The sequence below is a fragment of the Glycine max genome, chromosome 13 (genome assembly GCF_000004515.6).
Source record: "Glycine max cultivar Williams 82 chromosome 13, Glycine_max_v4.0, whole genome shotgun sequence".
In the NCBI taxonomy this organism is placed as follows: domain Eukaryota; kingdom Viridiplantae; phylum Streptophyta; class Magnoliopsida; order Fabales; family Fabaceae; genus Glycine; species Glycine max.
The window spans coordinates 17,225,706-17,297,794 of record NC_038249.2 but is presented as its reverse complement, the minus strand read 5'-3'; the positions used below and the strand labels follow the sequence as shown (position 1 = coordinate 17,297,794).

The following is a 72,089-nucleotide window of genomic DNA, read 5'->3' as shown; positions in this document are numbered from 1 at the left end:
AAATGAATTTCAATCGATCATTTGCGTTGAATCTCGTTTAATCACTGTTAAAACAAAGTCTAACTGATCGTTTACGTTGTAACCTCGGTTAAACCAAAAAAAGAAAAATAATAATAAAATAATCAAAATATAAAGAAAAATAATAATAAAATAATCAAAATATCAAAATATCACTGAAAACCGTTTTAAGGTCCAACGCCTTAACCGGTCCTCTTTGCTTTTATCGGTTAACATGGACCGTTCAAAAGCATAAAATCAACACATCACTTTACTGCCTTTTGAAAGAACTACGTAGGTCTGATTTCCTCTTCGATGGAGGGTACGTAGGAGAAAGAGCCCCGCTTTTGTCGACCTCAAAAATAAAAAGAAATAAAAGTTTTGATACATAATTTCACACAATTCTAATCAAAGGTTGTTGTCCTTTGGGACAAACGTGAGAGGTGCTAATACCTTCCTCAAACATAAAGATAACTCCCGAATCTGGAATATTCTTCTTGACCGGTTTCCTTTGGGTTTTCTAACGTTTTCCTTTCAATAAACGTTGGTGGCGACTCCGCTCATTTTTCCTCCTATGGAAGACTCACCCGTGAGCCTCGCCTCACTCACCCGCAAAAGGGTAGGTTGCGACACTTCTCCTCTAGCTACTCAGTATGGCATCTAACAGATGAGAAGGATGTTCAGATACAAGACACACCGGATTAGTCACAGGAATTTTGATTCCTGATGATACTTTTTGCTTTTTGATTTATTATTATTATAATTTTGGTTTTTGTACAGTATTTCCTTTATGTCTACATATACTGTTAGTTTTATTTATGGGTAATTAGTTTGCTCATCCTGAAGCATTTTGAACAGTTTGACTTGTTTTTTATGACATGGCAGTGAAACTCTTTTATCTTTTTGTGAAAATTGGATGTATGTTTTCATTTTGAACTGAGTGCATCGGAGTTTAGTGTTACAAGAGGAATCTGTGAACGATGCTTGATCAGGATTAGGCTAAACTATCATGAGGAATCGGGGTTTAGTATCTCAGGAGACACCATAAGAACACATGAGCATTGTTAGATAGAGAATATCTTTTTAGCATCAGGCACCTATTAGGAAGACCAACGTGTTCTCTACTTGTTTTTACACATCATTTCTCTCGCATGATTTTCTTTCTTTTTGCCCAGATAGTTTATACACTTGTTGATATTCACACTTACTGTTACACACTAGATGCCTATTTGCTGAAATAGCTTACCAAATAACACAAGTTCCCTGAGTGCTTGATACTCGGTTCTTACCATTTATACTACTTGTGCGATCCGGTGCACTTGCCGGAAGCCGAACAAGTTCTTGGCGCCGTTGCTAGGGAACTTCTTTTTATTTGGGAAGTTAGCTCGTTTTTAGGTGTCTATTCTTTATTTGTTATTCTTTGATTGTTTTTGTGAATATTCGTTCCTAAATTCTATGTCTTTTCCTGTTTAACTGGATAACCACTGTTCTGTTAGTATTGTATATGCATAGATCTCCCACAGGCAATTTAGTTCCTCTAGACTTAGAAATTGAAGCTACATTGCGAAGGAACAGGGCCGAGAGGAGAAGGAAACTTCTGCAAGACAGAACAGTTGCATCCATTCTTGAGGAGGAAACTCATTTCCCCGACTTATTATCACCGGATTCACCATCATCAAGGGAATCTGCCACTCAATTACCTGAAGCCATTACCATGGCAGAAGAGCATGATCAGAGGATTACCCTTGGGGATTATTCAAGTAGCTCAGTACCACAATTTTTTACCAGCATTGCACGTCCTGAAGTGCAAGCTAACAACATCAACTATCCACATTCCTTAATTCATTTAATACAGGGGAACTTATTTCAAGGATTACCTAATGAAGACCCCTATGCACACTTGGCAACGCTCATTGAAATATGTAACACTTTGTAAGCTGCCAACTAAGTTTTATCTTTCAGGGTTACATATTTCAATGAGCATTGCCAAGTGTGCATAGGGGTCTTCATTAGGTAATCCTTGAAATAAGTTCCCCTGTATTAAATGAATTAAGGAATGTGGATAGTTGATGTTGTTAGCTTGCACTTCAGGACGTGCAATGCTGGTAAAAAATTGTGGTACTGAGCTACTTGAATAATCCTCAAGGGTAATCCTTTGATCATGCTCTTCTGCCATGGTAATGGCTTCTGGTAATTAAGTGGCAGATTCCCTTGATGATGGTGAATCCGGTCATAATAAGTCGGGGAAATGAGTTTCCTCCTCAAGAATGGATGCAATTGTTCTGTCTTGCAGAAGTTTCCTTCTCCTCTCGGCCCTATTCCTTCGCAACATAGCTTCAATTTCTAAGTCCAGAGGAACTAAATTGCCTGTGGGAGATCTATGCATATACAATACTAACAGAACAACGGTCATCCAATTAAACAGGAAAAGAGAAATAGAAATTTATGAACGAATATTCACAAAACCAATCAAAGAATAAAAAATACAGAATAGACACCTAAAAACAAGCTAACTTCCCAAATAAAAATAAGTTCCTTGGCAACGACACCAAGAACTTGTTCGGCTTCCGGCAAGTGCACCGGATCGCACAAGTAGTATAAGATGGTAAGAACCGAGTATCGAACACCCGGGGCACTTGTGTTATTTGGTAAGCTATTTCAGCAAATAAGCGTCTAGTGTGTAAAAGTAAGTGTGAATATGAACAACGCTCATGTGTTCTTATGGTGTCTCCTGAGATACTAAACCCCGATTCCTCATGATAGTTTAGCCTAATCCTAATCAAGCATCGTCCGTAGATTCCTCTTGTAAGACTAAATTCAGCTGGGACCGCATTAAGACACACATACTCAACTAACTTATCGCACCCTGATTCCTCATGAAAGCACGACAACTCAGCCCTACACTATCAAGGACTTTAGAGTCAGACCAGTTTCCACTGTTGAATGACCCTAACAAAGCATGCATCTGCGTGATCAAGGTAAAGGCACACTGGAATGAAAAGTAGATAGCACAGAGAACACACAAAACATCATTAAATAGATAGAAATATATTTGCATCAGGTACCTACAGGGAAGATCCAACAGAGGATTTAGCTTTCCATACTAGGAAGCCTTCTTAACAACAAAGAGAAGAACAAGATGAAAGATTGCTAAAATACAAGTGGTGAGGATGTCTCCTTCACCTCTAGGATCTCACAATCACTCACAAACTCATCTCAAGCTCTCAAACCGGCTCCTGCTTCAAGCTCTGGTCTTTGTAGATCTTCACACAGCAAAATCTCTCAAAACTCTATGGAACTTGGACCTTTCTCTCTCTAGAAACCCTAGACATGCAAAGCTCTGAATCCAAGTCCAAACTCCCTTCACAAAATCTGATTTCAGGCTTAAATAGATGGCCTTGTTCGTGCTCGTGCGCTTAGCGCACATATGGACCGCTTATCCCATACTTTCCTCTACCTTAACCTTGGCCCCATTACAACCTTAAAAGACCTTTTGATCCTCATGTGCATGTGTTTGTGGTGTGGTTGTCAATTTTAGAGTCTTGCCAAGTCTATGTGGTGTTTGTTTTCATGGGTGCTCTTAGAGTAAACAGTAGCCTAGACACTTGAGAGATAGAGTGCATATCTTATGAGGCTTTATCACTTTTCATTCTTGAGCTGATTGACTATCTTGCCATGTTTGAGATGCTTGGATGATTTTCATGACTGTCTTGATTCTTTAACTATCTACGTGTTGGATGTTGCCCATTCCTTTCATTCCTTGATATTCATTGAGAAATATGTAATTGTTTTTGTGTTTGTTTGTTTCTCTTTAATGTCTCTGGATTTGTTCCTTGCTTTGCTTTTTGATTTTTCCTAGGAGTGCAAAAGGCTAAGTGTGGGGGGATTTGATGTGTCATTATTTGCTCGTATTTCTTAACCCTTTTTGTCACCATTTTAATTACTGATTAGCCTTAATTGTCAAATTAATTATGCAGTTTTATCATTTGGGCCTACTTGACTAATTTTGTGTTTTTAATTTAATTTTAGGAGAATTATAAGAAATTGGGCTTGAACCTGAAATTGGACTTGGACTTGAAGAGAGCATACAATTTTATTTTATCCAATCTTATCTTATCCAGATTTTATTTTATTTAGATTTTATTTCGTCCAGATTGTATTTCATCCAATCTTACCTTATCTTGTCCAGATTTTATTTTATTTCGTTTATGGGCTTGGACTTAAAATAGATTTCTAAGCTTTGGGGCTGAGGACCTATATAACAGCACCCGGGTTTTAGTTTTGGGAGTTTTTGGAGAGGAGAATAATTTTAGGGTTTCGTAATTCTAGTTTGTACTGTTCATGCGCGCTGTTCACGTAGAATAAAATTCATTTTCTGCAATTTCGTTTCTGCTTCAATTTACAATTTCGTTTTCTGCTGATTAATGGAAGGCTAAGTCTCCAGCGTTGTTTTCTCTTGAGGATCAAGCACAACTCTCTTTGAGGTTTTGTTATTACTATTGAATTCTGATCAGTTTTTCCTCTTCACCAATTGCTCTGTATTTGTTGCTATTAATCCATGCTTGATTAATTGTCTCTGCACTTAATTTATGTTCATGCTTAATGATCAGTTTCGTTCATGATTAATTGGTGTATGTGTTGCTTAATCACATAATGACAGCCTTATGTTAATTTTCACTTAGTAATTTAATTTAGGGTTGGATTAAGTGGTTGAACTGGTTAGGGATAAATCCTCGTAAACTAGGATAAGAGACTTGCTTGTGAATCAAGGGGAAACAACATGTTTTAATTCTCTTATCTCTTTAATTCAAATTTGCTTGCGGTTTAATTTACAAAAACAATCAAACCCCCTCCCAATTAGTTAATGTTTTATTACTATCTGTTATGAACGGTTGGTTAACCATTGCGCGTTGGGAGACGACCTAGGATCACTTCCTAGATACTGCATTTTTAATGTTTATTTGATTCGGGTACAGCCTCGATCACTTGTCCTCAAGAAAAAAGAGAACAGCTCACTTGTCCTCAAGTGACAATGACATGCAGTGACTATGTACAAAGGTGTATGCTACGAAGTTACTGATTGCATGATAAGAGAATGGAGTAAAATGCTCTCATCACTTGTCTTTCACAAGGTATGTAGTTATCTAAAGAAAAGAATGAAATGTAACCTGAACAAATAGATGGAGTTAGGCATAAGACAGATATCAAGGAAAGTAGCTTAAATCACAGTCTCACGACTACTGTTTCACTCAAGCAAAAGTGTTTAAGCTATTCATTAATAACAACTAGCAAAAGGTCCAATCTTTGAATTTCATCTTATGCCATAATGTCAGAAATGTATAAACAAAATCAGAAGGACTTTCTCAGGTTTGTAGTGAGGCTTGGCTACAAAAATTCATTGGTTTTTCTAGGATTCAAAGGCTTAGATTCTAAGAGAGCACAAATCCTTGACTTATCCCAATGGTCTTGTATTACACAAGTAGTTTTCTCACTATCTTTTCCTTTTAAGTTGCTTTTGACCTTATTGTAACAGCACAATTTATTCTTCTTTTTTTTTTTATAACATACAACTTATTTGTTGTGTGTGCTGATGCTTAACCTTTTTCTTTTTATTCTAATTGACTTCCCTCCCCCAAATTTAGAGTAAATTTGCCTTGAACCATATGCTCTCCTAAAATCTAAACAAGGTATCAGGAGATAAATATTTAAGTTCAGGGTTCAAATTTTTTACAATATCGTTCAACTCAAAAAGGGAGAAACAAATGCAATTATCATTCAAGGTAAGATGTTTGGTCAAAAGAGCATATGTATGTACAATCATGGCCTTCATCATGTCCTCATTTATACATTTCATTCTAAAATTCAGAGATTTATGCAAAGATTATCACTCACAGCTAGTCGTTCACTCACAGAGTAAGGTCACACTCTCACCGGTTTTGGTTCAAGCTTTTCTTTCACAATCAATCTGTCTACTGACTAACAATTCTAATTACAAGTTCACATTCTTGTTCTTTTTTTGTCTAACATACACACTTGATCAAACTCATGATAGGAAACACAAACTCCATCACAATCATGCACTCAATTCAAAATGAAAACATACATCCAATTTTCCCAAAAAGATAAAAGTGTTTCACTGCCATGTCATCAAAAACAAGTCAAACTGTTCAAAATGCTTCAGGATGAGCAAACTAATTACCCATAAATGAAACTAACAGTATATGTAGACATAAAGGAAATACTGTACGAAAACCAAAATTATAATAATAATAAATCAAAAAGCAAAAAGTATCATCAGGAATCAAAATTCCTGTGACTGATCCTGCGTGTCCTGTGTCTGACCATCCTCCTCATCTGTCAACTGAAGCACTACAATAGTGGGAGGAGAAGTGTCTACAGCTAGGACTGGTGTAGTTGGGTCCTCTGGCATCTGTAGAAGAGGAGTGGAGGGGTCTGCTACAGGATGAGGTAAGGGTAGGTTTACCACTAGTGCAGAAGGCTCTGAAGTAGCCTCAAGGGATCGCTCAGGAGTGGTAGCAGCTACCTGTCTCACCTGTGTCTCTTCTGCCTCTTCTCCTATATTAAATGGCTTTGGGATGGTGGCCTCAGATGACTCATCCTCCATATGTTGAGGTACCTGGGCTGTGGGACCTTCGTCTTCCTTATGAAGAGAAGGTTGGGTCCTGGGCCAGGCTACCATCTCACTAAACTGCTCTACTGTAGGAATAGAGTATGGAGGTGCCATCATCTGTAAACTCTATAGTAAAATGATATGTCCCTGATGAATGCTTTGGAGCATGGCTTCAAAGCGCTGAGAATTTGTCTGAGCTGGAACAGAAGGGGCTGCTGAAGTGGATGCTGGAGTAGGAGCTGCAGAAGTAGAAGGAAGCTCAGTTGGCCTTGCCCTCGCCCTCCTAGCCCCTCGGATAGAGACTGTTAGATCCTCAGGGTTCCAAAAGTTCTTTCTGATGTAGGCTAGGTTAATGACCGGGCTCAGGCACTCGAAGGTAAGGCTGTCAGATACAACCCCTCTGGCTCTGCATAATGCGGTGATTAGAGCAGGGAACCCAAGTCTAGAGGTGTTAGGCTAAGCTATAGAGGTCATCTGGTCAGAGATCAGTGCTCCTATGTTCATATCCAAGTGAGAGACTAGGCCAAAGATCAACCTAGCTCTTTCAACTGTCAAATCAGAGGTATGTGATGTGGGGGCCTAGTTGGAGTATGAGAGGACACTCCACACCTGAGCCAGTGTAGTCAGGTCCTTCCTGAGAATCTTCCCAGGTTGGCCCTTAGAGTTCAAAATGAACCCTCGGCTAGGTATGCATAAGGCAGCCTTTATCTCTCTGAAGTTTGTAGGCAACCTGCAGTATCTGGAGTAGGCGGGTAGAGTCTCTCCCTCAGCTAATACGACAGGTGTCTCCAGGAATGTGTTGAGACTGTCAGAATCAATTTTCACAAAATAAATTTGCATAGAACTCTTTCACCAAAGCCAGGTCTATGCTCCCATCGGCTAAATTGGTGAGGTGTTTATGGAAATTATGCCTCTCCAGCTCGGCCTCAAAGTCATCTAGCTCAGTCTGATATAGCTCTACTTTCCTCTCAGGTAAAATGTTTCTTCCTAGAACATTATCAGTGTATCTGGTCCAAGCATCTAATGAAGAGAATCTCCTTGTGTCATACTGAGATGTGGGCCTTGTACCAATGCTCTTTCTCTTTCTAGAAGCCATTTGTAGACAGAGGAACCCAACAATTAATCCGGACACAGTTATTCAAATTTTAAAAACTGAAAAATAAAACTAAAAAAGAAACTGGCTACTTAGCGAGACATAATCCGCTTAGTTGGCCTTTGTAGAAAAACACTATCGCTTAGCGACATGTGGAGCCTCTTAGCGGAGGTTGTAGAATTTTTAGATTCTGCAGAATTGGCTTAGCGGGAAAGCGCCTACTAAGCTTAACATGTGCCGCAAGGATTTGCGTTAAGCTCCTTAAAGGTTGCGCTTAGCAGCACAACCTCTTAAAAAATTTCACTAAGTGTTGGCAGCTTAGCGAGCAAAACTCGCTTAGCTCAGCAGATGCCGCAACCAATTGCGCTTGGCTCAGGAAAGCTCGACTTAGCGCGCAGCTATCAACAAAAAAAATTTGATTAAGTTACCTGGGCTTAGCAATTCAACCTCGCTTAGCCACAAGTAGTTCAGCAAGAGGATGAGTGTTCATCCTCAAAGGATGAACTTGCTTAGCACGGTAAGCGCACTTAGCGAGTTCTTTAGAGAAACACTTACATACACTAAGTATTAATGAACTCGCTTAGCGAGTTCATCGCATTTTCCAAAAAATGCAGTTCATTTTCTCGCACTTTTCAAGCCTCTAAAAGGCATATCAAACATGCAATGTGTGTGTCATACTCAATTCAATATACAAGCGTATATAGCCCTAATCTTAAACTAAATCTAACAAAATATAAAAACCCTAAAAATCTAAAGCTACAGTTGAAGTCTTCTACCCTAAAGTTAAGACAAGAAAAAGAGAAAAAGAATCAAGGAACTTACTTGTATGGTGTATGATTGATGCTTCAAAGTCGAAAATGCACAAAGAAAGCATAGATGGAAAATGTGCAATTTTTTGGAGAGAGAGAATGCAGAGACGAGGTTTCTGTAATCTGGCAAATGTGAGTGTAACTGCTATTACACTCACTTAAATAGTTTTTCGATACTTTTTCTTAGTGGACCGTTGCGCTAAGCCAGCAAGAGAGACATTTGGTTTCTCAACAAGGCTCGCTTAGCGAACCCGTGCGCTTAGCCGACATCTCGAATTCAAAATCAATTTTTTTTAACAGAGAACTGGCTTAGCGCGAGGGTGAGTCCGCTTAGCGAGGTCTATAGATTAGAAAAGCTGCAACTCTCGCTAAGCCTGGTTCTGGCCAGCTTAGCTAAAATGATGCATCTTAAGTACAGAGGAGCATGCGCTTAGCTGCGATGGACTCACTTAGCGCTCACATTGCCGCAATGAATCTCGCTTAGCTGTCATGACTGGCGCATAGCTTCATGGACCTTAATTATGGCCATAAGGAATTGCGCTTGGCGACAATAGGTCATGTTAGCCATGGATAAGCTGTCGCTTAGCGATCAGGCTAAAGCTTAGCCGAATTCATATCGAATTTAAGTTAGCTTAGCTCAACCTTGGCCAGCTTAGCGGACCAAATCAGCCTCAGATGCAAGGGTTGGGCGCTAAGCGCTTGAGACTTGTAGCTTAGCGCATGAACAGAGATGCGCTTAGCACGAGGCTTGCGCTTAGCGAAAGGACTGTTTTTTTTTTTTCAGAAAAAAGTATTTTTCCAAGTTATTTTTCAGTCCTTTTTCATTGAAATTGAAACCCTTATGTTAAGCATTCAAAGATTGGCTGATATACTCCTATGTACGAATTATATAGCAAGTTCCAAATGATTTAAATGCATAAAAAAAACAAAGATAATAGAATTTAAAACTAGGTTGCCTCCCAGGAAGCGTTTCTTTAACGTCATTATCTTGACGCTTTTACCTCACCGGGTGATCTTATGTTTTGGTTCCTACTTTCAGAACCTCTTGACCTCCTTCCATTACCTGTAAGCAAACATTGTGTTCTGGAGCAGGCTTGTCTTCAACAAACAAATCAAAATCAATTTTCTGATCTTCAAAACCTAGCTCCAACTTCCTCTTCCCCATATCAACTATGCAGCTTGCGGTCAACATGAATGACCTTCCCAATATTACAGGGATGTCAGTATCTTCAGAGATATCGATTACCACAAAGTCTGTCGGGAAGATAAAATGTTTTACTCTAACTAAAACATCTTCTATTACTCCATATGGCCTGGTAATGGAGCGGTCAACTAATTATAAACTCATTCGAGTGGACATTATTTCCAACTCTACCAATTTTCTGTGCATGGAGAGTGGCATCAAATTGATACTGGCTCCCAAGTCCATAAGAGCTTTTCCCACATTGACTTCTCCAATTGAACAAGGAATAGTTACACTCCCAGGATCTATATGCTTGGGTGGAAGAATCTTCTAGATCATAGCACTACAATTTCCTTCCACTATGATTTTTCCTTATGAATATATTTGTGCTTCCTTGTTAACATATCTTTCAAAAATTTAGAGTAGAGTGGAATTTGCTACAAAGCTTCTCCGAAGAGCATGGTTATTTCTAGTTTCCTAAAAATATCTAAAATCTCGCCAAAATGACGATCTTTTTGTTTCTTGGAAGGTACCACAAAGTACGGTACTTCCACACCTTCATCCATAGCTTTTTCACTCCTACTCTTCTTTGCAGTCATATTATTTTTTTTTTCTTTTTCATTTTTTTCATTTTCTATTTCTTTTTATTTTTCTTGGTCCCTCAATTCTATGTAGAAGCAAATGACTTTGGTGTTTTGATGATGATCATGATGATTTGATGCAAATGATGCAAATGGGCTTTTCAAGTTTAAATGCAAGACAATGATTCAAGATTACAAGCCTCAACATCAAGATGATCACTAGTATTTTAGGAAGGGAATTCCTAATTGATATAGCAAAAGGTTTGGCCAAGTAATTTAAGTTAAAAAGTGTTTTTCAAGAGATTTACTCTCTGGTAATCGATTACCAGTGGCCAAAAATGATTTACAACAGCTACTAAATATTTGAATTCAAATTTTAGACTGTGTAATCGATTACACAATGTTGGTAATCGATTACCAGCAGTTAATAAACGTTTTAATTCAAATTTTAAAAGTTGTAATCGATTACGCAAATCTTGTAATCGATTACCAGACAAGATTTTCAGAAAAATATTTCTAAGAGTCACAACTTCTCAAATGGTTTTTACATGACCACCAATGGTCTATATATATGTGACTTAGAACACGAATTTGCTCAGAGTTTTTCAGAACAACAAGTGTTTATTCTCTCAAAGAGCAAAATCTTTTTATCCTCTTAAGAATTCCTTGGCCAATCCACTTGCAATTCATTAAGGAATCATTTGAGTGCTCAGATTGTAAAATCTATCTCTTTCAAGAGAGATTCATTCTTCTCTTTTTTCTAATTCTCTAAGGGATTAAGAGACCGAGGGTCTCTTGTTGTAAAAGAATTCTGAACACAAAGGAAGGATTGTCCTTGTGTGTTTAGAACTTGTATAAGGATTTTACAAGATAGTGAAACTCTCAAGCGGGTTGCTTGGGGACTGGACGTAGGCACAAGGGTGTGGCCGAACCAGTATAAATCTGAGTTTTCACTTTCTCTTTCCTTAAACTCTTTTATTTATTATTGTTTTATATTTATATTCAGATTGTTCTATTTGAATCAATATTTAAGAAGTTCATTGTTAAGGGAATTTGTAACTTGAATAGAAAGTGAAATAGAATTTTAATTGGGGAAATAATTTGTAATATCTTAATTCAACCCCCCCTTCTTAAGATATCTGAGGCCACTTGACTAACATTCTTTATTCTTGACCATTATTTGTTCCTCCTTTTCTTGATTACTTTCACCTCTCACCACATTTTTCTTGCCATCAGTACTTTTCTTGTCAGCAGTTTTCTTCTCATGCACAACACTATTCTCAACCTTAAACTCCACAAACCTTTTACTCCTTGTCATCATAGTTTTGCATTCCTCCTTGGGATTATGTTATGTATTTGCCACAAAACTGTTGGATGACTTGTTAGCTATCTGATTGCCCAGTTGTCCCACCTAGACCTCAAGGTTCTTCAGTGATGACTCAATACTTTTATGATTTGACATTGTTACCTGCATAAACTGAGTCAAGGTCTCCTCCAGCTTAGTAGTTCTCTGAAATATGTTCAAACCCAGAGATTGGGTTTGGGTGCATATGAGAAAAGAAAGGTTTCCGGAACAAAGGAAATTAAAGCTTCAACCAAGGGGAGATGGACCATTTCAAGTGCTTGAAAGAATCAATGACAATGCTTACAAAGTTGAGTTGCCATGGAGAATCCGATTTGAGGACAAATCCTTCTCAAGAGGGAGAGAATGATGAGGAAGACTAAGTGGCACCACTTTGTCTGAATTTTAGAGTGTTTAGTTTGTCTAAATAATGGCCCAATCCTTGTAAAGTTGGCTGACCAAAAATATGTTTTGGGTTAATCAACTAAAAAGGCTTTAGTTAGGTTTAGTTCAAGTTGTAATAAGAGCCCAATTGGAAACCTAGGCATCTACCTTTTGGGAGACCAAATGGTGGCTGACTTGATGGTTGTTGGGGTGACTTTTGGTTGCCACAATTTCAGTTACACTCAGCCATTAAGTTCTTTAATTCCCTAGGTTAATGACATTAAGTTCTTTTAATTCTAGGTTAGTGGGTCATTACTAAAATCTGATGTAAAGCTTCTATATAAGCTGAACCATTTTATGAATAAAGACAAGTTGAGTTTTATTCAGAAAATTAGAGTTTATCTCTTTTATCTTAGTGAGAGTGATTCTCCTAAATTCTTGAGTGACTCAAGAACACCCTGGCTGTATCAAAGGACTTTTACTACCTTTGTGTGTTGACCTCCCCGGAAAGAGTGATTTTTTCCTTCCTTTCATCTTCAACTTTGTTCTTTCAAACCACAATTTCAGAAAATCCACTTCTGCCCAGAATTATCTCGTAGCCATAACTCTCATTTTACGCACTCAAATTAAGTGATTTTTTAGCCTAAATTGAATTTCAAAACAAGACCATTCACCTCGTTTTGGAATCATCTCATTTGGAGCTTTGTAGCTTGAGTTATTGTCATTTCTATATTTCTGTCCAGCCACCACTTAACCTTCGTTTTACCATCCCATTCATCCATTTTATGCCAAGAACCACCTTATTAAGACCCACGAAATTATCCACCTTATTTTTCATCCTTTCCTTAATCAATTTTCCGCATTTTTCATCAAGGTTTAATCCTAGACGATTCTAAGTCAACCCTTGTGCCATGAGGGTTCATATCATAACATTCAAAGACGATTATTAGCAAATAACCGTCTTTGAATGTCGAAGCCAACGCAATAATATACAAGACATTCAAAGACGATTCTTTACTAATAACCGTCTTTGAATGTCGAAGTCGATGCAACATTCAAAGACGGTTCTGGATTAATAACCGTCTTTGAATGATTATAATTTTCAAAGACGGTTATTAAAATAACCGTTGTAAAAAATATTTACTTTTGATGACACCATATACAACAACGGTTGACAATCGTCGTTAAAATCCCTTATTAACCATCATAAAAAGCCCATATTCTAGTAGTGTTTGGAGAAGAAAGTGAAGTCGTGAATGTCACTAGTGCAAATTATCAGTTTTTTGTTCTTAGAGTCGGCCAAGCTGACCCTAACGGTATGCTTTTAAAATAATTAAAAAGAAATTAGTAACATGGAAAAGCAAAGAATGGTATCATAATGAGATGACACATTCTATTTCGTCAACTAGATCACCAGTTAATAAAAGGAGACTAACGATGGATACTAAATGCAAAAATTTATAAAGATCAAATAACAAAATAAAAAAAAATTAATAAGTAATAATATGAAAAAGAAATATATTACATGTATGAGAATCATATTTAAACCCATTACAAAACGACTTACTTAACATTTAATAACATATTATCATATAACTTCATCTCATGTAAAGTAACAACATTTATTTTATTCTTTTTGAAAAAAATTAAATTGAAAACAAAAACTACTTCTGAAGATAATTATTCAAAATTCAATACAAAGAATACCAAAAATAAAAAAATGTACTTTTTATTTACATTATTGAAACTTATGTCTGACGCTATGATCACAACTTGAGTAATTTATACTATCAAAATTTGTTACCTCCATGTTAGGAAAGCTTTAAATAGAGATAATGGGATTCAAGAACCAAATTTAATTGTTTGTAAAATATATAAGAAATACAAAAATAAGTAACACATTATCATTAAAGTAACTTTTATTAATTTAATGAGTTTTATCATTTTTTAAAATGAAAAATATCAATTACATTTTTTGTATTTTAATTTATTGTAACTAAACATAAAATAATCATCATAAACTAACTTATATTTTCTAAAAAAATATCTATTTTTAATATCTTATATAAAATATCTTTTACTATCAATATCATTTTTAGTTTTATATTAAATTTAAAGGTAAAATAAAATTTTTAATGAATCTAAAAGCATATAAGGTACAAAATATAATAAAATATTTTTTATTAAATTAACTTTAAATTTCTTAAACTTAAAAATTTAAATATATCTCTTTTGGTTGTTAGTGGAATATGACTTTAAAATAAATCACACACCAATATAACTTATGTATTATCCATAACACTATTAATTTATTTTTATTTTTTTTCAATTAAAGCTTAAAGAATTTTTTTTACAAATTTGATATTTTTATTTTTAATTTAACATTTTTGAAGAATTAAACACTTTTATACTTAATTAATTCCTAATCTTTCTAATTCTAAACCTAGCATTCCTGCGCCGCTTCTATGTCCAGCCCGCACACACCATAGATTTCATCCTTTATTGATATCAACAAATATTTACTGACATCTACACATTCCCCTATCTTGTCATGCATGGATTTCCAACTCATGCTCATCTAGACATCAAAGATGAAGATAACAGAAACTTGTTACTCCCTGGTTGGCTTCAAAAAATATAAAAGCTGGCGCAGACACAAGCCAAATTGGGATTGCCATTGGGAGAAGGAGCCATGATAAATATTTTGCAGGTTTTTTATCCAAGACCAGGAGAAAAAGATTATATGTTTTTACAATCTTGTTGAGCTCAATGGCAGAGTGAGGGAACAAGACCACTACATGCCGATACTGAACGTGATAAGGATTGATACGCTGGGAATGCTGAAAGTTCTCTTCTGCTTGTGGAGTCAATGCTCTTCTGCTTGATGCCGGTGGAAAAGAATGCTAGGTTTAGAATCAAGAAGATTAGAAATGATATATTTTTACAATCTTGTTGAGCTCAATGGCGGAGTGAGGGAACATGCCGATAAACGTGATAAGAATTGATATGCTGGGAATGCGGAAAGTTCTCTTCTGCTTGTGGAGTCGGTGCTCTTTTCCCTGGTGACGGAGGAAAAAAATGTTAGGTTTAAAATTAAAGAAATTAGGAATTAATTAAGGATAAAAAAAATATTTTTTAAAGTATTAAATTAAAAATAAAAATCAATTTTAAAAAAGATCCTTATATTTTAATTAAAAAAATAAAAAATTAAAGTTAATAATCTGGTATGACAAAATAAGTCATATATGACATTATATAATCAAACAATATATAAATCATATCGTTATGACTTATTTCAAAATCATACCAAAGTAATAATCATTATTTTTTTCCAACTATTTACACCATGCAATATATTTCGGTCCTCCAAAAACAATGACGAATATATCATTGAACAGTTACTAGCTTAGTGACCCGTACGATGATGCAGAAAAAAATTATAGGTATAATTTTGTATGTTTTATTTTCAAAATTAGAAATTATAAGATGATAATTTTATGATTTATAAATTTGTTATGTTCAATTTTTGCTAAGAAAGATAAATAAGACTAACTAAACCTCATCATATTTATACATGTTTATAGCTATTTATTTAAATGAGCATCAACTTAAAAATCTTCAAAAGTAATATCATTATATATATATATATATATATATATATATATATATATATATGAGAAGTTTATAAAAGAATACCTAAAACTTTATTAGTATACCATTAACCAATAAATATTCAAAAACTGAGGTTCTATAAAAAAATTTCAACCATGATTAATGTCTTATGCCTATAAGAAAAAAATTAGAATATTTAAAGCCCAACACTAAGTGCCATAGAAAAACAATTGGAAATGATCAAAGTGGATATGCGATAATTTAATAACTTCATTCCTTTTAAAATGACTAATTGTAATCTTTAAAGTGGATAAAAATTCAAGGAATAAACGTGATCAAAGAAGAGAGTACGTGGTTCCCAAAGATTTAAAACATTAGAGTAAATTATTTATATAAATTTTCTTATTTATTTTCTTGTTTTGTTTTATATTTTCATGAAAAATGTTCATACCCATTTATTATAATATATTTAATAAATTAGTTAGTTCATGAAAAATAAATTATGTTAAAATGATTGTATCAAAAAATTAAAATAGTATAATATCGCCCTAATAATTTAGATTTTAGTCTGGTTTCGATAAAAATGTTAATATCCGTAAGTTAAATGTAAATCTTACTATTCATCCAAATGTTAAATGTTAGAATAATTTTTCTATATTAATATATTTAGCTACACATGTCAATGTATAAAAAAATGTATTAATTTGTATATATTTTTTATATATTATTATACATTTTTCATTTGTATACTTTTTGTATTCGATAGTAAAATAAATAGCTGATATAGTGTTTTACGTTAAAAGAAAGTAATTATACTAAAAGCAAAATATTAAGAGAAAATAAATTAACAAATTCATGTGAATGACAAATGTAATTTTGTAAATACAATATCTATTTTCTATGGTTATTTATTATTTAAAAATATTTAAGAGGACAGAAACAATTTGATATAACTTTCTTAAGTTAGGAGATGCAAAAGTCGTAAAAAAATTAATTTAAAAAGTTTACATATATATCATTATTAACGTATATAACAACAAAATAAATTATTTTATTATTACACAACATTTACAATGGTAAAGTATTTCCTCACATTAGTTTCTCCAAGCTCTTAATGTAGATATTTCATTTCATACTCTAACTTCTTGTTCACGTAACACATACATATGAGCTCTTCATTTCCATGATCTTTGTTTGGGGACAATTTCAATTTTTCATTAGCCCGCTCTTCCAGCATCACCCTAGTTTCGCCATATTAATTAACAAAACACATTTTCCTTATTTAAAATGAATAAATCCCATATTAAATGATAATTATATCACAAGCACGAATTTGTTGAGTCATAATTTTTAGGGTGTTATAAATATGCACCTAAATGCAATTTTTCACATCCAAGATGGTAAAATGACACAAAAGCTTAAAATAAAATACATCTGAAAGTTGCATATCTATAGGGTGCAACACCAAAGCAAACATGCTATTTAATCAAATATAAAAATTCGTATTTTTATTCAAACCAATGCATTCAAAAGCAAACAAACAAAGCTGCATTAATATCATTATTATCTAGTACTTGGCAAGCAAGTAGCTACATACCTTGTACTCTAAGATACATTGAAAAACCTAAATATATAATAAACATATAGGCACAAATTTAAGCCCAAGTGAAGTCCCATTGAACATTGTCTATGGTTCAAGACCATGGCAACACCTATAATTAACAGAAGTTACCTCCATTGAACGCCCACAATCCATATTTGGGCACGGTATATGGGCCAATATATCCGTGGGGTAGTTAGAAATTTCACTATGCTCACATTTTTTAGGACAATCCTTAACCTTAATGCTTTCATAGTACTCTTTGAAGGCCACATCAAAGCTCACTTCTTCATGCAACTTCCCATGCCATATGCCAAAATCTCTAACTGAGCGACACATGGCCTCACCTTGACCAAGGAGCTTCACATTGTACCCTTTGCTAAGAATGACCCATCCCTTGGGGTCTTGTTTGAGGAAAAGCAACCTCTTTATCTCTCTTGTTGCAAAGTCTTGCACCCCTTGATCACCACCCTTCATCATTTGTTGTTTCCTGTTTGCAAGCAAGCTATCAATAGCAATCCAAAAGCGTGGCACAACCTTAGGGTCTTCCCTTCCTAATTGGTATGACTCTATTGTGATGTCTATTTGCAAGCTGATTGAGTCAACAACCCTCTTCAATTTCTCCACGGCTGTTGTGAATTCTTGGATCCACATTGCGTCCGTGCCTCCATAGATGAAGAGATAACGATCCTCCTCAATCTAATTTTTGCACATTATATATATGTATTAAATCATTACAATTTGAATGATATATGTTTGCAATTTCGGTGATTATAAAATTTTTATAACCGCTAACTAAACAATAAAAATTTTATACTTAGAATAAGTACATTATGTGTCTATATATATAGATAGAGTGGAGAGAGACTATACACTAATAATATAAAGAAATTAAGCAATGCTATTTAGTATGAATGTTAGGTTGCACAAATTGCACGAATAAGTTATGTGGGTTAATTTTTTCTTTTTTGAAAATAAATACTACATTAAATATTTAAATAAAAAATACACTTTTTACACAAATTACACCTTAATATAGATTTTATGAAATTGTTTTTTTTACTATTGAGCATTTACCAAAGTAATTTTACGTTCGCAATCAATTATAAATCACATATGATATATTTGATTAACTTTTATAATAATTATTTTAATAGCTATCCATAGCAATTGTATTGGGCCATTAATCCACACACATATATTACTATATGTGATGATTTCAGCATTTAGTACTTACCAAGTCCCCTATTCTTGGGTTAAGCTTGGTCATTTCAGACCAGAACCAGTTCCATTGCTGAGTAAGCCGGGTGTGATCAGAGGTTCTGAAAGGAAACCCATCGATGCCCCACACAGATATAATTTGCTTTGTATCAATGTTCTCCACCCTACCTTCAGGACTTATCAATGGGATAATAGACCTTTCCTTGTAGTTAAACACCTCTTTGATCAGCTTGAAGCCAGTTTCGAAACTGAAATGTTTAACCACGTACCATCCAAACTTAGTACGCTGCAATTTAGTTTCTAATGTTTTTCTGCGTTCCTCATTCCACTCATCCACAATGGGGATCCACAAGATCTTGAAATCCTCCTTCCTGTAACCTTCTACCTCTCTTGGTTTCTCCTTCAATTTCTCGTATATCGATTTTAGAAGCAGAGTCTCCTCTTCAATGCTATCAAGGCCAGAAATAAATAACAAGACATGCTTCTTCTTGAACTCTTCAATTTTAATCTGTCACAGTAAAAATACATTAAACTCAAGAAGACTTTATTACTTTAATTAGAATGCAGATTTTACACTATCCAAGTGGCTAACCTGTTCTCCAGTGAGAACATTAAAAACACTCTGTCTTGATTCCCTGTTCTCTCCGGAGATGATGAGTGCTTTCAAAACCTTTACAATATCTTTACCAGTATGAATCACAATATTCTTACGCCTGGTGTAGTCTTCTATTCTCCCTGCAATTTGCACGCATAATATCTTATTACAGATGAATTTCAATTCAACATGTTTGTTAGTTTAGAAATTCTAACAGGAAGAGAATAAGGTACGAAGCAAGCACATAACTAACCTATCTCCCTGCCACACATTTCCAGATGTTCCTTAAAATTTCTTAGAATAAGGTCAAGCTTGTTCTCAAAGTTTTTTGATAATTCATGTTTGTGAATCCTGAATAAAGCAATTCCAATCATTAAATTTCACTTTAAAAACAGTTAAATTTGTTCGATCTGTTATTTGAATAATAAATGTTACATTAATTTGAACATAAGACTAAAATGGAATATTTTAAAAAATATTAGATACAATAAAAAGATTGATTTTAAATTTGGAAAACTAAAAATAAATTTAATATAAATTTGAGAAACTAAGAAATAATTTTAAAAAAATATATGATATGCATGATCTTTAAATTTTTTTAACATAAAATGGCAGCGCAAACAATGATAATATGAATTAAGCCTTACTTATGATCAGTGGTAAAGTCATCAATTTGGCCGGTACAAGTGACAAAGGTGAAGATTGCCCAGTACACAACAACAGGGATCTCATGCAAAGTTTCTGCCAAGGTAGGCACATCCTTTATGTCATACCCTGCACTGGTAAGCCTCTTCCACTCAGTGATGCACTCAATCACTTGCATCACCTTCTTCACCACACTGTTGAAGAAAGTGAGATGCTGTGTGTTGTGCTGAATCATTAGAAGTCCATTCAAATCAGCCAATGATTTTTCAGACATCTGATATTGTGTGGTCAAGGGAAGGTACAAGAATTTCCCATATTCTAAGGCAAAAGCTGCTTGAACAATAAGTGCTTTTGCATCCCAGGAATACGCTTTCAGCTGTTCCAGAATCAACATTGTTGTGTGGTGCGCGTAATGATCACCACGAGCTGTGCACACCATCTACAAGTCCAAATGAATTTGAATTTTGACATATTGTTGATATAAATTTTTTTATGTTATCAATCAATTAAAAACTTGTCTAAACATAATTATTATTAAAAAAAATTAATTAATTGAAAACTGCTTAAGGTAGCACTGTTTAGATAAAAAAAAAAATCAAAATTTCTTCTATAAGTAGCGTCTGTAGTTGCATGCAGCCAGATTTTTACTTAGATCTGTAAGACTGTAAAGGTTAATAAAGAGAACGGAATATTTCCTTGTTGCAGAGTGGAATCTATTGAAGAGATTCGTATGATATATATATATATATATATATATATATATTATATATCTCAACTTTGCACAATTCTGTCAGGAAAAATAATAATTTGTCGTTCTAGAGGAATAAAAGATTATAGTTTACGTGTATAACAATATGTTATGCGTTTACATTCATTACTATAATTTTATATTATATAATAAAATTTATTAATTTTTTAAAAAATATCTTCAAAATCATATCATTTATGATTTATAATTGGATAATAATATAATTACACCATTAAACTTTAGTCTAATTAAATTTCTAGTTAACACCAAGTAGAAAATTAGCAACAACCTGGCAAGCAATTCGCTTCAGTTTGGCAGTAAGCTGTTGGGAAGTTATGGTCGTGTCTTCTCTGAACCGATCACTGAGTTGGCTACCCTGTGTCATAAAATCATGTAAACTAACGACACATTGATAAATATTACTTACAGTTTATTGAGATACTCATCCATTAGAATTAATAAAAATTTACTTGTTTAATTTTATAAAAGAACTACTATGAATTTTTTTTAAATATTTTCGGAATTAAGTCACACATAATTTTTTATTTTCAATTAGATAGACATAACTCAATGTATATATTATGTATATGTCTTTTTTTTTTTTTAAATCAGCAAAAAGAGAATATATTAAATGCGTACCAGGGGTACCAAGCCCAAATACACAGTATACTTTACAAATAAACACTGAAGGTTAGATTATATTTATGCCGATAGGATAAATGGATATATATATGTTGGTCCAAGTGGTAAGAATTGAGTCTTGTAGATGAAAAAGGTTGACACTAGAAGGGCTTTATTCCCTTAAATAAGTCTACTTATAGCTTACATTAGTAGAAACTTAGCGTGTTTTTTAGATACGGAAGGTTTCATAAAAATGACATAAACATAAACCAGATTTAAATTATTCAAAAAATATAAAGTAATCAAGTACGACGAATTATTACTCCATTTGATTCTTGCAAGACGTAGTAAAGGGTGTAACAAAATTAATTACCTTAGTAATCACAGTGTCCGTGATTTCAATGGAGTGGCTGATAACGCACGAGGCAACGGTGTGAAGAGATGCTACATCGCACTTCTCAACGCAATGAAAATGGGTTCGGTAAACATTATCCAGAATCTGTTCGTCACTGAATTCAAATGGGTTTTGAAGCAAAGTCTTCCCTTGCTGCACATTAGTGCTTGAAAGTGACTTGGACATGAAGGTGTGTGCGATTCACCTTATAGGTATCCTACAGGTCAATTTCAAGGTAAACGATGCTTCTTTCACTTGCATTGGCTTATTTATAGTTAGCAAAAAGCATAGAGCATGACTTTACGATGCTTAGGTAAGGGCCCATATAGCACAATAAAATGATTCGCTTAAGCGTAGAAGGAACTAAAAGCATTGATAATATATTACGATAATGATTATGATTATGATTATCATAACAAGAAATCATCTATCTATGCAACTTGTTAACTTTTCTCCTGTATGATCCCTATGAGATGAAGTTGAAAATGAATAATGTTGCTATCATTGGAATTTTATAATGTACTCCTTCGTGCCTTCTTGATGGTATTAAAAATGATGGGCAACGTTTACGACTTACAATTCCCTAGACATTTTTCAAGGGAAAAAATGAGGTCATAAAAACACGTTGCACTTTTAGGATCGATCATGCCTACAAGAAAAGAATCGTGCTATAACAGTGTAATTTGTAAACATTATACAAGGATATATTCTTGTATTGATAACGGAAACATACGGATGAATAAATTTAAATATATAAAATAATATTAGTAATATATATATATATATATATATATATATATATATATATATATATATGTATATATAAAGTGTTACTAAAATAATTCTCTAATACACTCTTTTAAATATAATCTCTATTATTAATTGAATGTCGTTGAAAATTATAATTTTAATGTTTCACTTCTAATTATTTAATGAGTCTCTCGTTAATTTATAATTTTTAATATATTTTAATTAATAGTAAAATATGTTAAAAAAATGTATTCTTAACTGTCTGTAATTTATTTATTTTTTGACAAATACTGTTTGTAAATATAATATACTCTGAAACATCCAATAAAGTATAAAGTACGTTCAATTGCCTAGAAAGATGCAATCATAGCAATCAGGTTAGAAATAACAGCATAATATTGTGATAATTGAAGTATTGACATGTTTCCCAAAAGCAACAAGTGAAATGAGATTGAGAAAGAGAGTGAATTTCACTTTTGGATTTGGTTTTCTGAAGATTTTTTTTTTAAAATATTTCTTGACAAAAATACCTAGTTAATTTTAAAACTTAAATATCTTTTTTTAATCCATGTAATTTAATATTTTTTTTGTTTTTTTCCTCGTAAAAAAATTAATTCTTAAAAATTGCGTTTTTTTTTATTTTTTATTCTTATAACATTTCAGATAAAAAAATTTCATTATTTGAAATATTATTTAAAGTGTTTTAAAAGCTAAAAATAAAACAATTATAATTTACAAGAACTAAAAACAAATAAATAATTTTACAAAGACAAAAAAAGAAATAAACTCTAAATACTCTAAATTTCAAGAATTAAGAAGATATTTAAACTTAAGTTTTAAATGCATAGGCCAAAAGTTCAAATAATTTATACTTTTGTACATTACGAGAAATAGAAGTGATAAGAATTTTTTTTTATCTTATATTACTTTATTTGTGTGTAACTAATTATTTGGATTTTTTAATTGATTATTTAGTTTGATCTATTCATTTGATATTGTGGAATGATGGTTTAGTGACACTCAAATATCTGTCATGCATGTCATTTTAATACAATATTGTTTATTAAAAAGTTACACAGCTTTATTTAGGTAACAATATTACAATTTTAATTAAAAATAATTTATTAAGATCATATTATATTTCTATAAAACATAGAGTAGTTCAAAATTTAAATCAAGTGCAATTATATGGGCTAAGCGATTTCTTTTGGGTGTGTGTTTTTTTTAAGTTCCTTTCTGTGTGGTTGAAGAATGGATATATAAGCCAGACTCAAATACTTCCTCTATGTTTTTAATTAAAAAAAATTAATTATTCATTTTGATTTTATATATGTACACAATCTTTACATTTTACTTCTTATACTTAGAAATTATTTTTTTTCCTATGCATATTGTTTTTAACTCATTTTATTAATTACATATATACTATTTGTATTCCTTTTACCCTCTACAATTTGGAACAACAAAAACTAAAACGAATTAAAAGGTATATATGTGGTAACTAAAACAAATAGTTTATAGATGTAGACATTAAAATGTAAAGACTGTACAACTATTAAAAGGAAATTAGTAATTAAATTTAAAAAAAAAATAATGCAATTTGAAATGTTAGGCCTGATCCATTTAGGTAACACAATTTTTTATTAATATATATTTCACTAATAAGATGAAATTAAAGTAAAGAATAACTAAATTGGTGGAGAGATTAGAATCTATCTTATAAATGTTAGCTAGATGGATGTTTGTGTGATGTAAACGGAGTCTAACTCAAATATTTGAATAAGATAAGGAAGTTATTATAAATTTTTTAATATCTATCTTCAATTCTTACTTACTGATTAAAAAAATGTTTGTGTCATGTACAACTAATAAGCTATGAACTTTTGGTGGGAAGTGTGGGCTTCAGTAATCTGGGAAACTTGGAAACACCGTAACGATATCAGATTCAACAACATAGCACGCGATTCTAATGCAGTGTCTGATGCATGTAGGAAACTTGTGACAGTAAGTTCCATTTAATTAATAAAACTCATAGGCTGTTAAAAAAATAAACTAATAAAATCATAGGAAACTGTTGATTCTATTGATTGACATGTTAAATATACATATTGGTTTGGGCCGAAACAAATCTCCTAATTAAATAGTGCTAATCTACTAAAGTATATAGCATCATTAGCGTGTGAGATACTGATTATGTGATTAAAGTGAGAGAGTGATGATATGTAATAGACATAAGTGCATAACACGCATTATCCTTCGTAACACTTTTTCCCTATTCATGCTTTGCTTTGTTCGGTAGTACAAGTTTGAGAAGAGGGTACAGTGCATGTTAGCAAAACACATGTTCTGCGGGGTTTAGTAACAAAAGACTAAAAAGATAAATGTTGTCCGAACACTCTTATAAAATAAGTCATATCTTTCCTTTCTTCAATTAAACTAAACTAAAAGAGATGCATGCATGCTTTTCCGTTTAATTTATTTCACTTACTCATCCCTCTAATCTACATTGTCAGCAAATTTATTGAAGGCGAAGTATCTAGATGACCTTTTTTATTTTTAAAAGTATACAATCTCAACCGTCAACATATTCCATAATTCCATATTATATTACAAAATTCATTTATACGTTTTTTTTTTCTTTTCTTGAAAGGAACATTTGGCAGGAGAATAATTTTTTACAACCGAAAATAAAATTTATTTGATTAATCATTTGAAATCTTTATATAAGCTTCCTAAATGAGTGATGCATATTTTTTATATAATCATTTATTATATTATATAATTTAATAAACAATAACAAGATATTTTTAAGTAAAATAAAAATTAAACTAAAAAAAATAAGATTCTCACATTTTTTTATGAGTTATTTTTTTGGCAAACTAATTAAAAAATATTTTCGAGAAACATTCTTTTTCAAAAATATATATTTTTTAAAATTCATATCAAACCTAGGAAACTAAATTTCTCAACATACTAATTCCAAAAAATAAAAATTTCTCTCATACCCAATGCCCCTTGATGTCATTAATGTATTAAAATAAACAAAAAATTATTGTAATAAAAAATAATCATATAAAATCTGAACAAAAATAAGAAGCCATCTACTTTTGCCGTTCCATTTATTCTTTACTTTTCTCTCTAGTCTTTTAATTTTTTTTTTCTTTTTCCGACCGAACAAGCGTGAAACAGAGCACCAATAAAAATGAGTAACGTCTGTACCCAAAAAAGGAAAACTGTACCCCAAAAAAAAGCATAATTAGTAACGTAAACGAAACAAAAGAGTCAATTAGGCTGATAAAAACGGATTGATAAAAATATTAAATAAAACATAATCATATTAAATATATCATAATCTATTTTGTCTTCGGAGTTTGTTGAAAATAGGGGTAAGAATAAGTTAGACCGGTCTACACAGGCCTACGACCTGGCCTACATAAAGTCTGACCTAAACTGACATGTTTAATTAAAAGGTTAGGCTCAAACTTTTTTAAAAGTCTATCAAATTAAATAAATCAGGCTTAGACTTATTAAAAAGCCTTATAAGCATGATAGGCCAGTCTACTATATATATATATATATATATATATATATATATATATATATATATATATATATTATTTTTTGGTACAAATAATTTTTTTTGAAACTATCAGACTTTGATTATACATTATTGTTCTATAACTTCTATTCCTATAATCAAGTAAAACTTTAATTACAATTTAGGTGTGAGTCATGTGCCCCTTTATATTTCTCATTATTTTTATTGATTTTTCTAGTCCGGTTGACGTTTCCTTTTTCTTTAACTTTCCTATTACTTCCTACTCTAGAACAAAGGAACATTAAAGATTTAATGTGAAGAAGGCTTTTAAAAAGGCTATCAAGCCAAATTAGGCTTTTAAAAAGGTCAAGTCGAGCCAAAATAAAAGCCTTTGATAGGCTATAGGCCAAGCTCAAGCCTTAAAAATTCATCGTAGGTTAGGCTCAGGCATTTTAAAGCCTGGCCTAGCCTATTCCCACCCCTAGTTCAAAGCACAATATTATTCAAATCTATCGTATATAAATTTATAAAACTTCTTGGGATAGTTGTCAAGTTGTTAAGAGTCCAAAGATTCAAAGCATCATTTATGGCAACATGATCTTAGCGTGTCCGGTTCCATGAGAAGCTGGTGGCAAGCTGGCTGGTGTGCTATCCGGTGGAGCATTTGGAGTCAGAGAAACAAAATCATTTTGGAAGAAGCATCTTATGACAGGGAGGTGTGGCAAATTTTTCTGTTTGTGTTATGGTCATGGTTGAAGGCTTACAATAAGGATTTGCTGGTTTCGTGCCAAATGTGAATGATGTTGGAAATGGTCAAACCACTACTAGAAAAATGGGATTCTACATCGGTTATTTGAAACATACTACATCGGTTTACGACCGTCGTCATAGGGAACATTGTAAAAAAGGGAAGCCTTTTCTACGATGGTAGCGAACAACCGTCTTAGAATGTTGAACATTCTACATCGGTCTTCCCAGAACCGATGTAGAATGCATTGCATTCTAAGACGGTCTTTGACACGTGATCATCTTAGACTGATTAGCATTCTACATCGGTCGTCTCAGAACCGATGTAGAATGCCTTTTTTTATTTTTTTAGTTCGAGCTACTTTTTTTTTTTTTTTACAGAATTGAAAGTTAGGTTTTTCAAATACCTGCAAGAAACACGTGAGAATATGAAATTAATTAAATTTTATGCAATGAAAAATAACAATATATAAATTCAAGATGGTACCATAAGACTCACAAAGTATATTAAAAAATTTACTCAAAACTATAAAATTACGAGAGATTTATTAAATAAGACATAAGACTCACAAAGTTTTATAATTTTCAATATAAGAATGTACAGCAGAGTAAGTGTGGGAGTCTTTAACATTTCTTTTATTCTAACATTTTTCTTTTTCTAATTATCAATGAGATCTGTCTCGTTTCCTATTCATGGGCCCATTTTCTTCCCGCAACTTCCATAGCCCTTCTTTGAGTTATTTCTAAGTGATTATTCTGCTTAATTCTACTTTATTTGTTAGATTTACTAGCATAATTTAACATGGTAATTGGAAGAAATCCTACAGCCACCACAAACCATGAAAATTTGGTCCTAGAAGATGATCATGATGACCTTCCATTTTTGGATGCATACATGAAGCTGTGTATGTAAATTTTTCTCTATAGATTTCAACCTTATTTAATTGACAATATTCCTATAAGAAGCTGAAGGATAAGTTTTTGTCATTCAAAAAGCTAAAGAGTAATGCTTGGTAAATCTCAACTCAACTTAATACTATCTGACCATTAGGAAGGATATGAATTAATGAATCAAAGAACCTTTCTTTTGGGGCAGGGGAGGTGCTTATGTTGTGCATAAAGTGGGAACTATATTGTTACTTCAAATTTCAAGTATCCATGTAATTTTTTTTTCTAAATTACAACATGTTTTCTTTTTATTACCATCCAGATAAGTAAAAAAAACACAGATTAAGAGGTAAGGAAAAGGGGGGCGAGGAATTGGAAAGTACTAAAAATGAAAAGTTTAAAAATATAACAAACCAGGTTGCAAACAAGCAGAGAGTCTCTTTGGACAACAATGTGCTTATATCCTTTCTTAAGGGCATGTTTCAATCCTAGTATTAAACTTCGATACTTAGCAACATTATTTGTTTGAATGCCCACTCCTTCACGCAATCGATAGACCTAAGAAACCTATTAGTTAGCTATATTTTGTAAGAAAATATACTTAACAACATGAATTGTTGTAGACAAGAAACACCTTGCTCCCATCACACAGTATAGCTCCTGCACCAGCTAGTCCAGGATTTCCTTTGGACGCACCATCAAAATGAAGGTTACACGAAAGCTGTAAATAGAGATGTAAGATTTTGTTGTTGTTGTTGTATTATTAAAAGATAAAGTACAACTGTGGAAGCAAAGCTTCATGATGAATCAACAATGATTCAAAGATGTTTTGATGATAACAATGATGACAACAAAAGATAATGAACAAAAAGCTCAAGAGAATCAAGAACAAGTCAAGAGTTCAAGAATCAAGAAGAATTCAAGATTCAAGAAGAAAGCCTACAAACAAGAATCAAGATTCAAGATTCAAGATCTCAAGAATCAAGATCAAGATTCAAGACTCAAGATTCAAGAATGAAGAAAAGACTCAATCAAGATAAGTATTAAAAAGTTTTTCCAAAACTTTGAATAGCACATAAGTTTTTGACAAAACCTTTACCAAAGAGTTTTTACTCTCTTGTAATCAATTACCATATTGTTGTAATCGATTACCAGTAGCAAAATGAGTTTGAAAATGTTTTCAAACTGAATTTACAACGTTCCAAATATTTTCAAAAGGCTGTAATCGATTACAATGTTTTGGTAATCGATTACCAGTGCCCTTGAACGTTGAAATTCAAATTTAAATGTGAAGAGTCACATCCTTTCACTCAAAAAGCTTTGTGTAATCGATTACACTTATTTGGTAATCGATTACCAGTGTTTGTTTCTGAAAAATCTTAAGATGTAACTCTTCAAAAAGGTTTTGACTCTTTCAAATGGTTTTTAAGTTTTTCTAAAAAGTTATAACTCTTCTGAATGGCCTTCTTGACCAGACATGAAGAGTCTATAAAAGCAAGGCTTTGTTTTGCATTTTCTAACAAGTCTTATACAATCCTTTACAAGCCTTGAATCTCTTTGAATCTCTTCGAACTTCTTCTTCTTTGTACCAAAAGCTTTCTGAAGTTTTCTGATTTTCTAAACCTTGAAAACTTGTGCTATTCATACTTTTCATTCTCTTCTCCCTTTGCCAAAAAGAATTCGCCAAGGACTAATCGCCTAAATTCTTTTTGTGTCTCTCTTCTCTCTTTTCCAAAAGAAGGAAGGACTAACCGCCTGAATTCTTTTGTGTCTCCCTTCTCCCTTGTCAAAGAATTCAAAACGACACAGTCTGAAAATTCTTTTGATTCTTCCCATTCCCTAATACAAAAGCGTTCAAAGGTTTAATCGCCTGAGAATTCTTTTGTATCCCCATTCACAAAGTATCAAAGGTGTAACAACTTGAGATCTTTGTCTTAACACATTGGAGGGTACATCCTTTGTGGCACAAGTAGAGGGTACATCTACTTGGGTTTGACTGAGAACAAGAGAGGGTACATCTCTTGTGGATCAGTTCTAGTGGAGGGTACATCCACTAGGTTCAAAGAGAACAAGGGAGGGTACATCCCTTGTGGATCTTTGCTTGTAAAAGGTTTTTTACAAGGTTGAAAGAAATCCCAAGGACCGCAGGTTGCTTGGGGACTGGAGGTAGGCACGGGTTTGTGCTGAACCAATATAAAAATCCTTGTGTGTTTGTTTCCTTCTTCCCTACTCTTTTACTTTCCGTTGTGCATTTAATTTCCGCTTTTACTTTCTGTTAAGTTTTCTCTTCTACTCCTCATTCTCTTAACAATTTAGTAAAAGCCTTAAAAGAGTAATTTTTAATTAGTAAAGGTTTAGGAATAATTAATTCAACCCCCCTTCTTAATTATGCTGAGGCCACTCGATCTAACAACAACAAGTATTCCAACTAGGAAGAGGCAGAGATCAATCAAGAAAGGCCATCGTAGCATCATATGCAATAAAACTTAACATTGATTCAATTTAAAGGCTCTCATATAATATGAACATATGCTACTACCACATCTCCAAGACAGAAGGTCAAATGATTTTTTAGTTGACAATTAATTCATTGATTAGTCAAAATAAATGGGTGAGGACCAAAACCAAAACTAGCATTTAATAGCTTAAATGCATAATAAATAGTGTGTAAGTATATTAAAAAATTGGAAATATTTCTCCAAACAACTTAAATGCATATAACCTTTGAATATCATCGTCATCATCATTTGGAGTTAAGGCCATTGTTGAATCCCAAAATCTTTGCATCAAGGTGGTGGCAACTTCATTATTCCCAACCTAATTGCTAGAAAATGACACTATCATTATTCCCAACCTAATTGTACCAATGATCAATGTTTTTTAAATTTGTCAGTCTTATTCTATAAGAAACTGCAGATGTTTTGGTCCATCACATTTCATCTTCATTTGTAGCTAGTGAAAAGCTTTCAGATTCTTAAATTCCCGAGCAGCTAAAATAAATGGGTGAGGACCAAAACCAAAACTAGCATTTAACAGCTTCAAAACAAAATGCAGATTCTAGAGCAACTTATAATTTATGTTGAGATATTATCAATTCATGAACAGTACGTTCAAGCCTACATTTAACAATATCAATAAAACCAAATCAATAACATGCTAACAATATCAGAGCATAACAGTAGCACAACAAGCTATACAGATTACAAAAGAAAATAGAAGATATAATAAACCAAACTATTAACGTTGCAACAAATTTTTAAGTACAAAACTTTATAGACTTCATAATCAATCTACAATTATTAATAGAAAGCAATTTAGGACATCACAAACATTTATCCTGCACCACAATTGGAAATGAATGCAGCTGCAATAGCAGCTTCAGTCTCTTAGGATTTAACAGATAACCTATGTTATTAATTCAAATTTAAATTATTAATATAACCAATAGATAAACAGCTGAATCAGAAATTATACGATTATAAAATTGACTTGTTAAAAGAAGAAAAAAAGAAAAGAGGAGAGATCGTAAATTCGAAACCCTCACACTAACAAAAATTAATAATATTAGTCGATAAAAATTAATTAATTAAACTATATATATATATATATATATTCACATAGTAAAAAATATTAAAAAACCATAATTTCTTTTATTTTAAAATAGATCCATTCACTTATTACATCACTCAAAAAGAGAATGCTCTGAAAGATTTGATTAGAGGGAGGAAGAGGAGAAAAGAAAAAAGAAAGAGGGAGGGAATACGAAGGGTGGGGAGAGTTGTTGCTGTGGCGCGGGTTAGTAAAGGACGATAAAAAATGAAATGAATGAGAACAAGCTAGGGTTAGGAACGAATACGAAGGTGGTTTTTTAAGAAACCCGTCGTCCTTTAAGTTTTCAATAATTACAGTAATGTCACTGTGTAACATTCTAAGACAGCTATTTTATAACCGTCTTAGAATGTGCGACGTAAAAATAAAATATAATGATCTTAACTACAAAAATGCCACCGCGTCACATTCTAAGACAGTTTTCATATAACTGTCTTAGAATGTACGTCGTAAAAAACAAGTTTTTTAGTAGTAAACGATTAAAGCGAAGCTTATAATGAGAGAAATTCAAGAAAAGCAATAGAAGAAATAGCAAGCAAAGTTGAATAAGTGAAGGAGAAATTGTATAAATAGGTTACTTATTTTCCTTAATAAATATTCCAGCTTCAAGAAAATAAAGAGAGAGAAAAAATATTTATTTTAATATTTTCTGGATATAATAGGGTTGTGAGTTGAGTTGAGTGAGTGTTTGTAAACACTTGCTTATAATTTTCTCTTCACAATAAATATCTGCAGCAACCCGAAGACATAAACATAATTGGTCGAACTCCGTTATCAATTGTGTGTGTGTGTGTGCAAATATTCCACATATATTTTGTTTCTTACAAATCTAATTATAGAACATTTTGCATAATTTTCCAACAACTAGTATCAAAGCATTGGTGTTATAAATGATCCAGAAGGAGTCAGAGTTGAGTGGAAGCAATGGCTACAGAAGATGTAAAGGTGAAAACTGAAAAGTTCGATGGTGCGAACTTTAGCTTTTGGAAGATGCAAATAGAAGATTATTTGTATTTGAAAAAAATGGATCAACCTCTCTCAAGAAATAAACCTGAGGGTATGAAGGATGAAGATTGATTTCTTCTCGATAGACAAGCCCTTAGAGTTGTCCATTTGACGTTATCCCGCAACGTTGCTTCAACATTGCAAAAGAAACTACAACAACGAGTTTATGATGGCTCTTTCTAGCATGTATGAAAAGCCATCAACCTCAAACAAAGTTCATTTGATGAGGCAGTTGTTCAATTTATGGATGATAGAAGGTGCATCAATAGGGCAACATCTTAATGAACTCAATATAGTCACAACCCAATTGAGTTCAGTTGGAATTGATTTCAAAGAAAAAGTATGAGCATTGATACTTTTATCTTCTCTACCAGAAAGTTGGAATGCTATTGTCACAATTATGAGTAGCTCGTCGGGAAGCAATAAGTTAAAATTCAATGATGTTCATGATTTGGTTCTTAGTGAAGAAATTCGACGGAGAGAGTCGGGTGAATCATCAACCTCTTCAGATTTGTAGAGTCAAGAGGAAGAAATCCAACCAAAGGATGTGGATGTGGAAAATCAAAGGAAAGAAGACCCAAATCCAAGAATCACCAAAGTTCCCAACACTTGAAGACTATCGAGTGTTGGAATTGTGGAAACACTATAAAAACTAGTGCAAGAGTGCACCAAAGAATCAAGAGGCGAGGGTAGAGGCAATGTTGCCTCCACCTCTAGAGAAGTACATGATGCTTTAATATGTTCTTTAAAGAGCAAGGAAGAGTCTTGGGTATTAGACTCTAGAGCATCCTTTCACACCACTTCTCAGAAAGAATTCTTTGAGAATTATGTCCTTGGAAACCTTGGTAAATTTTATCTTGGTAATGGACAATCTTGTGAGATTGTGGGTAAAGGCGCAATGAAGATTAAGTTAAACAGGTCTATATGGGGATTGAAAAATAATAGACATATTCTCAACTTGACGAAGAACTTAATCTCTATAGTCCAATTGGCCAGTGATGGCTACACAACAATCTTCTATGGCAATCAATGGAAGATTTCAAAAGGTGAAATGGCAGTTGCTCATGGTAATAAGAGTGGAACTCTTTGCATGACAGATGAAGCATGTCATTTGATTGCAGCTGTTGCAACAAAAATTCCCAATCTATGGCACCAGAGACTTGTCCATATGAGCGAGAAAGGGATGAAAATCATGCACCTAAAGAATAAATTACTAGCTCTTTAGTCGGTAGAAATCAACATGTGTGAAGATATTAAACTTGGAAAGAAGAAATGAGTTAGCTTTCAGATATGTGGAAGAACTCCAAAGAAAGAGAGACTCAAACTTGTTCACTTTGATGCTTAGGGCCCAACGAATGTCCCATCCATTAGTGGGAGACAATACTTTGTAACTTTTATTCATGATCACTCTAGGAAGGTATAGGTATACTTTCTAAAATATAAGTCATAAGTATTTGAGGCTTTCAAGATATTGAAAACTATGGTAGAAAACAAGACAGGGTTGAAGATCAAAAAGCTTAGATCTAACAATGGTGGTGAATACGTAGACACTAGATTTAAAAAGTTTTGCTATGAGCATGGGATCAGAATGGAAAGGACCGTGCTAGGTATGCCTTAACGATGCAATCCTACCCTCTAAGGGCATTGGATAGAAGACTCCAAGAAGATTGAGCCAGAGATGCAAGAGAAGGCCTTAGGATTCTCATGAGCCTTAGGGTAGATTTTAGGCCAATGGACTAAGTATGAGCCCACTTATCTTTGTACATATTAGATTAAGATTTCATTATTTTTGGGCCTTGCATTAGGGCTCCATAATGTAGGTAGGGTACCCTAGAAATGTAGGATTTTTCAGCCCTTGTATTTTAGGGCACCAAGACTAGTTTTTGTATTAGGGGTAATTTTGTAATTTCACATGAATTAAGTGAATATTTGATGTGTGTGTTGGAAAATAAATTTAATTGAATTGGGAGAAGCCCAATCCAATTAAATTTTAGAGGGGGAGGTGAGCATTTGCTTGCTACACCCCATTGCCACATCATATAATCACACTTTGTGCATGTCCTTCATGCTTTACAATGCTCATGACACCTAAGCACACTTAGTGGAGAATCTTGAACTTGATCTTGGATTAGTGGGTTGAACCATAGCTAAAATTCACTAATCATAATTAGTGAAATTTTGGCTCCACGAATTCAATTTCAAATTCAAGTGAAATTTTAATAGAAATTCAAATTTCCCTCCAATTTTGTGTGACACTTAGGCTATAAATAGAGGTCATGTGTGTGCATTTTTTCAACTTTAATCATTTGAGAATTACACTTCAAAGTTCAGACCTCGTTTGAGGTACAAAATTTCATGCTCCTTCTCTCCTTCTCCCTCCCCTTATCTTCTCCTCCTTCAAGCTCTTATCCATGACTTCCTATGGTGGTGAGCTTGTAGATGGTGTGTCCAATCATCTTCGTCTAGGTGATGTTCTTGAAGTGGTGTCTCCAATCATCTTTCTTCCATCTCCATTATGCTGACATGATCTTCAAGAAGAAAAAGACTCCATTGATGAAGAAGATCCAAGGCCTACAAGCTCCACATGGAGCTACATCATGTGGTATCAAAAGCATCTTCGTCTAGGTGATGTTCTTTTACTTCCTCTATCTTTTTGTTCGGTCAATTCACTTTAATTACTTGTTCTTCATCTTATTCTCCCTGTATATCCTTCACTGTCTTGTGGTTTGGTGCTGTTTAAAGTAGATTAAAAAAAATAAACCGATTAAATCTTAGATCTACACTTGTTCTTGCATTTATATGGTTCAAATTTTATAGATCTACTCTTGAATCACGTTTTTGTGTTGATTTTAGGTTCTATAATTTTTTAGTCATAATCTTCTTGTGCTGAACCTTTAGATCTAAATTTTCTTCCAAAATATTGATTAGAAAAAAAACACAAAAATCGAAGTGTAAATCACTTAATCCATGTTGTCTTAGAGTCATGTTTAATCATAATAATTGTCACATTATGTTCTAAGTTTGTGTTAAATTTTGATTTTGTTGATTGAATTTTAGATACATTTGTTCATGTATTCTTGTCATTATTAGCTTATCTTTTTAATTTTGAGTCTAATTCATGCATGTTATTTAGTTTATAACATGTTCTAAATCAATTCCTAGAAGTAGTCTTGTTGTTGAACTTTGTTTTGTTTTCTAAGTTTCCTATATGATGCCTATGAAGAAGTTGAGTTATGGCTGGATTTGTGAATCAAAATAAGTTTTAAACTCTCTTGAATTGTGTTATTCAAGAAATTTGAGCATAATTAAACATAAATTGTAATTATCCAAGCCTTAAGCAACATAAAGACTACTCTTAATTTCTAGGTTGAAATCGCTAGTGCTGACAGCTTGAACATACGAATTTGTAAAAATTACTGAGAATTGGTCACTGCGAATTTTGATCTTAAATTTTGCTGAATTTTATAGACATATGGAAAAAAGTTATAAAAAAAGGACCAATTGATTTGGACAAAAGGAAAAAATAAGAAAAATCACACAAGTTGGCAGGAAATTCAGTGTCCAGAAAAGAAAAAAAAGTGAAAGGGAAGTGTGCGTGTTGTTTTGGCTCAAAATTTGTTCTACAATTGGTGCCTATTTTATACCAATCTTAGTTCTGAAATTTCAATTCAAAATTAGTATGAAAACAAGTGCCAAAACTAGAGGTTTCTTGAAATTTCAATTCTATAATTGTTTGTCTCTTTGTTTCCTTGTTTGTGAGCTGCCATATAGGGAATTGGAAAGGAGGATTGGTGTCATCCCTTGAAGAATTTGAGTCAAGAAGCAAGGGGCCAACCACCTTAAGAGCCATTGGACTAAGAAGCACTCCAAATTGAGTGAAACGCCAAAGAGAGAATAGCCACCAAAATTGAGGACTTTTTTTGTAATTGGCAATTTGCTTTGCTTTCAAATTTTGTAACAAAAAGGTCTTTCATTGGAAGTAAGTTGGGAGCCTCCAATAGGTCACCCTACTTCCATTTGTGTGTAATAATTTTAGGCAATTTCCCCTTAGGATAGTTAGTGTTTTGTAGGGAACCTTAAATGAGGTCATCCAAACACTCTTAGGATCCGTCTAATTTGCATTTCTTGCACTTTAATTTCTTGCTTACTTTCATAGCTTATTTCCTTTACCTTCCATTATCAAACCGCCTAGATAGCTTGCCTTTTACCAATTAGTTTTTACCTTATCTTTCACACCTCTTTTAGTGTTTATTTTGGCTAGTTTCAACTATAGTTTCTTTTACCTTTTGTTTTCAAACCCCCAACAAGAAAGAATCACAACTTAGGAATCAACATGAGTCTTCATTCTTCATCTAGTGTTAATGGTGAGGGTTCCACTACTAAGGACCCCTTGTATAAGATGTTAGATGAGTTGAGATCCCTTATGTTGTGGAAATAAAAACAAGAGAGAAAAGAAAAAGGATAAAAAAAGAGTGGAAGAAATAAGTTAAGATGAAAGAGAGAAAATAAGAAAGGAAGAAAGAAGAAAAATAATGAAAGAAATGGAAAAAGAAAAACATGCCTCCTATAGTAGTCATGACTTTTGCAAGAGCCTAAGTGAAGAACTTAGTGACTATTATAGAGGAAGACGTAGGTCACATCCTAAACCTCACTCCCAAAGAAAAGAAAAGGATAGAAGGCCTCAAGAGGTTAAGATTAGCCTCCCATATTTCCATGGAAAAGATAATGTTGAGGCCTACTTAGATTGGGAAATGAAGGTTGAACAACTCTTTGCTTGCCATCATATTAGCGAAGAGAGAAAAGTTCCATTGGTTATCCTTAGCTTTCAAGGGTATGCCCTCTATTGGTGGACTTCCCTTGTTAGGGGACAAAGGATTCATTGGGATCCTCCAATAGAGTATTGGAATGATCTTAAGAGTGCCCTTAGGAAGAGGCACATTCCCTTCTACTATGAAAGGGAGCTTATGGACAAGCTCCAAAGGCTTAAACAAGGGAGTATGAGTGTTGAAGAATATAGACAACAAATGAAACTACTCCTTTTAAGAGCTGGACTTAGGGAAGAGGAAAGAACAAGCATAGCTAGGTTCCTTAGTGGGCTTAATATGGAAGTGAGGGATAAGGTTGAACCCCTTCCATATAGGGACCTAGATGAGCTAGTCCAACTTTGTATAAGAGTGGAGCAACAACTTAAAAGAAATCCTTCTTCAAAATCTTATGGCTTTCACTCTTATCCAAGGAAGGATCAAGCCCAAGGAATTTTGGGAGCTGCACCTTCAAAACCCAAGGAAGATAAGGGTAAGACCATAGAGAAATCCACCCCTAAGACTAGTTCCCAAGAAAGGACTAGCAACATTTAATTCTTCAAATGTCTTGGGAGAGGTCACATTGCCTCTCAATGCCCCACAAAGAAAACCATGATTATGAGGGATCAAGACATTAATAGTAGTCAAGAGGAGACTACTTCTTCCCCTTCCTCTAGTGGAAGTGAAGATGAAGTAAGGGATGAAGAGTCTAGTGAGGAAGTCTACCCCCTTGAAGAAGGTGACCTCCTAATGCTTAAAAGGCTCCTTGGAGGTCAATCTTGTGATCTATCTCAATCCCAAAGAGAGAACATCTTTTATACAAGATGCAAAATTTTAGATAAAACTTGTTCTCTCATTGTGGATATTGGATCTTGTTGTAATTGTTGTAGCACAAGATTAGTTTCTAAGTTGAACCTCTCTAACATTCCCCACCCAAAACCTTATAAACTTCAATGGCTCAATTACAAAGGTGAAATGATAGTTAACCAACAAGTAAAGATACCTTTCTCCATCGGGACATATAAGGATGAAGGTAATTGTGATATAGTTAACATGGAGGCAGGGCATATTCTTTTAGGAAGGCCATGGCAATTTGATAGGAAGATCATTTACAATGGCCCAACTAATGAGATTACCCTCACCCATCTTGACACTAAATTTGTGTTGCATCCTCAAACACTTTCACAGGTACTACGAAAGATAAGAGGGATGAGGAAGAAAAACTAGAAAACCAAAAGAAAAAGAAGAATAGTAAGGCCTTGTCTTCAAAGGTCAAGGGGAAGGAAAAAGAGGAAAAAGATTCCTCCAAGAAGATTGTTAAGAAGGAAAATCATTTTGCAACAAAATATGATATCAAAAGAGCACTCCTTCTTAAACAATCTTTCTACCTTCTCCTATCAAGGTAAACATCCGTTAGCACCGCCATACCTCTTGAGCTTGAGGTTATTCCTCAAGTAAATCAGTTGTTGGATGAGGGTGTGATTCGTAAGAGCTTAAATCCTTGTATTTTATTGGTGTCCAAAATAGGTATTATGAGGCACCAAATCCCTATGATAGGTGGTATGATGAATGTGTTGAGTGGTGCAACCCTCTTTTGTAAAATCACTCATGATCCCAACATCTTCATGATTTGTGTACATAGGGACTCATTAGATAAGTTTGTTCTTATTTTTTGTTTCAATACAAACCTAGGTGCTCATTTGGGACACCTTAGGTTTGTCGTAATTTTTTGTAGGAATAATCAACATGAAAATAAAGAAAAAGGTATGTTTTATTCCATTACTTTCCTTAACTTTTAAAATAGTGATCAAGGGCTTCCCATGGACCCTAAAAGAATAAAGGTCATTCCTGAGTGGCCTACTCCACCAAGTATAAGGGAAATTTGAGGATTCAATGACTTAACAAACTTTTACAAAAGGTTTGTCCCATATTTTTCTATACTTGTAGCACCACTCATTGAGTAGGTGAGAAACTATGTTTTCTCATGGGAAGATGGCCAGGAAAGGGGTTTTCAGTCCTTACCCTACTCTAGCATACCCAACATCACTAATACATATGTTTTTATTCTCTTTACAGGTGATGAGGAAAGAATCCCTGAGTTTCAAGAACCTTTGGATTTGAGGTCAAATCCTTTTCAAGGGGGAGGGAATGATTCAATCCTACCCCTCAAGGGCATTGGATAGAAGACTCCAAGAAGATTGGGCCAGAGATGCAAGAGAAGGCCCTAGGGTTCTCATGAGCTTTAGGGTAGATTTTGGGCCCATGGGCTAAGTATGAGCCCACTTATCTTTGTACATATTAGATTAAGATTTCATTATTTTTGGGCCTTGTATTTAGGGCTCCATAATGTAGGTAGGGTACCCTAGAAATATAGGATTTTTTAGCCCTTGTATTTTAGGGCACCTAGACTAGTTTTTGTATTAGGGGTAGTTTTGTAATTTCACATGCATTAAGTGAATATTTGATGTGTGTTGGAAAATAAATTTAATTGAATTGGGAGAAGCCCAATTCAATTAAATTTTAGAGGGGGAGGTGAGCATTTGCTTGTTACACCCTATTGCCACATCATATAATTACACTTTGTGCATGTCCTTCATGTTTTACATGCCTCATGACACCTAAGCACACTTAGTGGATAATCTTTGACTTGATCTTGGATTAGTGGGCTGAACCATAGCTAAAATTCACTAATCATAATTAGTGAAAATTTGGCTCCACGAATTCAATTTCAAATTCAAGTGAGATTTGAATAGAAATTCAAATTTCCCTCCAATTTTGTGTGACACTTAGGCTATAAATAGAGGTCATGTATGTGCATTTTTCAACTTTTATCATTTGAGAATTACTTCAAAGTTCAGACCTCATTTGATGCACAAAATTTCGTGGTCCTTCTCCCTCCCCTCATCTTCTTCTTATTCAAGCTCTTATCCATGGCTTCCTATGGTAGTGAACTTGTACTTGACTCATCTTTCCTTTGAAGTAGCGTCTCCAATCATCTTTCTTCCATTTCCATTCTGCTTCGATGATTTCCATCTCCATTTTGTTGCCATGATCTTCAAGAAGCAAAGGACTCCATTGATGAAGAAAATCAAAGGCCTACAAGCTCCACATGGACCTACATCACTTAACATAATGGTATTGCTGAGCGTATGAATTGAACATTGACTAAAAGAGCCAGAAGCTTGCGTCTATAGAAAGGCTTGCCAAAGAAATTTTAGGTAGAAGCAGTCAACACATCAACTTACTTAATGAACCGAGGTCCAGTAGTACCATTGGATCACAAAATACTAGATGAGGTATACAGCGGAAAAAAGGTAAAACTCTCACATCTTAGAATTTTTGGTTGTGTAGCATATGTGCACATTAGTGATCAAGGTATGAATAAGGTTGATCCCAATTCAAAGAAGTGCACTTTCATCAGTTATGGTGAAGATGAGTTTGGCTACTGCTTATGGGATAATGAAAATAAAAAGATGATCTATAGTAGAGATGTGATCTTCAATGAAAGAGTAATGTACAAGGATACGAACAACACAAACACTAGCAACTCAGAACAAAGTAGTTCAGTGTACGCAGAGGTGGATGATGTCCCAAAAACCCTTATGATTGAGACTTCTCAGTTAGAGGAATCAATTGAATATAATAGCCAGCAACAAGTTGACACACCAGAGCCAGTCTTCTACTTCCGCTCTTGTATTTAGAAGGTCTTCCCAGCCTCATATGCCTAAGAAGAAATATCTGAATTATATATTATTAACTGATCAAGGAGAACCTAAAAACTATAAGGAAGCATGTCAGACAATAGATTCCAACAAGTGGGAGCTTCCTATGAAAAACGAGATGAAGTCTTTAATCACCAATCAAACATGGAAACTAGTTGAGTTACCCATGGGGAAGAAAACACTTCACAATAAATGGGTGTATCGAGTAAAAGAGGAGCATGACTGCTCTAAGAGATAAAAAGCTCGTCTAGTTATTAAAGGATTTCAGCAAAAGGAAGGAGTTGACTACATTGAAATTTTTTCTCTTGTTGTGAAACTTAATACTATTAGGTCTGTCTTAAGCATTGTTGCCAATGAAGAGCTCTACCTTGAGCAATTGGATGTGAAGACTGTATTTCTTCATGCAGACTTAGATGAAGAGATTTACATGCACCAACCTGAAGGTTTCTCAGAAGAAGGGAAAAAGAATATGGTGTGTAGATTGAAGAAGATCTTGTATGGTCTAAAACAAGCCCCAAGACAATGGTACAAGAAGTTTGAAAGCTTTATGCTTAAGAAAAATTTCTAGAAGTGCAACGCCAACCATTTTTTTCTTCAAGAGATATAAATCTAGTCATATTATTTTGTTATTTTATGTCGATGATATGTTAGTAGCTGGATCAAATATGGATGAAATTAAAAACTTAAAGATGCAGTTGTCAAAAGAATTTGACATGAAGAACTTAGGTCCAGTAAAGAAGATCCTCGGTATGCAAATCACGAGAGATTAGCAAAGAGGGATTTTGCAGTTATCTCAGGTAGAGTACATCAACCATGTTTTGCAAAGATTCAACATGGGAAACGCCAAGCTTGTGAGCACACCTTTAGCCAATCATTTTCACCTATCCAAGGATCAGTCACCTCAAATAGAGGAAGAAAAATAATTCATGGCTAAGGTTTTGTATGCTCCAGCCATTTACAAGTTTGATGTATGCAATGGTTTGTATGAGGCCATATACTAGCCATGCAGTGGGAGTTGTTAGCAGGTTTATGTCAAATCGAGGTAAAGCTCATTGGGAAGCACTTAAGTGGATTTTGAGGTACTTGTGAGGCACTATAAAGAAGTGTTTGTACTTTAGCAAAGATGCCTTGACCTTGGTCTTTCTTTGGATAAGAGTGATGCACTACGTTTCACTGAAGCATTGCTGCTTTGAACATAATGAAAAGCATCAACATACTCCCAGTAAGACGGATCACGCTTTGTGGATCTTTGACTTCTTTTCATCAGTTTCTTCGGTGCACCTTTAGTGTTGACCTTTGACGAATGAGGGCACATAGAGTTATGATCAGGGTATGCAATATCCCAAAGTTTACTCTTGAGAGTTAGTTTGCCACACACATCAAGTTCCTCAAATATTTTAGATATGGTCTCAATCTCTTCCTTGGTGCTGACTTCAGCCTCACATAACCCTTGGTCTGAAAAGCAAAGTCTCCTCCAGAACATATGGATTGAATCCACTGGGATGCTGCCAGCAGTATACCTAGAAAGCTCACATGCACAAGAAAGACTGAGCGTGCTTCTCATCACACAACCACAAGAAGAGGGATCGTTGCCGAGATAACGTAGACGCTCAACCTTGGCAGCAATCTCATTTAAAGCGTTCCTTGAAAACATTCCAACAAGCCTCTTGTATAAGGGTTTTTTAAATACATGTCCAACCACATGCGTACTGGTTTCAAAGGATGCTTTAATTTCAACGTGTTGCAGCGTGATCATGTTGTTCATGGCATCCCAAACACTACACAGGTCTCCAAGGCTATTTTGTAATACTCTTTTTAGAGCCCAATGAGCTGATTCAACCCTACATTTAAAATATACAACAAACATGAAAAATATACAACAATTAAATACCATTTATTAATAATCCTTACAAGAAAAAGAATAAGATTTTAATACCTGTTTGTTGTTGTGTTGCCTAGGTGCATGATCTTATTCGTCTAGGTTGTAATAAATTTTTCCTTGTGGGGGATAATCCATGTGTCGTTAACATAGTCAACGAACACTGGTCAAGGTGAACAAGCAATTTGAAACTTCTGAAAGGACTCAGGGAATTGTTGTTCAGACGAAAATCAACCAAAGTACCCCAGTTATCCATCACATAGTCCCAGGCATTTGTTTGACCGATTAAAGATTTGTACTTCGCCTTGACATTCTTATCGATGTAAAACCTGCACAACAAGTTTGTACACTCCGGGAACACAGTTTTCACTGCATTCATCACTGCTAGGTCTCTGTCAGTGACAATAACAACAGGGAGACGATCATTTCTTAAAAATAGACATCGAAACCATTTCAAAACCCATACAATATTATTAACACGCTCACCCTCCAAATATGAAAACCCAACAGAGAATGTCATCGTCATTGGTGTCACCCCAAAAAAGTCAAGTAGTGGGAGTCTGTACCTATTTGTTTTGTAAGTACTATCTATAAAAAACACTAGATGATATGCATTGCATAACTTTACTACATCTGGGTGACACCAAAACAGATCATGCACCACAACTTCATCCTTTAATCTATGCCAATGAATGTATTGATCACGTTCGAGAAGCTTCATCAGATGTTGCATTTTGGTATCAGCTCCTCTTATTGAAGAATGATATGCACTACTTGCATTATAAATTTGCTTGATCGTGGTGCAACTGTTGGCATTGTGCACTTTCAACCTTAGCAAGATGTTTTTTGGTTTCACCATCGACTTTTTCATATCAACAATAATTTTCTTTTCATTCTTAGTCAATCGCCCAGTGTATGGATCTCCAACTAAAGACTTGGCCAATTCATGATTGCGAATCCCACAAATCAACTTCACCATCCAACCTTCCCCTCCATGCACTGGTTTCCCACGAAGCCTGAAGGGACAACCACATTTCCTACTCCTAGTGTCTCTTCTAATGAATTCTTTATTCCTACACTTGTACAGACCACTCCTTTCACACCCAATTAACACAAATGAACTTCTTCCTCTGCTACTAGTATCTGTGTCAGACCTCATAATCACTGCAACAAATCCGTTTTCATGGGCAACTGTTCGAGCCCACTACAAAACATCATTTCGAGTACCAAAGACCTACAACGCAACTCCGACATATTAATTTTTATATGAAACATACGTTCAACCAAATGACTCAAACTAATGAACATGATTACCTGACAGGTATTAAAAGCATTCGAACAATCAACATGTGGTTCATTCACACCACATTCTTCTTCATTATCATAATCCATATGAACTTCTTGTGACATCGTATAGTCATACGTCCATTGATCTTCGTCCATCTTAACAACATATTATTAAATTATGCATCATACACAAGTAATACAAAAGTTAAAACTAAATTATTTACTTAAACTAAAGGTAACACTATAACTAACAACTAATAAAACATTTTACTACTACAACAAAATACAATTATTTTACCTAAATCATTTAATATTATACCTAAATTATTATACCTAATTAAACCAATTATCCAAAATTTCAAAAATATGAAATACAAATATTATAAATTATAATATTCATATATATTAATTTTTTCACAAATTTAAAAACACAATTCCAAAAAAAAATTAAAAAAATACAGTTTCCGGAAGAACTTCTTCCGGAAGTTGACACACCTTATTACGAAAGAACTTCTTCCAGAATAAGCAGTATCAACTTTCGGAAGAACTTCTTCCGGAAGAAGTTTTTACTAAATAACCTTCCTCAACATTTTACTGCTTCTGTAACAGAAGAACACAAAAAAAAACCATAAAATGCATACCTCCGATGGAATAAGAAGAGCAACTACGACAGAAACCACCAATATTTAACCTTCACCGAACAGCTACTTCGAACAAACTTGCAAAAACCACCAAAAGTTGCAAAAACTACCCAGCACAGGACGAAAGTGAAAGTGAAACAAAGGAAGTGTTAGACAGGAAGCAAGCGCAGTAAATTTAAAGAAAAACAAGACAAGGGCAAAATTGTCATTAAATATGCATTAAATATTTTTTAATTCGAGATATTATTATAAATTTTAATGCATATTTAATTCACGTTGTTATAAAATAAATAATATTTATTTAATATATATTAAATTTTGTAATACAAATAAAATGTTGTGATAGTAAATATTTTTTATTTTTAAAAAATATACGGATTACATAATTCGTATGATTTAAATTAAATTCAATTGTCACAAAATTTATTATTCAAATTTACATGCGCATTAAATACACATTAGAAATGTTAATGATAATTATGTATAGTAATAATTTATGTATACTAATATTATTTATTTTATAGCGTAATTGATTCATTAGCTTAGTTGGTTAGAGCGTTGTGCCGGAAGAACTTCTTCCGAAAGTCCATATGAAAGAAAGTTCTTCCGGATGAACAAATTGGCACAAGGGCAATTTTGTTCATTCACCTAATTGCTGGGTGCACCTAGCATGTCCCGGTCCAATCTCAATATGACATGTTATTAACTCTTTCATAAATTATAAAATGTGGTAGTGTATCACATGGAGATTGGAGGGACCATCTTCTGATCCAGACCTGACCACATAATAATTTCTCTTAAGCCTGCAGTCCTATGATTATATAAATGTTTCACAACCTATCAAGATACCAGTACTTGAAAATAAAATATCAATATGATAACAGTTCTCAGTACTACTTACACAAGAAGTAATAATATGCTTAAGACTTGAACTCGAGAATACTGATTAAACGGGTAAAAACTGAATTGTAACAATTGGATGCAGATGATATGCACAGCTCGTGGCGAGCAATACGCGCATCAAACAACAATGTTGATACTTGAACAGCTGAGAGACTATTCCTGGGATGCAAAAGCAGTGATAGTACTAGGAGCTTTTGCTCTGGAATATGGCAAGTTTTGGCAACTTGCCCATATCCCACGTGACATTAAACTTGGAAAATCATTGGCAGAGTTGAACGGACTTCAAAGCATCATGGGAAACGTACAGCACCTAGCTAACTTCAACAGTTTGGTGCAGAAGATCGAGCAAGTGGTTAAATGCATCACTGATTGGAAGAAGATGATTACTGTGGAGTATAACGTAAAGGATGTGCCTTCTTTGACGGACACTTTGCACTTGATTCCTGTTCTTGCATACTGGACAATCAGCACCTCTTGGTCACTTGTACCTGCCACATTGATTTCCAGGGTGATAAGTGAGCTTAATTGATTCATACTGTTTCTTGCATACCATTTTTCATAAAATTTGAATCTTCTTGTGCTACTAAGTAGGATAATTATGTGATGCTATAAAAGAGACAACAACATCAAAGGTCTTATTCAAATAGTGAAGTCAGTTAAAATCATACGACATCATTAGGCTCGGTTAAAGACCAAAACTTTTTAGAGATATTATTTTATCATGAGATTGCTTTAACGACTTCTTTTAAGCTTCTTTTGGTCACTCTCCTTTTCATAAGACTAAAATCCATGTAATTTGCTTTCCCGTTGGTGCTTCCAATAGTCTTCCTTGTATGTGTCCAAACCATCTTAACTAATTTCCTCAATCAATGTCATACTAATATCTTCTTGTATGCAACCCGCGATGCTATAAGAGAGAAAGACACAAAAATAAAACTAATGAGCCCTAAACTATGATGCGGTAATCATAGTTATTTTAAAAACAAATAGGATACGATCCATGTAAGACACGGATTTAAAAATTTATAAAAATGCATAAAACACAATAAATATATATAATTTCAATTCTACAAATCCAAATTAAAAACATATTTCTTGGACATTACTAAAAAGTAATTCTTTTTTATAAAATCTCATTTATAAAGAGAACAATTTTCATTTTGTGTTCACTAAGGCACAATGTTTCTATATTATACATATTATGTGTTTCATGTAGTTGTATTGGATTTTTAGAAAGCTTGATACATCACTGATATGTATCACTGAAGTATCCTAAAGAGAATCGGGATAGGATACGTAAAGCAAATTGAATTCTCAGTTTTCGTAGGTTTGAATACTTCATCCACACGTATCGGTGAAGTATCCAAGAATATCGTATAAAATACGTATCCGATACAAATACCTGAAGCAAATTAAAAAAATATCGGTGCTTTATAGGCCCTAACAAGTAAGGGTCAGGTCTGTACTACTTCACATTGTTTTTATGTCTCTCTTGTAACATGTCATTGTCATGTCACTTATTAACATGAGGGGATCCAAATCCGCTGTCTTTATATTAAAATTTTGTATAATGATTCATAGTTGCAATTGCTTGGATTCAGGGGTTACAGATACGACTTATCCAAATTTGACTATAGGCTTGATTTCATTCTCAAAAATTTCAAGGACCATCAAGACAAGTGCAGCACACAGATAGGTTAGTTACGAGTTAAGTGCTTTGCAAATCTTTTGTATGAATATTAGAAGTGTGCTTCCCTTAAATTCTCTGAACTAGTGAAGGTGTGGAATTGAACTAAAATGATGATAGGAGGTAAAAGTTCTGTGTTACTTGCAGGGCGAATAGAAGATTACTCAAGGCGCAAGGATATTATCACTTCCATTCAAACTGATACACAAATTTATATTGTAAAGTTTTTGGAAGCTCTTGTTGTCCCAGTGATTCCCAGGATTCAAGACCATCGGTGTATAATGGCCTTACAGGACCACAGGTATCAACTATAGTAAAATCTCTGCTACTACTAGTCCTTATGCAAAGTATTAATCCAATGCACTTTGACCATAAAACAAAGGGTTTAATCTTTTAAATGTCCTAGTCTAGAGAAAAATAACATATCCATTGTTGATTATTATCTCCTTGACTCTTTTACAGGCTGCATTAGGAGAGTTTAAGAATAAGCATGTCTTACTGTTCATTTCGGGCCTTGACCACATTGACAATGAGATTCAGCTTTTAAAATCGATCCATGTGAAATTGAAAGAGGAACCAAAGGAGCTAGAGAGTTACAGGAAAGAGGATTTCAAGATTTTATGGATCCCCATAGTAGGAGTTTGGGATGAAGAACAAAAGAAAAAGTTAGATGTTACTAAGGTTGAGTGGTATGTGGTGAAGGAATTCAATTACCAAACAGGTATTGATTGATAAAAGAGGTATTCAATTACAAAGGTAACCCCATTATCATGCTCATAAGCCCTGAGGGTAAAGTGGAAAACTCTGATGCAAAGCAGATTATTTCCAAATGGGATATTGATGGCTTCCCTTTCAGAACCTCTGATCAAACCAGACTCACTCAGCAATGGAACTGGTTTTGGAATGAAATGATCACCCTCAGTCCAATAATAAGAGAATTGGTAAGTACCAAACACTACAAACTAATTATTGTCCTGTTATTCACATAATTCATTGGTGATTGTTTTTTCATTGTTGGATTCTGCCAAATCGAGTGCCAAGTAGTAACTGAACCTGTGAAAAGCATCCAAATAAGTATTTTATGTTATTCTGTCACAAAATGAAATCATGATATCATGCATATTATCTATATATTTAATTAAGAATTAAATTCATATGCACTATCATACTAAAAAAAATTACAGTGTCAACCAATCAGAAATCATGTTAGGTATACTTTTGAAATAGTTATTATATGAATCAACAAACTTATTGTACAATTTGTTATTGGATGACAGTGAAAAAACCTATTATACTATCAGGGAATTTAAAATAAATCCTATTTAATTAAATACAACTACTGTGTATCAGTGAACCTGTAGTGGTAGTTTCTTCTGCAAACTCAAAGACTTGTGCTTGCAACCCCAAGTTTTCTTGGCATTGTCTTTGTCTTGTAAATTGGCATAGCACTTTAAAATAAACTGATCTATACTTTTCATGTCCACAAATAAGATCAAAAGGGACTCTTACATCTTCATCTATGGAGGCACCAACACTAAGTGGATCCAAGATTTCACCACAGCTGTGGAGAAATTGGAAAAGAATGAAACTCTGACCCAAGAGGAAGAAACCACAATTGAGTCCTATTCATTGGGAAGGGACAACCCCAAGATTGTTCCACGCTTCAGGATCGCCATAGACAACTTGCTTGCTAGCAGGAAACTAACAAAAAGGGGTGGTGAACAAGTGCAAGATTCTACAACAAGAGAGATTCAGAAATTGATGTTCCTCAAACAAGATCCACTTGGATGGGCCATTCTTACAAAAGGGTCTCATGTGAAGCTTCTAGGTCATGGTGATGCTATGCTTAAAACTGTCTCAGACTTTTATGCTTGGAAAGGGACATTGAACAATGAAGTGGGCTTTGATGTAGCTTTCAAGGACTACTATGAGAAGTTTAAGTTTAAAAGTGTTCCTCACAAATGTGAACATAGGGAATTTGCTAACTACCCCGCTGACATTCTAGCTCACATACCATGTCCAAATAAGTGTGGACATGAAATGGAAGTTTCTTCTGTTAAATACATGTGTTGCCTTGGTCGTGAAACCAGTGACATTGCCCAAGACAAATGCATGAAACAACTGCTACATGCTCAGAGGTTTCATTTCATGCATGAGACTTCTTTAAGTTTGGTTTAAATTTTTGTGTGTAGATGGGGTAATGTATTGTTAGTATATATTGATATATTGATTTTTATGCAGTTTGTCTTAGGTGAATATTATATTGAGTGAATTGTTTTGAAAGAATAACTAGTTCTGTGTTCTGCTTGATTAGGAATTATCTCATGTACACTCACAATTTTTAGCATGATGATGGTCTGCTGTATAATAAGTATAAACAGTTATTTTGAAACTGATTTCATGTTTTGATCATTTATATACTTTATGTTTTCTTTTTTTCTTAATCAAATCAAGTTAATTAACAAAATGCTTTCTGCAACATATGATAGTGCTCAATATTCCAAATTTCAGCAAAAGGATATCACCAAAACCCGAACAGACATGGCATATTTCTTCCAATATCCGATACACCATTCCACAACATGAAATTAGGCCATTTTCTGATAAAACTTTCCAAAGCAATTCACTCACAAATCAATAACTGACTTCACTCACAAATGTCCAAGCCCTCCATATCAATCATCAACCTTACAAGCTAAAGACGGTAAAAATAAAACAATAACCAAGTGTGCCTTTGAAAAGAAACCCGGCAATACACTTCTTTCAACTACCCACACACCAGCTCAAACACAACTTTAACTCATTAAAAGTGGTTACCAATATCAAACTTCAATTAAAATCAAGAATGTCATATAACAAAAACCATCAACCTACCAACAAAACATAAAAAAAGTAGTGAAGTGGGGTAATAATATATATAACTTATCATTTTTATCATTCAATAGCCACAAAAAGTGTCAATTATTCTACAACTAACACAAAACTCTGGAGTACAAAAAAAAAGACAGAAATTCATAATCACTCTAAGACAACAGCAGCACCCAACTCCTTGAGCTTCTCCATGATGGGATTAGCCTCCTCCTTGGTGAGACCCTTCTTCAAAACACAGGGAACCTTCTCCACCAAGTCCTTGGCTTCCTTCAACCCCAAATCGGTGAAAGACCTCACTTCCTTGATGATCTTGATCTTGGCAGCAGCATCATACTTCTCCAACTTCAAGTCAAATGCCATCTTCTCCGCGACTGCGGCAGCACCGGCCTCAGCCCGGGCAGCCGCCCCGACGGACGGCATCGTCATGCCAGCCACAGGAGCGCCGTAGCGGTGCAGACCCATCTTGAGCCGCCAGAGGACCGTGAAATCGTGCCTCTCGAAACTGTTGAGGTCGAGAAGCTCCGTGGCGATGCGCTCGATCTTTTGCCCACGCGCCTCCGTGGAGAGAGCGCGCGTTAGGTTAAGAAGCCTCGTGGCACTCCTTGTGGCACACCTTGCGGCACAGTGAGACATTGTTTTTTCACCTTTGTTCACGACTGTGATTATAGGGTATTATACCATACACAGTTAACAAAAACCATTAGACGTTAGATCTGGGGGCTAGCTTTAGGTGGCTGAGATAAAAGTATGTAAAACTGATCCGCAGCACAGCTAATTATACGCTTTTCTATAGTAGAAAATAAACCCACGTGTACAGCTTGCTTTTGTCTCAAGCTTTTGTTGATTATTTCTCTCTCTTCCCAATATAAGTGGGTAGTAGCTTCTGCTTTTCATTTTACGAGTTTTCCATGAATTTCAATTACAAAGTAAACAGTAAAAGATTAAACTCTTTGTTTGTTAGTCTAATTATTTTTATTGTTCTCTATTGACACCGATCTTCTCCATAAAAATTAACAACTATACTTTGTTCCTATTTCATGCCCGCACCAGAGTAAATATCTTTATTTTGTAACAATTATTATATGTGTTTTTATATTTGATTATATATTATTACTTTTTGAGGTTCATTTTAGATTATGATCAATATATTTTTTAATTCTACTTATTATTATTTAATAATGTATTTTGTTCATTTTAGATTATCATAATATCTTTTTCTTACTATTTTCATTAGAATTTGATTTTATACTCGATTATTTATATTAAAATTACATACTCAACACTATTATAAATTAAATTAATTTTAGTTTTTGTATCATAAATATCCCAATTATCATTTGCGGGAGATAACCATAAGGGACACCATTCTAATAAACCATATTATGAAAAGAAAAACTTTTATGAATATTTAACAATTTTGTAAATAAAAACTCAAAAATATTTATTTTTATTTGAAATCCCACAAAATCATTTTATACTTAGAAATCATATAAAATAATACTTGTAATAGTTTTTTTTTTTTTATGTAAACTCCATTAGAGCTTGTAGGCCTAGAATCTTCTTCATCAATGGATTCTTTTGCTTCTTGGAAGATGAATGGTAGCGGAATGGAGAAGGAAGAGGGAGAGAGGAGACACCACTTCAAGGAGAAGATGCGTATACAAGAAGTTCACCACCATACGAGGCCATGGATAAGAGCACAAAATTTTGTGCTCTAAAAGAGCTCTGAAATCTGAAGTTAAATTTTCAAATGATCAAAGTTGACAAAAATGCATAGACATGACCTCTATTAATAGCCTAAGTGTCACACAAAATTGGAGAAAAAAATTGAATTTCAATTCAAATTTCACTTGAATTTGTGGCGCCAAACATTGGAGCCAAAATTTCACTAATTATGATTATTGAATTTTAGTTATGGTTCAACCCACTAATCCAAGATCAATTCCAAGATTTTTCACTAAATATGCTTAGGTGTCATGAGGCATGTAAAACATGAAGGACATACACAAAGTGTGACTATATGATGTGGCAATGGAGTGTAGTAAGCAAATGCTCACCTCCCCCTCTAAAATTTAATTGGATTGGGCTTCTACCAATTCAATTAAGTTTATTTCCCAACACACACATCAAATATTCACTTAGCGCATGTGAAATTACAAAACTACCCCTAATACAAAAACTAGTCTAGGTGCCCTAAAATACAAGGACTAAAAAATCCTATATTTCTAGGGTACCCTACCTACATTATGGAGCCCTAAATACAAGGACCAAATATAATGATATCCTAGTCTAATATGTACAAAGATAATTGGACCCAACTTTGGCCCATGGGCTCAGAAATCTACCCCGAGGTTCATGAGAACCCTAGGGTCTTCTTCAACAGTTCTAGCCCAATCCTCTTGGAGCCTCTTGCTCATGGCTCTAGTGACTAGTCCCTTCCTAGGGAGGATTGCATCATCCCCTCTTATGCAATCCTACGCCACAAGGGCATTGGATAGAAGACTCCAAGAACATTGGGCCAAAGATGCAAGAGAAGGCCCTAAGGTTCTCATGAGCCTTAGGGTAGATTTCGGGCCCATGGGTTAAGTATGAGCCCACTTATCTTTGTACATATTAGATTAAGGTTTCATTAATTTTGGGTCTTGTATTTAGGGCTCCATAATGTAGGTAGGGTACCCTAGAAACATAGGATTTTTCAGCCCTTGTATTTTAGGGCACTTAGACTAGCTTTTGTATTAGGGGTAGTTTTGTAATTTCACATGCACTAAGTGAATATTTGATGTGTGTGGTTGGAAATAAATTTAATTGAATTGGTAGAAGCCCAATCCAATTAAATTTTAGAGGGGGAGGTGAGCATTTGCTTACCACACCCCATTGCCACCTCATATAGTCACACTTTGTGCATGTCCTTCATGCTTTACAAGCCTCATGACACCTAAGCAGACTTAGTGGAGAATCTTGGAACTGATTTTGGATTAGTGGGCTGAACCATAACTAAAATTCACTAATCATAATTAGTGAAATTTTGGCTCCAAAGTTTTGCTCCACAAATTCAATTTCAAATTCAAGTAAAATTTGAATTGAAATTCAAATTTCCCTCCAATTTTGTGTGACACTTAGGCTATAAATAGAGGTCATGTGTATGCATTTTTTTGGAACTTTGATCATTTGAATATTAAACTTCAGATTTCAGAGCTCTTTTAGAGCACAAAAATTCATGCTCCTCTTTTCCTCTCCCTTCATTCATCCCATTCTTCCTCCAAGCTCTTATCCATGGCCTCCTATGGTGGTGAGCTTCTTCTAGACTCATCTTCTCCTTGAAGTGGCATATCCTCTCTCTCTTCTTTCTCAATTCTGTTGCCGTTCATCATCCAAGAAGCAAAAGAATCCATTGATGAAGAAGATCCTAGGCCTACAAGCTCAAATAGAGCTTACATCACCCTCCCCCTTGAAGAGGATTTGAACTCAAATCTGTTAGTTCCTCCTCCTCAATATCAGCTCCACCTGCAAAAGGAATTAAATCAGAAATGTTAAAAGTGGTGTTGACTCCATACTCTTCTGGGAGGTCCAACCTATAGGCATTGTTATTGATCCTCTCTAAGACCTGAAAAGGTCCATCTCCTCTAGGGCTAAGCTTGGATTTCCTTTTAGTAGGGAATATATCCTTCCTAAGATGGAGCCAAACCCAGTCACCCTCATTAAGAACTAGCTCTTTTCTTCCTCTATTGCCTTTAGTTGAATACACCTTTGTTTGGTTCTCTATTTGGTTCTTAACCCTCTCATGCAACTTCTTTACAAACTCTGACCTAGATTTCCCTTCTTTATGTATAAAAGAAGTGTCCAGTGGGAGGGGAATGAGATCTAACGGTGTTAGGGGATTAAACCCATATACAACCTCAAAAGGGGACTGCTTGGTGGTTCTATGAACCCCCTTGTTGTAGGAAAATTCTACATAAGGAAGATACTCATCCCAAGACTTATGGTTGCCCTTCAGAAAAGCCCTTAAAAGGGTGGATAAAGACCTATTCACTACCTTTGTTTGCCCATCAATTTGTGGATGACAAGTGGTAGAAAAAAGAAGTTTAGTTCCTAGCTTAGCCCATAAGGTTTTCCAGAAGTGCCTAAGGAACTTAGCATCTCTATCTGACACAATGGTCCTAGGCAAACCATGGAGTCTCACAACTTCCCTGAAAAAGAGTTTTAAGATGTGGGAAACATCATCCAACTTGTGGCATGGTATAAAGTGTGTCATCTTGCTAAACCTATCCACCACCACAAAGATATAGTCTACAGCTCTTTGGGTTCTAGGAAGCCCAAGGACAAAGTCCATACTAATGTCTACCCAAGGTGTAGAGGGGATGGGTAAGGGTGTGTATAGCCCATGAGGCATCACCCTAGACTTGGCTTATGGACATCTTTCTTCATATGGGGTCAATAAAACTTTTCTTTGAGTAAGACAAGGGTCTTGTCTATCCCAAAGTGGCCCATGAGCCCACCCTCATGGCTCTCTTTCACAAGTAATTTCCTAATGGATCCTTGGGGTATGCAAAGTTTTCCCTCTTTGAACAAATACCCCTCAGCCAAATAGAATCCATCTTGGGCCTTTTTCCCACAACTCTCGTAAATGGGAGAGAAATGTTCATCTAAAGCATACAAGTCCCTAATATTATCAAATCCTAAAATTTGAGCTCCTAGGGAGCAAAACAATGTGTGTCTCCTAGAGAGGGCATCAACTACCACATTTGTTTTTCCCTTTTTGTATTTGATAACATATGGAAATTGCTTTAGGTACTCTACCCATTTTGCGTGTCTTTTGTTTAACTTGCTTTGTCCTCTAACATACTTAAGTGATTGATGATCACTATGAATGACAAATTCCTTGGAAACAAGGTAATGTTCCCAAGTTTGGAGGGCTTTTATTAAGGCATAAAGCTCTTTATCATAGGAGGGGTAGTTGAGGGTGACACTATGAAGTTTTTCACTAAAATAAGCAATAGGGTGCCCACCTTGTAACAATACAGCTCCAACTTCCACTCCAGAGGCATCACATTCTAGCTCAAAAGTTTTAGAAAAGTCAGGAAGAGCTAGAATAGGTGCCTTAGTAAGCTTTTCTTTGAGCAAAGCAAAGGCTTGCTCTTGTTTTTCACCCCAGGTAAATGCCACATTCTTCTTCACCAGCTCATTGAGAGGTGATGCAATTGTAGAGAAATTAGGAACGAATCTTCTATAGAAGCTTGCTAACCCATGGAAGCTCCTAATATCTCCCACACTTTTTGGGGTGGGCCATTCTTGGATGGCCTTGATTTTCTCAGGGTCCACTTGGACCCCATTTCTACCAACTACAAACCCTAAGAAAATTATATTATCTACACAAAAAGTACACTTCTCTATATTTGCATAGAAGGTGTTTTTCCTAAGGACTGAAAGAAATTGCTTGAGATGTCCTAAGTGATCATCTAGGCTCCTACTATACACTAAAATATCATCAAAATAAACAACTACAAATCTACCTATGAAATCCCTTAAGACATGATGCATAAGCCTCATAAAGGTGCTTGGTGCATTAGTGAGCCCAAAAGGCATCACTAGCCATTCATACAAACCAAACTTGGTCTTGAAAGCGGTTTTCCACTCATCACCCTTTTTCATCCTGATTTGGTGATAACCACTTTTAAGATCAATTTTTGAAAAGATATTGGCACCATGCAGCTCATCAAGCAAATCATCAAGGCTAGGAATGGGGTGCCTATACTTTACAGTGATGTTGTTGATGGCCCTGCAATCTGTACATATTCTCCACGGACCATCCTTTTTGGGCACCAACAACACTGGCACAGCACATGAGCTTAGGCTCTCTTGGACCCAGCCTTTCTCCAACAATTCTTTAACCTGAGACTCTATCTCCTTAGTCTCTTGAGGGTTAGTCCTATAGGCTGGCCTATTAGGAAGGCTTCCTCCTTGGACTAAATCTATTTGGTGTTCTATTCCCCTTAAAGGAGGTAGCCCAAGGGGTATCTCTTTGGGAAATATATCACCAAATTCATGTAAGAGTTCTTGGACCTTTGGGGGTAAGGTCTCAAATGTAGGAATTGTGGCAGTGCTAAGGGATGTTTCCCTTGATAGGAGAAGGTAGAACGATTGTTTAAGAAGGAGTGCTATTTTAATATCACCTTTTGTTGCAAAATGATTTTTCTTCTTAGCAATCTTCTTGGAGGAATCATTTTCCTCTTTTTCCTTCCCCTTGGCCTTTGAAGACAATGCCTTACTATCCTTCTTTTTCTTTTGTTTTTCAAGTTTTTCTTCCTCATCCCTCTTATCTTTCATAGTTAGTTGATCTTTGGCCACCTGTGAAGGTGTTTGAGGATGCAACACAAATTTAGTGCCAAGATGGGTGAGGGTAATCTCATTAGTTAGGCCATTGTAAATGATCTTCCTATCAAATTGCCATGGCCTTCCTAAAAGAATATGTCCTGCCTCCATGAGAACTATATCACAATTAACTTCATCCTTATATGTCCTAATGGAGAAAGGTACCTTCACTTGTTGGTTAACTGTCATTTTCCCTTTCTCATTGAGCCATTGAAGTTTATAAGGTTTTGGGTGGGGAATGATAGTGAGGTTCAACTTGGAAACTAATCTTGTGCTACAACAATTGCAACAAGATCCACTATCCACAATGAGAGAACAAGTTTTATCTAAAATTTTGCATCTTGTATGAAAGATGTTCTCTCTTTGGGATTGAGATAGATCACAAGACTGACCTCCAAGGAGCCTTCTAACCATTAAGAGGTCACCTTCTTCATGGGGGTAGACTTCCTCTAGACTCTTCACCCCTTACTTCATCTTCACTTCCACTAGAGGAAGGGCAAGAAGTCATCTCCTCTTGACTACTATAAATGTCTTGACTCCTCATGATCATGGTTTTCTTTGTGGGGCATTGAGAGGCAATGTGACCTCTCCCATGACATTTGAAGCATTTAATGTTGCTAGTCCTTTCTTGGGAACTAGTCTTAGGGGTGTATTTCTCTATGGTCTTACCCTTAAATAGAGTTGCAGATGTAGGGTGTCCTAACTAGTCCTAGGTTAGTCCTAACGATATTAACATAATTTGAAGCTAGCACCGTAGCACTTTTTTTTTTTTTTTTACAGAATTTACAAATTGCTGCAGAAAATGAGAGGAGGAACTAAGATGGTGTTGAAGATTAAATTGAGTGAACTATGTCTTTACAAAAGAAATAATTTGATTAGCCAAAGGAAGGGGGCATAGAAGATGGATCTGATTAAAAGATTGCATTTGTTTTGAAAAAAAGATTGCTCCCTCTCGATTCTTCAATTCTTCTCTGATTAATTTTCCTTTACTCGATCCACTTCTCTTAGCTTAGCCAGCATAACATATTCATTCACCCACCCTCTAGCTATCCAAAATCAATAGATACAATTGTTCAGTTTTATTATTAATTTATTTTCCTATTATGGAAATATAACAGCAAGCCATGAAAATGATGAAGTCGTCTAGGTTCAGACGAATCTGTGTGTTTTGTGACACCAGCCATGGCAAGAACCCCAGCTACCAACACGCTGCAATCCAACTCGCCAAACAACTTGTAATGTCACAACATACACTTCTCTATTATTATTTCTCTCTTCTTCAATTCAGACAAAATCATTTTTTTTTCTCCAATCACTTCTTCATTTATTTATTCTTTTTATCATTAGACCATATACTATTATACACAATGGAGATATAAATTGGATTAAATGATTAAGGAAAAAAAATAGAGGAGAGAAAGATAATGAATTCTATCTCTCCTTCTAACAAAATCAACATTTTAACAACTAATATTTATCAATAAAAGAAGACTATCACACAACTTATTTTGTCACCAATCAATTCTCTTCAAACTATGTACCAAATCAGAGTAATTCCTTTGGCTAATCAATTTGATTAATGGAACATGCAATAAATCATGAGTAAAAAGGAAACAAAAGGACTAAAGGGGGAATTCATACTAGAATAGCAAAAACTATTCTATGGTACTGAAGCCTGTTCAAGTCCCTATGATTTGCTGCAGATTAGTGTTGTGACTTGTGACACCAGAATTAATAACCCAAACTCAGCCATGTTGCAATCATGATTCTTGATAGTTATCTTGCTTGGTGGTCTTTGGAAAAAATTTCAAGAATGGGAAGGCAAATTTATTGCAAGAGGTGTTATATTGTCCATAGTATCCATATGTTTCCCATAGGCAGACATAGCATCTACAGCATTCATGTGCTTCTTTATTTCGCTTCCTAAATAAGTAATAGAAAATATTTTTCCCCGACAATATAAGGATCAAGATTGAAGCCTAATTTGATAGACGTGTCAAATGCATTATGTACATTATTCTTTTGGACTTCACTAAAAAACCTCCAGTTGTTCTTGAGAATATATAGATGGTAATTGTTCCCACTCCCAAACCTCTCTTCTATAACTTCGTACCCCATTGCCCAGAGGCTCTTCGCTATGCGAAGGTATGGGGGAGGGATATTGTACGCAGCCTTACCCTTGCATATGCAAAGAGGCTGTTTCCGGATTCGAACCCATGACCAACAAGTCACCAAGGCACAACTTTACCGCTGCACCAGGGCTCGCCCTCAAACCTCTCTTCTATATAGGAAAAAAAATGTACTCTAGGGCTGCACAATCCTAAATCCTTTCTCACAGTAAACGAAAAAAATGTTGGTTTCGAGGCCTCTGAATCTAAACCCATTCAGGGATTGCAGACTTCAAATTGTCGAGACTCGATCACTTCCACCGAATCTCAGGGCCTGGAACCAGCCACCAACAAAACTTACAATTAACAACCACACACAGTTTATTAAGGACACGCGTCATAACTACAAACATAACTATACCATGCACCATCAACCTTTAACCTTCTAGAAATCAAAGGATCCAAGAATCCTATCACATTGCAGTCAATGAAAAACATAACTATACCACGCATCATAAATTTGTGACTAATTTCCTATCACATTGCAGTCAATGAAAAGCAGTACATATTCTATATGACTTAATTTTTTGGGATATGACAAGAATAAAACTTGTCGCAGGATGTTTTCGAGGAAAAATGGAACATATTAGAACCAGCAGGAGCACTTGCACTAACTGGAGCTGAGGCATACTGCAAGCATTATGAGCTCCAGGGGGAAAATATTGTAGTAATAACCAGTGGAGCAAACATGAATTTTGATAAACTTCGGGTTGTAACTAAACTTGCTAATATTGGTCATAAACAAGAGGTTGCGTTGGCAACTGTTATGGCAGAGGAGCTTGGAAGTTTCAAACAATTTTATGAATTGGTATGTCTGCTACTTTACCACTATGTCTATAAGTGTTCTTCATGTTTGTACTTATTTTCTATCTTGTCTGGCAGGTGGGGCAGATGAACGTCACAAAATTCAAATATAGATGTAACTCGAATGAGAAGGCAGTTGTCCTTTACAAGTGAAATCATAAAATTGCCTAATCATTTTTTCTTTATCCATTGTCAATCAATTTTTAAAAAGCAATATGTTGCCTAAATATTGACATCTCTCTGTCCCAATTTATTAGTGTTCATTGACTATCATTTTCTCAAGTGCAAATATTTGTTAACAACTTGTATTATGTCAAGGTGGGCCATAGTATTTGTTGTCTCAATTGTATTTGCATGCAGTGTTGGGGTTCACACAGCCTCCGAGCTGCGAGCAATTCAGGAAAGGATGGAATCTTCTCAGCTCAAAACTTACAATCTCATAGAAAGTAAAGTTAAGTTATATGAAGTGTAGTGGGGACATGCATGAATTTTATTTTGGTTTGGTTTTCAAATGATCCCAAGAACAGGCACTTAAAAGAGTTTGAAGGAGCTTTCAAGTTAAGTCCTATAGAATACATCTTGAAGCAATGTATAAATTAGTGATCAATATTTGTTTATTGAACACACTTCGCACAAAAACAAGAGAAAACCTCAATACAATGAAAACATATAATAACATAAAAAAGTTCAATCTTAAATGTCTCAATGTCTTGTTTTAACAGCAACTAAATTCTTAAATTGATAAGATTTTCTCACTCTAAAGAAGAACAAGACAAAAACAACAGGAAGATCATAAACAACTAGTAAATAACATTTAGACAGATCATTCATACGGAATACAGAATCTGCGCACGAACAAGGCACAATAAGAATTAGAAATTCCAGCACAAACTACATATCATATGAAAATAGACAAGAAATAAATGAACACCGTGATTTCTAGATCTACGCCTTATTACGCATAGATTGAACAATAAAGATAGAGATAGAAATAATAATCGTAGGAATAATGAAAAATGAACCATCTATTTGAAAAGTGCATTGGTGGAGGCGAGAACTGACCTTGCTTGTGACCGACACCTTTTTCGGAATAATGCAGAGGGAGAAACTGTTGCAAGAGAGAGAGAAGAGTGAAAAACTTTGCAAGAATGAAGGAGTGAGAGAGAACCTATCGAAATCCTAACACAATCACCTTTTTTTTCTTCTTCCTTTCCGATGCAGTCACCAAAAACCACCGCCGGCAGCTGAACAAGTGCGAAGGTTTCCGGGAGAAGTTGTTGCAAGAGAGAGAACAAAGGATTTCGAAAGAAGTTGTTGCAAGAGAATGAAGGAGCCAGAGAATGAATGATTTCGGGAGAAGCTACATCAGAAAAGAATTTCAAATTCTTTCATAAAATGAAAGAATTTAAAATGCTAATATTTAAGTTAACTAATAAAATGAAAGAATTTCAAATCCTCAAATTTCAATTTCTTTCTAAATTTTTATCCAAACATCTTATTTAATTGAAAAGTAATTAAAATCCTTTAAAAAATTGAATTACCCTATTAAATTTCTCTATCCAAACATACTCTAAATTATTAAATCCTTCATGCCATAATATCATTATTTATCATAATGAAATATTCTGTGTCTTGTGTTACGTTTTTAATTATGTGATATTGCTTTAAGTTGATTTGAAGTTTGATAGATTTTAATTGGTTGAAAAATATCCTCCAATTTAATCCATGGAGCTACGACTTAGTTGTTCGAGTTTTAAAGGTAAGTATTGAGTTTATATTGCTTGACAATAAAAACTACCAAATTACAATAAATCTGAATTGCTAGGCTTTGTATGACGTGAATTGTTTTTATTTTGTTAATCGTGTTAAAAGATTATGGCTTTGAGTTATTAAGTTAAAATATTGTCTATTCTTTTTTTTTTTTTATTACTGTTATGACTTGATCCTCATGAACTTACTCAAAGTTTTATGGGCTATCATCATTTGCATAAATGTCTTAGTCAAGCCTAATTTGTTAGTGATTATCACCCGTGTGAAATGATGCAATAATTTATTTAGTCACAACTTGGTATTACTTTTTATCCATCTTATTATGTTTGAATTTATAGTTTAGGAGAGATGAGTTCATCTTAGTCTTGTGTTCATAAATTGAAGTGCATCTGAATATCTTAAAATTTTTGACTATTTTTATTGACAGATTAATGATAAGGAAATGGAGGCAAGGATCGTCATTGCCTGACCTTTAGTTTAATGCATGTATGATGATATCAAGATTGTGAAATGATGACTTCTCCGTTTGGTTTGTTCAGGACAATTCTTGTCAAATCTGGTGACACGAATAACATTTAATTTTTTTTTTATGATTTTTCAATCTATTTGGCATTTTTTTAATTTAATATGTTCAATGACACTCTTTATTTCTAAAACTTGAATTATAATATTTCATTTAGGTGAACTTATAGTTTGATGTGTTCACCAATTCATAAATTAAGTTATGCTCATAAAGTTAAATTGAGTATAGAATTAAAGGTTATGACTTTATTGATGTATAAATTTTATTATGCTTTTTGAACATATTATTATAGTTCTTATGTATTTAATTATCAATGAGTATAAGCTTGTGCTCCCAGCTATGCTTTCTTTAAATTATTTATCCATAATAGCATGGTTGTATTGGTTGTTTTATGTTGTAGTGTGCATATTGAATTATTCATATGCAATCTATTAGAATTCCTAAATAAGCAACTCATGTTGTTCCATATCAATGTATCATGATAGTTATAATATTCTCAATGGCACAAGCACATAAGGTCGTGCTATGCATGTACGCACAAAGTTTCATAAATTATTTCTTATATATTAATGAAAGTTTGGCTAGGTTCGAAGCATGATAAAATATGTCATTATATTGAGAATTCTATATTATTGATTGAAAACTTTATTTTTTTCAAAGGAGATTCTGGACATTGTCATATATACTAAACAGAAATATCACATTCATGATTTGTATTGCACTCATGGTATTCTTTGATTCATAATTCTTTTATTGTACTCGATTATCCTAATAAAGGAGGACATGCATATTAATTTATTCCAGCAGGTGAGAGCATCTTTCTCTCTAAAAATAATGCGTAGTACACTTTAACCCTCCTCTTCCTAACTACTATCCAGCACTACCTAACTAGTATGTTTATAATTTTGATTTCGTTATTATTTTTTTAATAGTTTCCGCTCCCGAAGTCTAGTCAATGGGAAGAATATTCAAATGGGGTATGCTGCTGTTTCCGTGTATTTTATGATTTTTTAAGCATCTCAACATAAAATATCTAGATCGAATAAGAGCATGTGATAATGGAGCTTCAATTATATATAAAACGACTTTTGAACTATTTTTAGAGTTTCATTTTTGTATAGACATAATTATTAAAATGGCCCATTTGTTTATTAATATGTTCAATTATTATTTTGAGTGGTTTCATTCCATGGTTGGTGGACTTTGCTTTTTACACATGTTTATTCTTCTCTCTCTCTCTCTCTCCCTCTCTCTCTCTCTCTTGTTTCCATGTCTCTAGTGTATGAGACAAGCTGACAAAGCCTAGCCTCTATTATAATCATATAATTGAATAATAGGAAATTTGAATGATCAATGGCGTTAAAAAAATAAATGCACAAATTCTATTTTATTAATTCTATGAAAGTTAAAAGTACAATGTATAAGCTAATGACTGACCATTTCTATCCGTATATCCATCTTATATATAAAATAATGTAATAATTATATAAAAAAATTAAGTGTAATAGACTAATTAATAGCATATGTATTTAATGTTACTAATATAGTATACATAAATATTAAATATTATTGTTCATTATATTTATTAAATATAATATATGTACTAAATTTAATAAATATAATACATGCTTACAAATATATGATTTTCATATGAATTAAGACATTAAAAATCAGTTATAAAATAAAATTTTATGATTGCAAAATTTATACCCCCACACACATTTTAAATATCAAAAGTCAAATTATAATTTATCTCTTAGTTTTAATTTCTCATTATTATTTTAAATAATATTATAAGTTAGTCTAAATTTAATTATATATTAAACAATTATTATTTTTAATATGTATTGAATTAAATTTTCTTTTATCTCATGAGAATTAAAGAAAATGTGAAAAGATTTATAATAACTCGCACATCTTATTCAATAAACTGAGTTAAATCTTCTTGACATGTACTACATCATATTAATACCAACAATCAAATACGGTTTTATTTTTCTAACTTGACCTATTTAAATTTTTAATTAATATTTTTTTAAAAAATATATATTTGAAAGTTTAAAACTTAAATGTTTATTAGTATTTTTAATTACTATGAGAATTTATTTATTAGATATAATAAAAAATAAAATTTAATAATATTATTAAATATTATATTATATAACATAATATATTTATCAAAAATATATATTTAATAAAATTATTATATTAAATTTATATTAAAATAAAATAATTATTGCTTAAATTAGTACCAAAATATACATCTATAATAAAATGTACGTTAATTTTTTTATTCTGTCATTATTTTAAAAACATTTTATAAATAAATAAAAATTATTTTAAATTTAATTATATGAGAAAAAAATTATTATTGTTCGTAAAAAAATTGGTCAAATTAAAAAACATATATTTGACTGAAGGTATTAATGTAATATATTTATATTAATATATAAAAACATCTTTTTTCTATATATAATGTCATTTATTTTTTATTAAGTAAATATACAATTATCTTCTATAATTTTATTAAATATTATATTTTAAAAGATGATATATGCATAAAATATATATTATTAAATGAATTAATTTTAATATAAAAATACCTATACTATCAGAAAAATGTTATTAATAAGAAAAAATTATAAATTTATAAAATCTTTATTCTTTAACATTTTTTTTCATCATTTTCAAATAAAACTCTGTGCAACACAGAACACAACTAATATATCTAATAGTAAACTAAAAATGCACTAAGCAGCCGAAAATAGAATGATACGTACTTTAATAAGTATTTTTAATTCTTTAATAAGTATTTTTATTTATTCTATTTTTTTCCAATAATTGTGATATTACAAGTTGCGAGTGATACGTACTTTGTTTTATGTTTGCTTTAAAACATCTACATTATTGATATATATTTAATAAATTTATTTACAAATTGAAAAATAAATATTTTTTAATTTATATACACAAACTAATTTTTCAAAAATACTTTTATGAAATAAGTTTAGTTTATAGTTTTTATATGGCTTAAATATTCTAATAAATGCTTAAATTTTATATTTGCTTCTTAATAAAAAGAATATTTTTGCTTTATGGTAAAGTAAAAAATTTATTTTCGGTCGTTAATAAATTTTTTAGTTCCTGATAAAATAATTTTATTTGTTATTAGTATTTTTAAAAAAGACTAATAACAGATGTCAATGAAAAAACATAAAATTCATTAATTTTTTAGAGACTAAAAAAAGTAACAAAAATAAAAATAAATTATTATTTTATTATAAATTTAATACAGAAAACAAATATAAAATTTATGAGAGATAAAAACGTATTTTAACCTTTTTATATTTAAAGAAATCAGTTCCCTGAGATTATAAACAATGACTTCCTTGTATTATTGCTTTGTCAACTTGCTTTTGCGAGAGATGGCCAGCAATTATGTATTATGGTTCAAGCGCTTTTGATAAAAATCCAAACCTAATAATTTTTTAGTTTAAACAAATAATTATACGAAGAAACTAGTCGATACATTAAAAAAATAAGTTGCACGCGGTATTTTGGAAGATTAATATAATCAAAAAACAACTCAGCAAGCACGATGTGAAATCACAAATCACCTTTTCCCTCCCTCCCTCTCTCTATATAAGCACACCTAGGCAATGGTGCTACCATCTTCTACTAATTCCTTTATTCTTATATCTATATTTCAGTTCATTTTGTTCTCCAATAATTTCTTCTGCTACTTTAGAGACCTTGCTGCAAAGGTTCTCTCTTAGCATGGTAACAATGGGTTTGAAAGCACTTTTTGTTTGGTGCATAATATGGTTGGCGTTTGCACAGTTGTCACTAGGAGGAAGAGTGAGGCATTACAAGTTTGATGTGGAGTACATGATCAGAAAGCCAGATTGCTTGGAACACGTTGTGATGGGAATCAACGGCCAGTTTCCAGGCCCAACTATTAGGGCTGAAGTTGGTGACATCCTTGACATTGCTCTCACCAACAAGCTTTTCACCGAGGGAACTGTTATTCACTGGCATGGAATCAGACAGGTTCTTTTCTTCACTCGCTTTTTGTGTAGAAATATCAAATATTAGTGTTTACATTGTATTATCATATAAGGGTCCAGCTCAGTTAATCAATGTAATATCAAATATATCAAGAAAAATATAGTTTTACTATGCCTAGTGCTGACGACCTAAAATGCCTTATTATTGATTTTTGTTCTTTTGGTTATGCAGGTTGGAACTCCTTGGGCAGATGGTACTGCTGCCATCTCACAGTGTGCAATAAACCCAGGAGAGACTTTTCAGTACAGGTTTACAGTTGACAGGGTAATTACATTTCTCTCCTCTCATTTTGTTTTTTAAATTTTAATCCTTGTTAAGAAGACACAATAGGCTTCAAGTCATGTAAGATTGGTTGAGTCAAAGAAAAAAAATCAAATTACAAATTTTATAATCTCCTTTTCACTTGAATCAAGGCATTTGTCATTTCTATTTTCAGTTATATAGAAAAAACAGTGCTGATTGATTTCCCGTGTCCTATCCTTTGATATTTGAGTCCAGAGTTTTGTTTGTTTCAAAGAAATGAAAATAAGAAGGGAGAAAAGATTTTAAAATTTGAATTGAACAAAAAATAAGAAGAAAAGAATATTTCTAAAAATTTACTTTTGTTGTTTTTTTATATATTTTTATCAAATAGAAATATATATCTATTGGGATCTAAAATTTTCTGCAACTTATCACATTTGAAATATTGTCTGCTTTAGTTTTCTGTGAGTCTTTGCATATTTGTTCTTAAAAGGTGTCTGTTGGTTAATCGAGAAGAATATTATAAACTGTTTTTTACTTTGATTTTTAAGTAATGTGAAATTCTTTAATTGGTGTACATGAAAACATTATCCCTGCTATTTCTTATTATTTTCTTTTCTCTCGTCTAAATAGAGACCACAAGAGGCATGTCCGGCAATGATTTCTCTTTTGGTGGTTTCTGTGTGTGTTTTATGCATTTGTTGTTCTCTCGTGTAATGATGTATTCATGGGTTTTTCTATGGTGCAGCCTGGTACATATTTCTATCATGGACACCATGGTATGCAAAGATCAGCTGGGTTATATGGTTCATTGATAGTAGATTTGCCAAAGGGACAAAACGAACCGTTTCCTTACGATGGTGAATTTAACCTCCTTCTTAGTGATTTGTGGCACACAAGCTCACATGAACAAGAAGTTGGCCTCTCTTCCAAACCATTCAAGTGGATTGGTGAAGCTCAGGTAATTTCATTAAACAGAAATGTCACTATTACTTTTTCAATAATTAAAGAGAAAATAAAAAATAACCTTCACACTAGACATTAATTTTGTTTTGAATAATATTACTTACATGATGTGTTGAAAAATATTTATATGTATGTAGAGTATGTTTATTTCCGCGCTGTCAGCAATTTTTTTTCAATAAAAAATGTTATCTTTTACTTTTGTGTTATTTTCAAGGTTATCTTAACTTTAACACTAGACAAAATGTAAAAGATAACCTTCACACAAGTATTATTTTCCATTTTTTAAGAGGCATTCGATCTCAAGGTTTAGGAATGAACCAATTGAAACAACTCATCTTAACTTTTTGACTTACCTCCCACATGTGACAGAAATAAAAATAGTATATTGGGATATAAAAGATACATTTTCCAGATTGAAATCATATCAAATTCTGCAAAGTAGCTTTGAAAAGCCTGCACACGTGTCCCATCTGGGCAAGTGGTGTTGGATTTTTATAATAGGGGCATCTTTGAAATCTTCAATCTACTACTTTTTTCTTTTCTTTTCTAACACATATTTCAAGACAATCGAGTTTAACCCTATGCTTGATTCAGGAAAAAGAAAACAGGAAGAGTGAGAAAATTTTCAATTATAAATTTAAAAAAAGATTTTTATTTTAAAAGATTTTTTTCTTTCTTCTTTCATTTTAATAATTAAATAAAAATTCACCTATTTATTTTTTCTCTTTTTAATATTTTCATCTCGTTCAAGCATATTATAAGTTTACTTAAAAAGTAATTAATCATTTTTTATTTTTCTGTTGTAATGTCTATATTTTAGTATGAAACGCATTTGCCTGTCTCTTTGTTTTAAATAAAACTTCAGTGTTTGAATGATAATACTCCATGGCTTAGCTGTTTGTAATTCCCTTAAAAAAAATTTGTAATTGCCACCAAGAGAAATAATCTAATTTATGTTTTAAAATTAAATCTCAATTAAGTTTACAGTAAGAATTTTGTTAGTTTTTAATCTTAAAAAAAAATCACAAGCAAGAATAAATAAATTCAAACTCGTTATTTAGTCAGTATTTAACATTGTTACTCTTTTGTCTTTCGGGATAGTGTGAAAATGGGATTTTTTTTATACTATAATAAAATGAGTTTAGGCTTGGAAGTTAACTTAGGCTTTCAAATTTTCAAAAATCACTTATAAAGGTATAGACATTAAGATATCCTTTTTCTACTTACACATATCGACTCTATATATTTACTGTTTCATTATTTAAATATTGAATAATTAATGTCATATTTAATATTGTATTTTTTTTCTATATTTAAAAAAACGAAAATTAAAAGTTGCCTGGTTTTAATTATTAAAAGAAAATATTTTCCGTACAATAACTCAATTATAACAAAAATAGTTCAACTTTTCCTTACTATTGTATTGTCAGTAAAAAATGGACAGGAACATATAGTCATGTTACAATATTTTGTTTTACAATTATGCTTTAAGTATTTCACCTAAAAGAAAAGTAAGCTTTAAGTTTATGTGTTGTAAAAAAAAGTTGATGTGTTGTCGAATTAATTCTTAATGATTTTATTTTATAACTAGATTCTACAAAATATACAAAAGTTATCAAACTTTTTTAAAGTCGTTTCTTGATATGTCAAACTTTTAAATTATTAATTGATTACATGACAAAATCTAAAATAACTGATAGCATGCAATGACCATGATTACTTTGAAAAAAAGAAATCTAAAGGACTATCTTTAAGTGTGGAATTTTCTGGTGCATTACGCGTTAATAGTAGCTTTTTATTGATTGTAAAGAGAGAAAGAAAAGAAACATACATTGATACAAAGGAAAAGTAGCATACACACTTAACTAATTTTCCTTAATTGTCGGGTAGCTTTTAGCATCTCACTTTCACCTTTTTCTCACCCTTTACTCATTTTTCCAATTTGTAGACTCTGCTCATCAATGGAAGAGGGCAATTCAATTGTTCTCTTGCATCTAAATTCATCAACACAACCCTACCCCAGTGCCAACTTAAAGGTGGTGAAGAGTGTGCCCCTCAGATTCTTCATGTGGAGCCAAACAAGACATACAGGATCAGGATTGCTAGCACCACTGCCCTAGCTTCACTCAACTTAGCCATTTCGGTAAGTTCTATATGACCCTATATATAGCAGGTTGCATTTCATTAATTATCTATGTGTTATTTTACTCCTCTGTTTTTTAACTTTTTGGCCCTATTTCACATTTTATCACTTAATTTTTATTATTTTATAAATTTTATCACTTTTGAACTTTACTATTTAAGTTTTTATTTTGTGTGCATTTTATTGGTATTTACATGTTACTAAAAAAAATCATCATTTTTTAAGAAACAACATCATTTTGTTAATAATATAATAATAAAATGTGTAAAAATTGGAAATTTTAAAATTGGCAAAAAAAAAAACTTGGCCTGGATAGGAAAATTTGTAAAACAATAATAGTTGAGTGACAAAGTATGTAATTAATCCTTATTTTTTTGTTATCATTTCGGTTTTGTTCCAAATCTATTGTGTGTCCATTCAGCATGCCATTGTGGAAGTGTCATCACTTATACGCGTATGTGCATCTTAGTGACCCTTAGCTGTGTGATGTGGTTAATCTAAAATATTGTATTGCTATCACTTCCCGCTTAAAACCAAAAAGAAACCTATTGGAGAAATCCACGGTGATTTATCACATCTATTATTAATTGGTTGTTTACTAACAATAGAATAATTTAGGTGTTAATTAATGTATGGAAAACATGACTAATGCGTCAACAAAGTTGGAAAATGATATTTCATATATCTTTCATATAATAAAGAAAGATGGTTTCAACGGTATATATCTTTCATATATATATATATATATATATATATATATAGACTCACTTACTTTAAAAGTAAATTTTTTAAGTTTTTTATTTTATTTTTTTATATAATGTAGTAAGAAATTAATTTTAATTATTATATCTTAAGAAAATAAATGATAAAAAAATAACTTAAAAGAACTATTCTTAAAAGTAAGTAAATTAGTAAATTTCTCATGTTAGCCTTATATATATATATATATATATATATATATATACATATATATATATATATATATATATATATATATATATATATATATATATATATATATATATATAATAGATGTGGAAATCCGTGACTTTTTTGTGTTAGCCCAATTAGACCGTTGTATGTAAGAAGACTTTTTTTTTTAAAGTATATATCCGAAGACTCTGATTGAGGACATAAAAACTAGAAATTTGATAAAATATAGTTGCACTCTTATTTATTTTATTTATATATGTAGAAAAATAAAAAATTATATTTTTTTAAAAATGGATTAAATCTTAAATATACACTAAAAAATATGAAGTAGTATTATTGTCGAAAAATAACTGCTCTACATACCTTAGTCTTTTATATTAAAGTATTGTTAAGGTAATGACAGAAAAAAAACTTAAAAAAGAAAGTGCCAATGACATTAAAATCGGGATGGTAGCTAGAAAGGAAACTATCTTAATTATGAAGAAACATATATTAAATACTTGCAGAAAATGTAAAAGTAGAGATAATTATAGATAATGTTACAAAATAGCGGCAATGATTTGTTCTCGAAATAATTAACGTTGTTTGGATATTTGAATCACAATGTATCTAAGTGGACTCACTGCGTTGTCGTTCTCCAGAACGCTTGCAAAATCGGAGGGTTTAGGGGGTTTGCTAGACCCCGATACTCAATCTAATTAAAATTTTATAGATTAGATTAGATTGGGTTTAAGTATTTTTTTTTACAAATTCAACCTGATTTAATTTAAATATAGATATGTTGGATCGGGTTAAATTAATTAGATATGAATATTTAAAAATATTTTTATTTTTTAAAGATATTTTTTAGAATAATAATTTGTTTTGGTTTAAAGCTCTGAAGTATATATGATTAAATATACTCAAAAGAAATTTATTTGTAAAAATATTTTACTAATATAATTGATAATTTCAATATTAATATGATATTTTTATTTTAGATAATAATAAAATATGATATTGATGTGTGAAAATATAAATAAAGTTAAAATAAAGATAAAAATAACTTTAAAAAAATAATTAGTGATTTAATTTAATTATTTAATAAATTATGTGAGTTAAAATTAAAAATTTATTTTGTATTTAATAACAAATTTGTATATAATAAATTAAATTATATGATATGAATTGAGTTAAATGGAGTTAAAAAAAACTAAAATCTATTATCCAATCCGTTATGGATTAATTTTAAAGAAATAAATTATTTAAATTTAAAAGATTTAAAACATATTTAAATCAAGAAAATAAATAGACACTCTAAATATTATTAGACACTTAGGTGAGAGAAGAAGAAAAAATAGAAAAAAAACATAGATATTATAGAATTTAAGATGTAACATAAAGATAAAATGAAATGTGTCAGTATAATATTTGAAATAAATGGCTAATATAAAAATAATAGGAAAACGAAAACAAAATTATCACTCATTGAGATTCCACTGGCTTGGTAATGGTAGGACCCAGCACGTCGTGAAAGGACGAAAGGTTTTTTTTTTTTTTTTTTTCTGAATGAAAGGACGAAAGGGTTGTGGCCAGTGATTTGATGATTACGTACCCAATGCTATCATGGTAATAAGGTATTAGTCAAGTTTCGCACATTGGCACGTCAATTATCTGGCCAACTCAGTTGACATTTGAAATTGAGCACTTATTTTCGTATATACCTCAATTTTTGAGATGTATGAACAAGAATAAAAAAAAAAAGAAATTGCAAAAAAATGATAAATATATTAAATAATGAGAAATAATTAAATATTATTTTATTTTGAAATGATTAGCTTAGAGAAAAGAGAGAAATAGAAAAAAAAAGTAATAGTAGAAAGAGAAAATTGTAAATGTGATAAATGATATAAAAAAGAAAGATAGAAATAGAATAACCTAAAAGTAAAAAGGAAAAGAAAGTAAGCGTATGTATATAATAAATCCTAAGTGACTGATATGATGAGAAGAAGAAAAGAGATAAAAAGAAGATAAAATAGAAAAAAAGGATGAAAAATGTAAATTCTTTGGAAATAAACAATATTATTTCTTTATAAATCATCTGAATCAAATAAGCGCTTTGAGAAAGTCCCCACCAATTTAATCAAATCTTATTTTCCTTCTTTTACAACTTATGGCAAATACGCATTCTTATTCTTAGAGAAAACCCATGAACTTTTTTTTTACCATCAAGTTAATCTTATAATTTTTTACTTTAACACATTCTTATATAAATATTGTTTCTTCGATTATAAATTTGCTTAACAAGAAATTAAATCACTGTTCATTTTCATGCATC

The 72,089-nt window shown here is 33.1% G+C and overlaps 3 protein-coding genes and 1 pseudogene across 3 annotated transcripts in view; 2 read left to right on the top strand and 2 right to left on the bottom strand.

Moving 5' to 3' along the window:
• Positions 1-17,319: 17,319 nt before the first annotated feature.
• SEOJ (sieve element occlusion j) lies at positions 17,320-21,642 on the bottom strand. The gene is made up of 7 exons (NM_001252915.1): positions 21,436-21,642; positions 20,731-20,817; positions 19,696-20,132; positions 19,302-19,399; positions 19,046-19,188; positions 18,470-18,961; positions 17,320-17,931 (listed from the first exon to the last, which is right to left on the bottom strand). Exons 1-7 carry the CDS (start codon positions 21,640-21,642, stop codon positions 17,320-17,322), a joined length of 2,076 nt encoding a protein of 691 aa, NP_001239844.1.
• An 18,530-nt stretch (positions 21,643-40,172) lies between these two features.
• LOC100790100 (protein SIEVE ELEMENT OCCLUSION B-like) lies at positions 40,173-49,600 on the top strand (annotated as a pseudogene).
• Positions 49,601-49,828: 228 nt separating this feature from the next.
• LOC100790626 (50S ribosomal protein L7/L12) lies at positions 49,829-50,702 on the bottom strand. Its single transcript, XM_003543768.5, has one exon. It carries the CDS (start codon positions 50,416-50,418, stop codon positions 49,933-49,935), a length of 486 nt encoding a protein of 161 aa, XP_003543816.1. The 5' UTR covers positions 50,419-50,702; the 3' UTR covers positions 49,829-49,932.
• A 14,378-nt stretch (positions 50,703-65,080) lies between these two features.
• Positions 65,081-72,089, top strand: part of LOC100808812 (L-ascorbate oxidase) — an 8,140-nt gene continuing 1,131 nt past the window's right edge. Inside the window, exons 1-4 of the mRNA XM_003543089.5 lie at positions 65,081-65,469; positions 65,659-65,751; positions 66,479-66,691; positions 68,645-68,839. Coding sequence (XP_003543137.1) covers positions 65,197-65,469; positions 65,659-65,751; positions 66,479-66,691; positions 68,645-68,839 — 774 coding nt within the window. The 5' untranslated portion in view covers positions 65,081-65,196. The remainder of the gene's footprint in view (positions 65,470-65,658; positions 65,752-66,478; positions 66,692-68,644; positions 68,840-72,089) is intronic.

Bases quoted from the DNA above. Each gene is read 5' to 3' on its own strand.
- SEOJ (NM_001252915.1), bottom strand. From the start codon at position 21,642: ATGTCCAAGTCACTTTCAAGCACTAATGTGCAGCAAGGGAAGACTTTG. The intron at 19,400-19,695 runs GTAAGGCTTAAT...TGCTTTATTCAG, and splicing joins GACTTTACCACTGATCATAA to GATTCACAAACATGAATTAT. The intron at 17,932-18,469 runs GTAAGTACTAAA...TGCAAAAATTAG, and splicing joins ACCCAAGAATAGGGGACTTG to ATTGAGGAGGATCGTTATCT.
- LOC100790626 (XM_003543768.5), bottom strand. From the start codon at position 50,418: ATGTCTCACTGTGCCGCAAGGTGTGCCACAAGGAGTGCCACGAGGCTT.